Source organism: Triticum urartu, chromosome 4, assembly GCF_003073215.2.
Source record: "Triticum urartu cultivar G1812 chromosome 4, Tu2.1, whole genome shotgun sequence".
Taxonomy (NCBI): Eukaryota; Viridiplantae; Streptophyta; class Magnoliopsida; order Poales; family Poaceae; genus Triticum; species Triticum urartu.
Genome location: NC_053025.1, coordinates 141,597,898 through 141,669,986, shown reverse-complemented (window position 1 = coordinate 141,669,986; position 72,089 = coordinate 141,597,898). Strand labels below are relative to the sequence as shown.

General features: G+C 46.7%; 3 protein-coding genes across 3 annotated transcripts; 2 read left to right on the top strand and 1 right to left on the bottom strand.

The window, feature by feature from the left end:
- The first annotated feature begins 51,598 nt into the window (after positions 1-51,598).
- LOC125551132 (vacuolar-sorting receptor 1-like) lies at positions 51,599-56,230 on the top strand. The gene is made up of 12 exons (XM_048714290.1): positions 51,599-52,134; positions 52,504-53,193; positions 53,272-53,360; positions 53,450-53,519; positions 53,605-53,688; positions 53,794-53,870; positions 53,975-54,056; positions 54,248-54,330; positions 54,421-54,478; positions 54,659-54,787; positions 55,712-55,818; positions 55,918-56,230. The coding sequence occupies exons 1-12, from the start codon at positions 51,822-51,824 to the stop codon at positions 56,014-56,016; spliced, it is 1,881 nt and encodes a 626-aa protein (XP_048570247.1). The 5' UTR covers positions 51,599-51,821; the 3' UTR covers positions 56,017-56,230.
- Positions 56,231-56,776: 546 nt separating this feature from the next.
- LOC125551130 (protein TOC75, chloroplastic-like) lies at positions 56,777-61,207 on the top strand. Its single transcript, XM_048714288.1, has 7 exons — positions 56,777-57,847; positions 58,621-58,842; positions 59,002-59,109; positions 59,317-59,511; positions 59,885-60,133; positions 60,429-60,683; positions 60,767-61,207. Exons 1-7 carry the CDS (start codon positions 56,849-56,851, stop codon positions 61,013-61,015), a joined length of 2,277 nt encoding a protein of 758 aa, XP_048570245.1. The 5' UTR covers positions 56,777-56,848; the 3' UTR covers positions 61,016-61,207.
- Positions 61,186-65,615, bottom strand: LOC125551131 (elongation factor P-like). Its single transcript, XM_048714289.1, has 7 exons — positions 65,369-65,615; positions 65,219-65,296; positions 64,267-64,373; positions 63,486-63,563; positions 62,088-62,189; positions 61,887-61,965; positions 61,186-61,468 (listed from the first exon to the last, which is right to left on the bottom strand). The coding sequence occupies exons 1-7, from the start codon at positions 65,610-65,612 to the stop codon at positions 61,350-61,352; spliced, it is 807 nt and encodes a 268-aa protein (XP_048570246.1). The 5' UTR covers positions 65,613-65,615; the 3' UTR covers positions 61,186-61,349.
- Between the last annotated feature and the right edge of the window lie 6,474 nt (positions 65,616-72,089).

Sequence of the window (72,089 nt, the reverse complement as noted above, 5' to 3'; positions counted from 1 at the left end):
GTAGTCCGCCCTCGGTGTTCCCGGCAAGCCTGCCGGGACAGTCTTGAGACTTGTCTCTGGAGCAACCTCGTCCTTGCCAGGCTCGCCTGCCTGGCAAGGGAGGTTTTCCCTTAGTGATATCTTGTTTCCTTTGGCTTGACTTAATCTTGATCCGCTCTCTGACTCCTCAAAGAGCTATTTCTTCAGCTTGGTCTGGTCTTAGATGTCGCAAACTTGTTCTTAGGCATGTGCACGGTCTGGGTAACAGACCTAGGGTTTGTTGCACCGACACATTCACAATACATTCCAAGCAAGCATGGTAAGAGTATGAGTAGCGGAAAGAGTAAAGCATGCTAGTTGTAAGAAAGTAAAGGGATGGGATTGGAGTGTGCAAACACAATGAAGACACGAAGATTTTTGGCGTGGTTCCTATAGGTGGTGCTATCATACATCCACATTGATGGAGACTTCAACTCATGAAGGGTAACGGTTGCGCGAGTCCAAGGAGGGCTCCACCCATGAAGGGTCCACGAAGAAGCAATCTTGCCTATCCCACCATGGTCATCGCCCACGAAAGACTTGCCTCACTCGGGTAGATCTTCACGAAGTAGGCGATATCCTTGCCCTTACAAACTTCTTGGTTCAAATCCACAATCTTGTCGGAGGCTCCCAAGTGACACTTAACCAATCTAGGAGACACCACTCTCCAAAAGGTAATATACAGTGTGTTGATGATGAACTTCTTGCTCTTGTGCTTCAAATGATAGTCTCCCCAACACTCAACTCTCTCTCACATATTTGGTTATGGTGGAAAGATGATTTGAGTGGAAAGTAACTTGGGGAAGACTAGAGATCAAGATTCTTGTGGTTGGATTGGAATGTCTTGGTCTCAACACATGTGTAGGTGGTTCTCTCTCAGAAAATGAGTAGCGGAAGTGTAGGCACGTTCTGATGGCTTTCTCACAAATGGAGAAGGGGGTGGAGGGGTATATATAGCCTCCACACAAAATCCAACCGTTACACACATTTCACCCAACTCGGTCAGACCGGATAGAAGAACTCGGTGAGACTGATTTAGTTCAAAATGTGAACGTTAGGAATCTCGGTGGGACCGACGAGATCAACTCGGTGGGACCGACGAGATCAACTCGGTGGGACCGATGTGCTAGGGCTTAGGGAAAACATCAACTCGGTGGCACCGATTGCATCAACTCGGTTAGGCCGAAGTGAAGCAATAAGGCAACAGAGAGAATGTCAAGCAAACTCGGTGGGACCGATTGCACATTTTTGTGAGACCAAAATAATTACAATAGGCAATAGAGAGTTTGCAAGGCCATCTCGGTGAGACCAAGATCCGTATCGGTATGACCGAATTGTCTAGGGTTTCTGGTAGTGGCTATGTCAACTGAACTCGGTGGCGCCGGATAGATCAAATCGGTGGGGCCGAGTTTGGCTATGAGTTTTGGACATATGTGGAAATATGAAAGTGGCTGAGGGTTTTGGAGCAATATCACTAAACACTTTGAGTAAGTAGACCATTAAGCAACACCTCATCCCCTTTTAATAGTATTGGCTTTCCTATGTACTCAATGTGATCTTGGATCACTAAAATAGAAATGAAGAGTCTTGACCAGTTGCCAATCTTTGTCCTTAGTATTTTGAAGGGGTTCCACATCCTCTTGTCCTTACCATGCCATTGTTGAACTCATCTGAAATACATTAGGTAAAGGTATTAGTCCAACAAGAGATATGTTGACATTAATTACCAAAATCACCCAGAGAGCACTTGTGCTTTCAGAGTGTTTGGGATATTTGATATATCACAAACAGTTGTGTGACAAATCATGTTTGGGATAGATGCGGGCCTCACATACACTTAGTTTTGCAAAACGTATGCATCCCTACTCCCTATCCCCGACGGTTTCTGGGCTGTGTGGGCAGGACGCCCCTATCGCACACACATGCAAGGCGGCAGTTTAAAACTCCATTGCGGAAAGGGGTTAAAAATCGTTTCTCTAGCAGGTCGATGTACCAGTGAATGTACGACTTTTGTGATATTTTTGCCGACCCACCGACCCTAGTGGGCTGATGATGCGGAGCATCCCAAGGTCATCCCCATGGACCTACCATCGTCTCATCAAGTGCCTACCGGACCCATGACTCGATCACGTGCAAGAGCCCTTGAAGCCGAGGTGACATCTCTCCTCTCACAATTCCACTTCGATGCACATGAAGCATGGCTACTACCTCATATGGATACTTTGTGCATACTCAGGTACAATGAAGAAGCTAAGGAGCAAGGACAAGAAGAAGTGGAAGATGGATGAGAATACGGAGAAGAAGAAGGGCTGCAGGAAAAGTCCCAGCCACCGGACGACCGGCCGGGACCGGACGTCTGGCGCCTGAAGCGTCAGCCGAGCCCCAGCGAGCGGACGTCCGGTCCAGACCGGACGACCGGTGCCCCTGCACCCGAGGCCAATGAGCGGACGTCCGGCCCCGACTGGACGACCGGCGCGACCGTACCCGAGCCAACACCAGCGGAAGTCCGGAGCCTCCGGACGTCCGGCACCCCCATCACAGAATGTAACCAGCGGACGACCGGAGGACACCGGACGTCCGGCAGCTCCTGAGACACCGGACGACCGGTCCCCAGCGGACGTCCGGTACCTGTCTGCGCACAGTGTTCGGGCCCGAGGCCCATGTACCCCTTCACTTCGTCCCCTTTGCACTTAGACTATAATAGACCCCCCCCCATTCATCCTAGCTAGGGTTCTCATTGGTTTAGCTCATTTGAGATATAGAGCATTGCTCATCCATATCGGATCTACTCCATGAGAGAGACCGCGGCCCCTCTACGGAGAAGATCCACCTTGGATTCAAGACCCCTTTACGGGAAGATCCCCTTGTGGATTCAAGACCTCCTCACGGAGAAGAACCGGTTACCGTGTATCGTCCCTAGTTGTCCGTGGATTCGTGTATCGTTCTATGTACTTGAGGATCTAGCCCATGTGTGACTTATTCGTGTCGGTTTAGTGATTTCCTCTTGTGTTTTCCTTTCGTTCTTCCTCGTGTTCTTCGTGATTTTCCCGGGATCCGCTCCTTTCGTGAAAGATCGGGTGATTAGGGTCTCTACCCTACATATCTTGGTATCTAGAGCAAGGTTGATCACGATTTCGGAGCCCCCCTCTTCGTTTTCTAGCTTGATTTTGTTGTTTTTCGTCCTAATCCAAAAATCCCCACAAAAATAGCCCCAAAAAATTTTCTTGTGTTTTGTGAGTTTTGATGATGTTTTGTTGGTTTTGATCCGTGAATTTGTTGTGTTGCAAGTGGAGCTAGCCTTCCCCCACCATCTCCACCTCGAAATCCCTCCCAAATTCCCCATATTCCGCCCAAAACCGCCTCCCGGATCTGAAATTTCGCGTTGACCCCGACCACCGGACGACCGTCACTTCACCGGACGTCCGGTGACCCAGGAAGCACCGGACGTCCGACCTTACCAGACGACCGGCGACCGGACATCCATCCACTTCCGGATGACCGCTACTTCCACCACATCATCCGCTACACCACCTCCGACTTCCGCAAACCGTTCCAATATCCCAACCCACACCACCACTTACCCGCTACCTACTCCGACGCTTTTTGTCGCACTTGGTTTTGAGAATTTGAGTTGCGGTACCGTATCCTTTTGTGTTTCGGCTATCTAGGTACGGTTCGACATCGACATCACCGCCGCTCATTTTCGCCACAGACGCGCCATCAACAATGACTTGGTATTCGTGCCACCAGTTTGACACCATACCGGAAGCAAGACCGGTAACCTCATCTTGGTATTGAATATCACTCTTGCCATTACATTGCTAGCCATCATAGCCTTACTCCTTTGCGTTGCTTACCCATCGAGACTAGCCATTGAGTATTGCCGGCAACGAGACTTGTGCACTTTAGTGATCATACTTCCCATAGCATACATACATACATCATTGTTGCCTATATTGGTATCATCTCTTGTGTCACAAAGTTGTCATCGCATACTCACTTGCTATCTTGGTTCATCAAGCATTGCATGAGAAAAGAGCTCAAACATCAAAGAGCCAACCAAGCTTTTAAGCAAAGAGGAAAGATAAGCAAAGAGCTTTTAAGCAAGTACCATAGCATCATACAACATTAAGATTGTCATACTCGATCATCTTGGATCATATCATAGCAACACCTTGCATAAAACATATTTGGGATAGAAGTCGTTGCATTTTTGCTAAGTAGGTTGTGCACAAGTTCTTGTATCCGCCTATCGTGTAATCGTGCTAGCGTCTCTCTAGTGCTGTGCGACAAGAGCATTTTTGTGGATTCCACATTTTGGCTCACCCTTGGTTGCACAACCCCACTTATCTTTTTGCGCGTGTGTTTTCGTGTACCGTATATGCTTGGTCTACTTGTTACATTGCATCTTGCAAATCTTCTCCAACATTATTGAATCTTGCTTACATTCACATTAAAAATTGTGCCACCATCCTAACCAAGCTCCACCATAAGCTTTTACTTGTGTAGGTGTGAGAAACCGACGAGAATTTGTACCAATTGGGGTATTTCCTTGTCCTACATTGGAGTGATCATCGATTCACTTTCAACTTCGGTCAAGGTACATTTGGTATTCGTTCTTCTCTTTCTACCACTCACATTTGTCTTGGAATGATGGATAGGCCAAGTACGTCTACCAACCCACTCTTCATGGAGCAAGACAATGACATGAACTCCTTCGTCACCAAGAGTCACCTCTTTGGTGCACAACGTGCTTTGCATCAAGAGCAACAAGCTATGAGTGAACGCATCGACAACCTTGCCGCCGACTTGCGACTTTCCGAGCAACGTACAAGGGACTTCTTCGACCACAAGCTTGACGATCACAAGCAAGAGAATTACGCAAGGATGGATGAGATTCGCGCTTTGTTGCTCAACCGCTCTTCTTCCACTTCGAGAAGGAGCTGTTCAAGTCGTCATTCCGACTTTACCCTCTCCGGCTCAAGTACACCGACATCGAACACTCTTCGTCGAGCCGCGCGCACTGACCGTCAAGCAAACCTTAATCCACTCTGAGACACCGACTCTCAAGAGCGCCGACGACATCAAGCCGAAGAAGCCTTTGCGCTAGCTCGAGAACGGCAACAACAACGCCAACATGAAGAGGAAGAACGCGCGCGTCTACACCCACATGCACAAGATGCCGAGGCTCAACGTCAAGAACAACTACTCCGTGAGGCTCAAGCACTTGAGGCGCAACAAGCTCTACGCGATGCGAGTCGAGCCGTTGCCGACCGAGGCCGACAATCCCGTGAACAAGAGGAAGCACTTCGCGAAGTAATTCAAGAACGACGATTTCAAGCTCGCATGCATCGTCTAGTTCCTCCTCGAGCTCGACGCGCTCCTCCACAAGCTCGCCAAGACCATCATGTTCATCAAGAGCATGACGACAATGGGAATCCTCCGCGACAAGAGCAACACGAGGTTGACAACCCTCCGTGTCAAGAACACCACGAGTTGAACAATCATCTACAACATGGGCGTCATCATCCTCGACCCCAACACAATGAAGAGCAACGCTACGGCAAGCTCAAGTTCACCATGCCCAAGTTCAACGGAAGCAATGATCCCGAAGAATACGTTTCATGGGCATTGAAAGTTGACAAGATCTTCCGTTTGCAAAATTATGAAGAAGAGAAGAAGATCGCGATGGCATCCCTTGAGTTCCAAGACTATGTCCTCATTTGGTGGGAACAAATCATAGAGCGCTGCGAGGCAAGAGGTGAACCACCCATCACTTCTTGGGCACAAATGAAGGATGTCATGAGAGCACGTTTCATACCTACCTATTACAACCGCGACCTCTTCAAGAAACTCCAACAACTCAAGCAAGGAACCAAGAGCGTTGAAGAATACTACAAGGAGATGGAGATTGCAATGATAAGAGCCAATGTGACGGAAGATGATGAGAAAACTATGGCACATTTCTTGAATGGACTCAATCATCCTATCAAGAAGATTGACGACTTCCAACCATACTCAAATCTCATCGAGCTCGTGCACCAAGCTACCAAAGCGGAACGCCAAGTGCAAGATGATTTCAAGTATGCCAAGTTCTCATCCAAGTCCTACAGCTTCTCCAATAACCAAGCTTCAACGACTCCAACACCGATTACAAGACCCTCTACTTCCAACATCGACAAGCCGACTTCCAAGAAAGCTTCGTCAGCTACAAGCCATCCTCCTACGAGCAACTTCAAGCCGAGAGCTTCATCATCATCTACCTCAACCGATGAGACCGTCAAGACGAGTTCCTTCAAGTGTTTCACTTGCGGAGGCCGAGGCCACAAGTCCTATGAGTGCACCAAAAAGCGCACCATGATCTTCAATGACGATGGCACTTATGATTCCATGAGCGAAGGAGAAATGGAAGCCCTTGAGCAAGTCTCCATGCACCTCCAAGTGAACAATGAAGAAGAACAAGTCTTTTGTGATGAAGACTCAAGTCCCGCACTTGTTGTCTCCAAAGTCTTGACTCTCCAACATCACCAAGAATAAGACCAAAGATGCACCATATTCCACACCAAGGCCGGCATCAATGGACGATCCGTCAAGGTCATCATCAATGGAGGGAGTTGTCACAATCTCGCAAGTGAAGAACTTTGCTCCAAGCTCCAATTTCCCAAGACGAAGCACCCACATCCATACAAAGTGCAATGGCTTAGTGACTCCGGTACCATCCAAGTCGAGCACCGAGTACAAGTCTCCTTCAAAATCGGCGCCTACGAAGACACCTTGGAGTGCGACGTCATCCCAATGACTGTTTTTGATCTTCTCCTTGGATGGCCATGGCAATTCGATAGAGGAGTCGTCCACAATGAGCGTACAAACCACTATAGCTTCAAGATGCACGGAAAGGAGTTTGTGTTACGCCTTATGTCTCCAAGCCAAGTGATCGCCGATAAGCAAGCCACCCATCGTGGAGAGAATGGTGAGAGAGTTAGCCACCAAAAAGAGAGTGAGCGCCACAAGCCCAAATTGAGTGCCTCCACGATGAGCGAAAACAAGAACCTAGTTCTACTTGCCACCAAACGTGAGATGAGAGAAGTGTGTGAGAACCCATCTAGTGTCCTACACTACGTCCTCGTGTGCAAGGACAATGCAACACAAACTAACACTTCTCACACTCTTCCTCTAGTGTTGTCTTCTCTTTTGCAGGAATTTCAAGATGTTTTCCCCGATGAGCTACCTCCGGGACTACCTCCACTACGAGGCATCGAGCACCGCATCGACCTCATCCCCGGAGCATCGCTCCCGAACAAAGCTCCCTACCGCGTCAACCCCGAAGAAACCAAAGAAATCCAAAGGCAAGTAAAGCATCTCATAGACCATGGTCATGTGCGTGAAAGTTTGAGCCCTTGTGCCGTACCGGTCATTCTTATGCCAAAACGTGACGGTAGCTTTCGCATGTGCTCCGATTGTAGACCTATCAATGCTATCACCGTTCGTTATAGGTATCCCATTCCACGCCTAGATGATATGCTAGATGAGCTTAGTGGTGCCACTATATTTTCCAAAATTGATCTTAAGAGTGGTCACTATCAAATCCGCATACAAGAGGGTGATGAATGGAAAACCGCATTCAAAACCAAGTTTGGTTTGTATGAGTGGCTAGTCATGCCTATGGGTCTCTCGGAAGCACCTGGCACTTTTATGCGCCTTATGAATCATGTCTTTCGCCCTTACATTGGTATATTTGTTGTGGTTTACTTCGATGACATTCTTGTGTTTAGCAAATCTATCCAAGAGCATGTCACCCATGTCCGCACCATTTTGCAAACTCTTAGGAAAGAGCGTCTCTATGCTAATATGGAGAAATGCCTTTTTGGTGTTGATAAGCTCGTTTTCTTGGGTTTTGTTGTTTCTTCTAAGGGTGTTCATGTAGATGAGTCCAAGATCAATGCTATTAAGACTTGGCCGCAACCAACCAACTTGCATCAAGTGCGTAGTTTTCTTGGTCTTGCGGGTTTCTATCGTCGCTTTGTGAAGGATTTTAGCACCATTGATTCGCCTTTGCATGCTTTGAGCAAGAAGAATGCGCCTTTTGTTTGGGGACCATCCCAAGATATCGCATTCAGTGAGCTTAAGAATTTGCTTACTCATGCTCCCGTGCTTGCTTTACCCAACTTCGACAAGCCTTTTGAGATTCATTGCGATGCTAGCGGTAATGGAATAGGGAGGTGTGTTAACGCAAGAGAAGCGCCCCATAGCTTACTTTAGTGAGAAACTTTCCGGAGCGCAACTCAACTATCCCATCTATGACAAAGAGCTATATGCTTTAGTCCGCGTTTTACATGAATGGGAACATTACCTTCGTCCCCATGAGTTTATCATTCATACCGATCATGAGACTCTTAAGTATCTTAAGGGTCAAACTAAGTTGAACAAGCGTCATGCTAAATGGAGTGTACGCCAGCTGGCGAAAGGGGGATGTGCTGCAAGGCGATTAAGTTGGGTAACGCCAGGGTTTTCCCAGTCACGACGTTGTAAAACGACGGCCAGTGAATTGTAATACGACTCACTATAGGGCGAATTCATTGAGTCTTTTCCCTATGTCATCAAGTACATCAAGGGTAAAGAAAACATCATAGCAGATGCACTTTCCCGCATATGCATGCTAGTCACGCAACTTGAGTTAGATGTCATTGGCTTCGAGCATATCAAAGAATTGTATGCGCATGATGAAACTTTTGCCACTCCTTATGCCAAGTGTTTGTCGAATACATCGTGGGAATGCTATTACATCAAAGACGGCTATCTTATGAGAGCTAACAAACTTTGCATCCCCAAGTCGTCCCTTCGTTTGTTACTTTTATAGGAATCACATGGAGGAGGCTTAATGGGACATTTCGGACGCGACAAAGACGTTCGCCACGCTCTCGAAGAGCTACTTTTGGCCAAAGATGTTTTGGGACGTCAATCGCTTCACAAAGTAGTAAACACAAAAAACAAACTAAAAATCTACAAACTAAATATAAAAACAATCTATAGCAGAGGGGCTACTACATATGTCATGAATGTCCAGAAGTTCAACGATACATAACAAAGCAGTAAAATAAAATGTGCATAACAGAAGTTCAACCAAATTTCATTACAATCAAACAATAATTAAAACAAGAAGTTCAACTATGTGACCCAAGCAAGTAGCACATAAAAGAGATGTAGCATGACCACAAACAGTATTTCATAGGCAAACTAAATATCAATGCCATCAACATGATAACAAAAAAAACAAAGATATAAACTACAAAAATGAAACATCTGAGAAGTCCAACAAAACTTGGTGACAAAGTTTCATCTGCAAAATCATCAAATACAAAGTAAGCAAACACTCTACTAACTCAAACTAATGGTAAAAAGCATACACATAACCATTACTAGAAGTTCACACTATTAAGAATGGCAGTCCAACATGAATACTAAGTGAAGATATGGGCAGACATATATGAGAATAATGCTATTTAAAATACAAGATACAACTACATTAAGATACCTGGAGAAGGTTTTGAAGCCATGACAACACAGCCGCCCTGATGAATGCAACTCCAAACACTAGAACAACCTGCTAAAAACATGGGATTGATTGCATATAGTTAGCAAGTACAAAATCATACAACAAAATACAAAAAGAAACTGAATCAAACCCTAGGATGAAACAACCAGAACATACCAACAAAGGATGAACAGTAGCACATCTAGGCAAGCACAACAAAAAAATGTATCCATAAACTAAATACAATGTCACAGACATAATCTAGACTTCGAAATCCACAGCACTAATGCAATTAAATACATCAGATCCAGCATCAACCATCCATCGCACCACACCCTCTCTTGCATTCATCTGACAGCTAAAATCAACAAAGGGGAAATGAAATCCACACAAGTATGAAGGGACAAATAGCACACACAAGCATCTCACAAACAAATCTGACCATGGGGAATTGAAATCCAACCACCACACGCACAAGAACCCTACCTAATCTACCACCAAACCATCAGAAGAAGGGGGAGGGAGGAGGACGCGAGAGCACACAGAAGAAACAGGTAGACCTCGACAGATCTGGTGAAACTAGAAGCAAGCATTAGGAGGGGGGCAGCACTTGTACCTCTCCAGACGACTCCCGCACGCACGAATCCGCGTCGGTTCTTCCACTCCCCACGACGCCACGCGCACCTTGCAACCGCGCAGGTAGTGGCCACCCTCGCTTCAGAGCAGAAGAGAGCGGGCTGGGCGAGAGAGAGCGGGGCGTGGGGGAGAAATAGGAGCGGGGGCGTGTGCCGGTTACTCCAGCACGAGGGCAGGGGACAGGGACGGAGAAATCGGGGGGAGTTGGAGGAGAGGAAGGCAGCGGAGTGACGGAGAGGGGGGAGAGAGCGAGCGACAAGGGGAGAGGAGTTTTTTGACAGGTGGTCGCGAGGCAGATGGTCACTTAATGCCTCTCTGTCATGGGACTTGCAGTGCCACTGAATTTACAATTTTACCCCCCAACAGCTAAGATAGTAAATACATGTGTAGATAAATAAATGCACCATTTGAATGCATCTATTATAATGAGATAAGATCACAAAACAGCACGGCTCATATCCTCAAAACCAAAAATAGATGGCAAATACAGTACTAAAGGAAGAATCATACATACATAAATATGCCCCTAAAAAAACAAGAGAAAAGAAGTTCAAAAAATAAAGAACAGAAGTTCAAGTACCCTAATAAAAGAAGTAAAGGAATAAGAATAAATAAACCATAAAGAAACAAAAAGAAGAAGTTCAACTACAAAAACAGATGAAGTTCACCCTAAACCCTAAAAACCCTAAGATAGTGGGGTCACAGATGTGACGGACTCGCCTCCGCATCCGACGACGCGGCACACCGCGTCGTCGCCTGCTCTGGCTCGTTCCTATCTCGGCCTCGCAGGGGGAGGGGAGGGGGGTCCCGACCCCCCCCTCCCCCCTACTCGGCCTCGCGCTACCGCATTGCTGCGCGCTAGGATTTGACAGGACGCAATGCGGTTATTCTGTTTCCACCCCCACCGCATGCACCCTAAACCCTAAAAACCCTAAGATAGATAGTGGGGTCAAGGATGTGATGGACTCGCCTCCGCATGCGACGACGCGGCACGCCGCGTCATCGCCTGCTCCGGCTCGTTCTTGTCTCGGCCTCGCAGGGGGAGGGGAGGGGTCCCGACCCCCACTCCCCCCTGCTCGGCCTCGCGCTACCGCATTGCTGCGCGCTAGGATTTTAGAATTAAAAATTACAAAGAAAACCAAACAAACAAAATATAGAGCATCATGCACCTTCACCTTCCAATGTGGAGTGCAAATCTCCAAAACCAGAAGTTCAACCATTAATAAAAAAGAAGTCCAGATCCTACTGAAGATAGTGCTTGTGATCCAGCTCCACACTTACACACTAGTTACAACAAATTGCAGAAGAAAACTACTAAGGGTTTTTGATTTCTGGAATGTAATCTGTCCTGGAATATCAATGTCAAAAAGATGAACCTGCATTCAAGAAAAATTTTGCTGTGACATAAAAAACCAAGAAAGAAGCACCTGAGGAATAATAATGTTTAGTGTCGAAGAAACAAAATGCACAAGGCGTAAGTTAACTAATAAAATGTTTCTAAATAAAGGTAAGTTCAAGTTGTAAAAACGCAGAAGTTCGGCGTTTGGAAAAAACATCAAATGAACATGTAGAAAAGACAAATTACACAGAAGCAAAAATCTTATAAGTTCACGTTAAACACAAACTGAAGTTCTACCACTGTTTGAGGTATGCAAACGTGTTACAAAAAATAAGTAAGGTGTGCATGCGTATTTGGGAATAATCCCATAGTTGCCACGGAACAAACTAAAACCCAAATTAGAAAATTGAAAATTACAAAAAAAACAAAAAATAGAGCGCGATGTTGCACCACCTTGCAATGTGGTAATCAGGAAGTTCAATCACTCATAGCATAGAAGTCCAATTACTACCACAGAATGTGGATAATCCAAAAAACTAGCCCCGAAGACAGAATAAATATAAAAAGGATGATTTGTGTATCTATGGACCACCTCCACTTTTACGTATATGAGTACTCTGAAAAACAAAAAAAACATACACAAAATTTTTATAACAACACCAATGGAACAGATCGTATTGCAGCATCAACCAAAAAACATGAATTAAAATGAGGGAAGTTCAACCACAAAAGGTGCAGAAGTCCAACTCTGTAACACAGACAGTAGAATCACTGAAAAATGCATTATCGAATTTGCTTTTCAGATTTAATCACTTGGGTGACTACACCTTCTCAGGCCACAACCTCGAACGATATCATATTGCGCCCTGACATCAAAACGATAAATCAAACCAAGTTGTCTCATTGAAGAACCGAAAACCAGCACGGGCGGACACGAGATCCAACCGCCCGATTTCAGCGGTGTATTCGCCTTCCCGATGGAATTAACAACGCATGAACGGTCCAATCTCACTACTGCAATCAAATCCGCCCTCTATACTCAAATAAAAATAACAAATCTACAGAAGCGGCGGAACCACTCCCGCGGACGAAGAACACAGAGCCTCAAATCAAATCCGTTGAAATTAAAGACAAATTGCCCACAAAACTCGTACTTAAACCAAATTACCATCATGTTAGAGGTTCCAGAACATCCACTGAATGCATTAAACTTATAAACAGACACGAGTTCATCCGCCCCGAGAGTGAATCCGCCAAAATGCAAAATTACGAATCAAAACGAGCATTTAAATGCAGGTATGAGTATCTGGATTATAGTCACATCCCACACAACACTACCGACCGGAATAATTCGCGGGGGAAGCCACGGTTGCGAAGATAGCCTGAAGTTCGGGTTTGTACAGAGGGAAGTTCAGGCGCGTTACTCGGGAAGTTCAGGTTGTGATCAGAATATTATTCTGATCCCGTGATCAGAATAGTGTTTATGTGTATATATATATGGATCAAGAAGAGGCCTGGAGTGGAAAAACTACAAGGGACTGTGATGAACTTGGAAGAACACGAAAGAATCTGGAAACCCTAAGTGCGGATCTGAGAAGTGAAAAGAAGAGAACTTACGGTCATAGGTCTTCTACAGAGGTCGCTGCTGTTCTCTGGATCGGTTCACGTTGATGCAGCGGCCAACATCGACGGAGACGGAGGTGAAGCGCGGCGGCGGCGAAGCTCGAGCAGCAGGGGGTGTACAAGAGGAAGAAGATGGAGCGAGAGAGGAGAATGAGGAAGGCCGAGGCGTGCCTATTTATAAGGGAAAGATGCGAATAGACAGGAGCGAAAATCAAGGAGAGCGGAATAATGGTTATCTAGCTACATAGACGCCTCGATTCTCGGGAAGCATTAAAGATAAAAGATCCGTTGGGAGATGACGTCATGAAAGTTTTTTGCGTTTTCAAGAGATGACGTCATGGTGGGTTACAAAAACTTCAGCGAAGATAAGAAGATGGATTTTGGTCTAAGTATTGAAGATTGACAAAGAATGAAATTCAAAGTCAACCTCGGGCCAAATGTGGGGGATATTATTATCAGACATGACCCGCCCAGGAGGGGCCGGGTCAGCCCCAATGGCGGGTTAGGCTAGAAGCCCAGTAATCATTCAAGACGATAGTTTATTAAACCTTATAGAAGGCCCAAAGGCCTTGAGGCGGCTTAAGGCCCGATATTGTAAACCGCCGTATGTAAGGAAAAACTTGTAAAGAAAGGCATGTAAAGGAAGTAACCGAGCCGGATACGATTATGAGCCGGCCGGGACTCTGTAGGCCACCAGGCATCAACCCATGTATATAAGGGGACGACCCGGTGGTGGCTTAGGGCAAGAAACAACAAATCGATAACCAAGCCGGCGAGTTGAGCCTCTTGGTGATCGAAACCCCAGTAATATCAATCCCAACTAGACGTAGGCTTTTACCTTCATCGCTAGGGCTGAACTAGTATAAGCCCCTCTCGTATCCTTTGTCCCGATTAACCCCTTTAAGCTTCCTAGTGTGATGGCCCTACGACTAAGTCCTTGCTCTAGGACATCTGCCGTGACAATTCCACGACAGTTCCGGTGCCATAAAAATCAACAACTTCGAAGGCACAAATCCGAAGGTGGTGAACGGTCAAAGAATCAAACACTATATCTCAGGTAATCCCATAAATGTTGAAACCAATGTTATTGAAACCGTAACCCCGGAGGAGTACATAAAGGACACTTTCCGGAACATTTCAGACTCCAAAAAGGAATAGGTATGTGGTACGGTAAGTAAACCGACTCCAAAACAGTTTTAAGGCAATATTTCTCCATTTTGAAATATTTAGAAAAATAGAAAAATAAGCAGCAGTCCGGAAAGGACACGAGGGCCCCACGAGGGTGGAGGGCGTGCCCTACCCTACTGGGCGCGCCCCTACCTCGTGGGCACCTCGTGTGCTCTCCGGACTCCGTTTTCTTACAGGACCCGTATTTTGGTCGGTAAAAATTCATTATATAACCTCCCGGGGGTTTTGACTCCCGTATCACGCAAAAATCTCATGTCTTTGTTTCGAGCTGTTTTTCTGACAGATCTAGATTATCATGACGTCTCCAAGTGCTCCAGGGACAAGTTCTTCGAGAAGGTCATCAACCCTTACCTCGCAGAGGTGCAGTGACACCCTCAAACCATTGAGATGCGTGATGGGTTGCTGCACATCCATGATGCTGAGGGACCGAAGGGGAAGGGAAGAGTGGAGACGAGGGTCGAAGCAATGGAGCAACAAGTTTTCAAGTGTCAGGGGATGGTGGAGCGTGGACTCAACTCCAACTACATGATGATCGCAGAGTTCACCAACAAACACAAGCTGGATGCCGCCAACATCGGGGAGACCATCTTCAAGCTTCACGAGAAAATCGAGCACCTTCAAGCTCAGATCTATGACCTGCAAAACCAAAACTGTGAGTATGAATATAGATTCAAAAGGATGAGTTTGGCTGCAGATTTGAGGATCCCGGAGACTCGATCATCCTTCTATGATGGTGAGCCTATGCCTTGGAAGAAGGACGACAAGCCTACGCCATCAACAAAATCACCACTGTCTCCTCCAACAAAGAAGAATTGAGTATCTGGTATGGGCACTCCACTTGGCAACTGCCAAGCTTGGGGGAGTGCCCCGGTATCGTATCACCATCACTTTTATCTTTACCGTTTTTCTTAGTTCGATCCTTTTGGTAATATCTTGATCTAGTAGAATAAAAGTTCTTAGTATGATCTAGTTGTGAGTTTTGCTTTATTATCCGTCTATGTAATCGAGTCCGTGAGCTATATAATAAAGATTAGTGTTGAGTCAAGGGCTTGATTATTTTGCCATGATCCTAAGTGAATAAAGGAAAAGAGAAAGAAATAAAAAAGAACAAAGAGATCATGTGACTCTTATGGAGAGTAATGAGCTCACATAGAAAGAGTATGATGAATAAAAGTTGTTGAGAGTTGACAAACATAGTTTTGATCATCGTTGCAATTAATAGGAAGTAATAAAGAAAGAGAGGTCTTCACATATAAATATACTATCTTGGACATCTTTTATGATTGTGAGCACTCATTAAAATATGACATGCTAAAGAGTTGACATTGGACAAGGAAGCCAACGTAATGGGTTATGATTTCTTACATCTGAGATAAATTATATTGTCTTGGATCCTCCAACATGTTGAGCTTGCCTTTGCCCCCTCATGCTAGCCAAATTCATTGCACCAAGTAGAGATACTACTTGTGCTTCCAAATACCCTTAAACCAGTTTTGCCATGAGAGTCCACCATACCTACCTATGGGTTGAGTAAGATCCATCAAGTAAGTTGTCATCGGTGCAAGCAATAAAAACACTCTCTAAATATGTATGATTGATTGGTGTGATAGAAATAATCTTTATACAATCGTGTGATATGGAAGTAATAAAGGCGACAGACTGCATAATAAAGGTCCATATCACAAGTGGCAATATAAAGTGGCGGTCTTTCGCGTTAGGATTTTGTGCATCCAACCATAAAAGCGCGTGACAACCTCTGCTTCCCTCTGCGAAGGGCCTATCTTTTACTTTTATCTCCTATACTGCAATAGAGTCATGGTGATCTTCACCGTTCCTTTTTACATTTTATCCTTTGGCAAGCACAATATGTTGGGAAGATCTTGGTATATATGGCTAATTGGATGTGAGTTTTCATGAACTATTACTATTGACATTACCCTTGAGGTAAAACATTGGGAGGCGAAACTATAAGCCCCTATCTTTCTCTGTGTCCGATTAAAACTCCATACCCATAAGTATTGTGTGAGTGTCAGCAATTGTGAAAGACTATATGATAGTTGAGTATGTGGACTTGCTGAAAAGCTCTTATACATTGACTCTTTCCTATGTTATGATAAATTGCAATTGCTTCAATGACTGAGATTATAGTTTGTTAGTTTTCAATGAAGTTTACGATTCATACTTGATATTGTGATTGAATTATTACTCTAGCATAAGAAATCATATGACAAGAATTATATAAGTTGCTGCTCTAAGAATGATCATGATGCCCTCATGTCCGTATTTTATTTTTATCGACACCTTCATCTCTAAACATGTGGACATATTTTTCGATTTCGGCTTTTCGCTTGAGGACAAGCGAGGTCTAAGCTTGGGGGAGTGATACGTCCATTTTGCATCATGCTTTTATATCAATATTTATTGCATTATGGGCTGTTATTACACATTATGTCACAATACTTATGCCTATTCTCTCTTATTTTACAAGGTTTACATAAAGAGGGAGAATGCCGCAGCTGGGATTCTGGCTGGAAAAGGAGCAAATATTAGAGACCTATTCTGCACAGCTCCAAAAGTCCTGAAACTTCACGGATGATGTTTTCCAAATATATAAAAACATTGAGCGCAAGAACTTCACCAGGGGGGCACACCCTGCCCACGAGGGTGGGGGCGCGCCCTACCCCCCTGGGCGTGCCCCCTACCTCGTGGGCCCCCTGGTGGCCCTCCGGTGACCATCTTCTGCTATATGGACTCTTTCGATGGGAAAAAATCATAAGCCATCTTCTCGGACGAAACTCCGCCGCCACGAGGCGGAACCTTGGCGGAATCAATCTAGGGTTCTGGCGGGGCTGTTCTGCCAGGGAAACTTCCCTCCCAGAGGGGGAAATCATCGCCATCGTCATCACCAACGCTCCTCTCATCGGGAGAGGGCAATCTCCATCAACATCTTCATCAGCACCATCTCATCTCAAAACCCTAGTTCATCTCTTGTATCCAATTCTTGTCTCCAAGTCCGGGATTGGTGCTAGTAGGTTGCTAGTAGTGTTAATTACTCCTTGTAGTTGATGCTAGTTGGTTTAATTGGTGGAAGATCATATGTTCAATCCTATATGCATATTAATACCCCCTGATTATGAACATGAATTATGCTTTGTGAGTAGTTACTTTTGTTCCTGAGGACATGGGAGAAGTCTTGCTATTAGTAGTCATGTGAATTTGGTATTCGTTCGATATTTTGATGAGATGTATGTTGTCTCTCCTCTAGTGGTGTTATGTGAACGTCGACTACATGACACTTCACCATTATTTGGGCCTAGAGGAAGGCATTGGGAAGTAATAAGTAGATGATGGGTTGCTAGAGTGACAGAAGCTTAAACCCTAGTTTATGCGTTGCTTCGTAAGGGGCTGATTTGGATCCATATGTTTCATCCTATGGTTAGGTTTACCTTAATACTTTTGTTGTATTTGCGGATGCTTGCAATAGAGGTTAATCATAAGTGGGATGCTTGTCCAAGTAAGGGCAGCACCCAAGCACCGGTCCACCCACATACCAAATTATCAAAGTACCGAATGTGAATCATATATGTACGTGATGAAAACTAGCTTGACGATATTCCCATGTGTCCTCGGGAGCGACAAAAAGGATTGGCCACCTTGCTGCAACTTATTTACTTTTGTCACTTGTTGCTTATTACAAATTATCTTATCACAAAACTATCTGTTACCACTTATTTCAGTACTTGCAGAGAATACCTTGCTGGAAACCGCTTATCATTTCCTTCTGCTCCTCGTTGGGTTCGACACTCTTACTTATCGAAGGACTATGATAGATCCCCTATACTTGTCGGTCATCAGGCACCGAGATGTCGGCTAAGGGTTGTCTTGTTACTGCAGAAACACCCTGCGTAGTATCTACAAAGGGGTAGAAGCTGACGATGGGCCACTTTCAACTGATAAACAGTCGCAACGGAGTCAAAAAAACATATATCATCAGTGTTTGTATTCATTATACAAGCGCTGCCTTCCGTAATTATCATTATAAAGCCATAAATATGCATCAATTTGACTTAATATTTTGGCCAAGTTGGGTTGCCTGGCTCATGTACTTACCCCTACGTTCCCGATTGTTCGGCTAGGCGGTAAAGGGAGCACCTCTGTGATTGTTACTACCGGTTCATTTGAGTTAGTACCTCAGACTGGGTGAAGCTGAAAGCTAGCGATCTGAAAATTTAGGTTCACTAAAGACCACATAGTTCCGAAACTTTGCCCAAACTAAATCATCAATATTTTTCTCCCGCATTGATTGGAGGTGAGGTTTCATGATTATGGTCGGCATGACAACCCAAAGAAAGGAACCGATAGCGGGACTATTTTCTTTGGAAGATGTTTTTTACATTACATAGTAATATAACATTCTCTCTGCATACCTTTGTTTATAAAATCATATGGTCGGATTACCTTGTTTGTCGTAAATCTTTGCCCTCATAAAGGCTTTATAAAGTGCGACAAACACTCCCCGGCTACTGGCCGAGGAGGTTGAAGCCGATGGTTGGTCAACAAAGTTCTGTACAATGCGGATGCGAGCATAAATAATGTAGAGTACGTGTATACATAGAATCATTACACATAATTTATGATTTTACTTCGGATATCGATCCTTAATTCGTCCACCCGTGCCCACATTAAGGCTCGGGGGTACTGGGCTTCGGGCTTATCATTTACTAATATTAAAGGGGCACATTGATCCCCTGATCTGGTGTTGCCACCCGACCAGTGTCTCGGGGGCTACTGCATTGCCTATTCAATACAGAAAATTCAAAGTGCTTAGTGTTCGGCTTGACTATTGGGGATATTACTGCTGGACGTAAACCGGCCAGGGGTAGTCGGGTTAACTCTATGAAGATTAGAGGCCCATAAAGACGTAAGGATGGTGGCGCTTTACGAAGGCCCAAGGCCCAAAGGCGGGTTAAGGCCTGTAGATGTAAACCAACTTTCTCATGTAACTTGTATTGTAAGATAGGGAGGACCGAGTTGGACACGTTGATGATCCGGCCTCGGGACTCTGTAAACCGACGGGCGTTGACCTATGTATATAAAGGGACGACCCGGCGGCGGTTTAGGGACGACAGACAACAACTCGAGATCCAGGCAAAGCGGATTCGCTCCCTGGTCATCGAAACCCTAGCAATTCCATCACAACTAGACGTAGGCTTTTACCTTCATCGAAGGGGACGAACTAGTATAAAACTCTCGTGTCCCTTTTCCGATTTAACCCATTTGAGCTAACCCATAGTGATGGCTCCACGACTAAGTCCTTTCACAAGGACATCTGTCGTGACGAAACCACGACAGTTGGCGCCCACCGTGGGGCTATCGCATGATGGTTTCGAGTTCTTGAAGGGCAGCTTCGAAGGAATCAAGGGATACGATGTGGGCCGGATGACTAAGAGTCGTCGCGGCAAGCTCTACATCGACGATGCAGGATGGGGTCCCCAGGCCGGTTCAATTGAATACGGGTACCGGGTCCCCTTTGGTGGGATCCACATCTTCATTGGCAGGATCGGCAAACCGGGCCCTGAGCCGGACACCTGCACCGACACCATCGAGATGGCTCAGCGTGCAAGCTCTGCCCCGGTTCAGCCCGCCGTAAAACATGTCTTCGTAGGTGTCATCCATGGAGCGGAATATGAGGATGGACCGGCATCTGATGGAGAAACCGTTGTCTATTCTGACAACGAGTCTTCAACCGGAGAGACCGAGTCGCTGTATCAACTGCAGGACGGCCGGATTAGTGGAGGTTCCGATGGCAACAGTATTCCGGACCCCCTCGATCTGCCAAGCCGGGTCGCGGTCTTCATGGCCGATACACAGCCAGCGCAACACTCTTCTACCGCCGCGGCAATGATCTCCGGTTCAGCAACAACAATGCTGGCGGGAGCAGGGGACTCTGCACCGCCTCCGGCTCACGTTTTGTCCGATCTGTTCGACACTTTAGCAATGTTACTAGCAGCGGAGGTGGACGCGGCAAATTGGGATCAGCACAACACAGAGATTGCAAAGGTGAAGGATGAGATAACCCAAGCTAAAGTGGACCTGGCGGCAGAGAACACCAGGATGGCTGCAGAGCGGGCCGGTTTGGAGGCTCGGGCGTACCGACTTATGCTAGATCGGAGCGCATCATATGATGTCTGAGGAGGAGATACCAATCACACCTTCCGTCAGCCTTGGAGGCAAGGAACCTCTTCAACACACCCGGAGCGGGGACCAGTAACCAGCCAGTGGTAAACCGGACTGAGGCACCAGTAACAGGAGCACCGGTTCAGCCGCGCACGATGGACCCGCCTCATTAGAACAACATTGTGTCTCGGCACGTTCCGACGCCTCTGGGGCATTACTCCAACCCGTTGGACAACATTGTGGCCGCCGCTTCACGATTGGCAGTTCTCCCGATCGAAGGCGAGTCACCGGTGGCGGTTGAGACACGACGGGCTAGGGAACTCCTCCAAACAGCTTTAACCCAGCAGCAGGCTTATTCGCATAGTCAAGAGAGGATCCATTCCACCCCCCCACCCCCGTCCAAGCGGGAGCTATAGCAGGCATATTGATGAACCGGCTGTGTCAAGCAGTGTGCGACACCGTAACCCGGCAGGTGATGGTGCTAATGCACAAGATGTGGTGGATCATGGCCGAGCTCGTCAACCTACTCCGGTTCGTCCAACCACCTCAGTGGATCCAGGTGTGGTCTTCAGTTCTTTGGGGGTGCCCTGCCTCACCCCAGCCTTGCGCAATGTACGGCTACCCAAGGATTTCAAAGGCCCTCACAAGGTGCCCAATTACACTGCCGATTTACCCCCTGAATCATGGGTTAGAGTTATGAAATGGCAATGGAGATGCTGGATGTGGATGAAGCGGTGTGTGCTAAGTATTTCACCATGATGTTGGAAGGAACAGCTCATACTTGGTTAAAGAGCCTACCAGATAACTCCATTGCGTCATGGCCCGAGTTGAAGAGCCGGTTTATCCAGAATTTCAAGGATACATGTAAGCAGCCCATGTCAATTATGGACCTAGTCGCTTGTGTTCAAGAGGATGGGGAGTCTATGACGCATTGGGTGAAGCGAGTTTCGTCTATTTTGCATTCATCAGACCGCATCAATGCAGATATAGCAGTTTTGACGCTGGAGAGCAACTGCTGGTTCATGCCATTAAAACTGAAGTTGGGGAGGCTCAAATGTCACTGTAATGACATGTCAACGCTTATGGCTGCTTTGGTTAAATATGCCGATTCAGATAGTACCAAGGACCCTGATTCGGAAGAGGACAAACCGGGGAAAGGGAAAAAGAACGGCAATGCCAAGGGGGAGCAACATAACCCGGCAGGTCATGGGAACAACGGTAAGCGCAAAGCAGATAATAGCCTGGACTTTGTGGCTAACACCAATGCCCAGGATAACGGTTAGCATCGTAAGGGCAAAACCACCTCAGAGGGTGGAGGGTCAGGCCCCAATCTGAGCGCCTGTTAAATCAACCTTGTCCAAAGCACGGATCGAAGGAGAAGCCAGCTTCACATCTTTGGAAGGATTGTTTCATCATGCGAGAGTTCAAGAATTCCAATATGTTTCAATACGACAATGGCCCGCCCAGCAGTTTAGGAGGTGGTTTTCATGGGCCAAGTTACGGAGGCAGCAGCTCCGGAGCAGGTTTCCAAGGCAATCAGACCTAACATGGCAATCAAGGCAATCAGGGTAATCAGGGAGGTTACAATCATCAGGGGAATCAGCAGCAACAGTCGGGTTATCAAAGCAATACGAAGCAGTTGAATAGTGGGCAGTATCATGTCTTTACCACTAGCTTGTGTAAGCGTGATCAGAAGCTTCATAGGAGGGCTGTGAACTCCATTGAACCAGCGGTACCTCAGTATTTGCGCTGGTCTGAACAACCCATTTTATGGAGTCGGGAGGATCATCCGCCCCAGGTTGATAATCCGGGTCATCTGGCCTTAGTGGTGGCTCCTTAAGTCGGGGGTTACAAGTTCACTAAAGTGCTTATGGACGGAGGGAGCAGTATCAATATCCTTTACTATGATACCTTCCGTCGCATGGGGCTGACAGACAAGAATCTTAAACCGTCGAATACAATCTTTCATGGAGTGGTACCTGGTAAATCGGCGTACCCAGTTGGCAAGATAGCCCAAGAAGTGGCTTTTGGAGATGATCATGATTCAAGATCAGAAACTTTGACCTTTGAACTAGTAAAAATCAAGAGCCCATATCATGCCCTGTTCGGAAGGCCGGCTTATGCTAAATTCATGGCAAGGCCGTGTTATGTCTATCTGCAGCTTAAAATGCCAGGCCACAAGGGGACCATCACGGTACATGGGAGCAGGAAGATTGCTTTAGAATGTGAAGAAGGGGATGCAGCTTATGCGGAGTCGGTTTGTGCCAAAGAGGAGCTGAAATTCTATAAGTACAATGTTGATCCGGCAGATATGACTTCTCTGAAGAAGCCAACTACAGAGCATGATCCGACGCTGAAATTTAAATCGGCTGCAGACACTAAATCAGTTGATTTTGTTCCTGGCGATTCATCTCAGCAGTTCAGCATTAGCGCTAACCTGGATCCGAAATAGGAAAGCGCGCTCATCGAGTTCATCCATGAGAACTGGGACATCTTTGCATGGAAGCCTTCTGACATGCCAGGTGTACCAAGGGAACTCGCTGAGCACACCCTTAATATAGATCCCAAGTTCAAACCGGTCAGGCAGTTTCTTCGCCGCTTCAATGAAGAGAGGCGTAAGGCTATTGGTGAGGAGGTAGCCCGGCTCTTGGCAGCAGGGTTTATTGTGGAGGTTTTTCACCCTGAGTGGCTAGCTAATCCGGTGTTGATACTTAAGAAAAACGGCACTTGGCGTATGTGTATGGATTACACAGACTTGAACAAAGCCTGTCCAGCTGATCCATTTGCTCTCCCGCGTATTGATCAGATTATTGATGCTATGGCGGGTTGTGACCGTTTGTGTTTTCTGGATGCTTATTCTGGTTATCATCAGATTAAAATGGCAGGTAAGGACCAGGAGAAGACAACTTTCATAACTCCCTTTGGAGCCTTCTGCTATGTGTCTATGCCTTTCAGGCTCAAGAGTGCCCAGGCGACTTATCAGCGTTGTGTTCAGAATTGTCTTCATAAACAGATTGGGCGCAATGTCCACACTTATGTGGATGATATTGTGGTGAAGTCCAGGAAGGAGGAAGCATTGATAGATGACTCGAGAGAGACTTTTGACAACCTCCGAGTTTATAAGATGATGCTTAATCTGGCTAAATGTGTCTTTGGTGTTCCGGCAGGCAAGCTTTTGGATTTTCTGGTGTCCAATAGAGGCACTGAGGCTAACCCGGAAAAAATTTCAGCTATCACGTCCCTGGCTAAACCGGCGTGTATCAATGATGTTCAGCATTTGGCAGGCCGGATTGCATCTTTAAGCCGGTTTATCAGCCGTCTTGGAGAGAAGGCTATTCCTTTGTATCATATGCTAAAGAAAACGGATGATTTCGTCTGGAGTGACGCAGCTGATAAGGCATTTGAGGATTTGAAGAGACAGTTGGCCGAGCCACCCGTCCTTACGGCTCCGGTTGATAAAGAGCCCTTATTGCTGTATGTGGCTGCTAACGCTCGGGCTGATAGTGTGGCTATTGTGGTGGAACACAAGGAGGCCGGAAAGGAATATCCGGTTCAAAGGTAAGTTTATTACATCAATGAGGTGCTTATTGAATCAAAGCAGAGGTACCCGCATTGGCAGAAGTTGGTGTATGTAGTTTTCATGGCAAGTAGGAAGCTCAAGCATTATTTCCAGGGTCATCCCATCACGGTGGTTAGTTCAGCCCCTCTGGGAGATATCATCCAAAACAGAGAGGCGACCGGCCAGATTGCCAAGTGGACTATTCAGCTTGGACCTCACAGGATAAAATATACGCCTCGCACAGCAATCAAGTCACAAGCACTTGTGGATTTCATCAATGATTGGACAGACTTGCAGGCACCGGAGGAGAAGCCAGATAACACGTACTGGACTATTCATTTTGATCGGTCCAGAAAATTGGAGGGCTCGGGGGCTGGAGTCATATTAACTTCCCCACGAGGTGACAAGTTTTGTTATGTTCTCCGTTTAATGTTCCCTTGTACTAACAATGCAGCTGAATATGAGGCCTTGCTCCATGGCCTTCCGATGGCTAAAGAGATGAATTTAAGCCGAGTTAAGTGCTTTGGTGACTCGGACCTGGTGGCTCAGCAGGTATCTGGCACTTGGGATTCTAAGGATCCTCTCATGGCTGCATATCGCCGAGAGGTGGACATAGTGGCTGGTCATTTCAAGGGTTATCAAGTGGACCATATAGACCGGTGAAAAAATGAAGCAGCGGACGCTTTAAGTCGTCTAGGCTCTCAGCGTAAACCAGTGCCACCTAATTTTTTCCTCGACGAACTTTGTAATCCGTCGGTCAAGATTCCCACAGAGGAGGAGTTGGCTATTCCTGACCTGGAGGCCCAGTTGGTAGCGACGCTTCATGTTATACCGGATTGGACAGTCCCATACCTGGCCTATATGAACCGAGGCAAGTTACCAGGCGATGAAACCTTGGCTCGGCAGGTAATCCGGCGATCCAAATCAATGACCATTATCAATGGGGAGCTACATCGTTACAGCGTGACAGGGGCGATTCAATGTTGTGTGTCCCCTCAAGAAGGTTGGGAGATTTTGCGGGAGATCCACGAAGGAGATGGCGGTCACCATGCCGGTTCAAAATCCTTGGTGTCTAAGGCTTTTTGTCACGGTTTTTATTGGTTGATGGCTCATGCTGATGCTGAGGATTTAGTCAAAAGGTGTGACGGTTGTCAGAAATTTGCACGCCGCGCTCATGTTCCGGCTCAGGAGTTGAGAATGATTCCAATTACTTGGCCCTTTGCAACTTGGGGGCTAGATATGGTCGGACCCTTTAAGCGGTCCAAAGACAAAAAGACCCACCTGTTGGTGGTGGTTGATAAGTTTACCAAGTGGGTAGAGGCAGAGCCAGTAAGTGTGATGCAGCTATGGTGGTCCAATTCATCAAAAAGGTGATATTTCGGTTTGGTTTTCCACACAGCATTATAACTGACAATGGTACTAATCTATCCAAGGGTGCTATGGAGGAATTTTGTCAACGTGAGCACATCCGGCTTGATGTGGCGTCAGTGGCTCAGCCCCAGTCTAATGGGAAAGCGGAGAGGGTGAATCAAGAAATTTTGAGAGGAATCAAACCCCGGCCAATGGTTCCTTTAAAGCGGACATCGGGTTGTTGGGTGGAGGAGTTACCTTCTGTATTATGGAGTATCAACACTACACCAAATAGATCTGCGGGTTACACGCCTTTCTTCATGGTTTACGGAGTAGAGGCGGTTCTCCCTAGTGACATCCCTCATGACTCGCCCCGTGTGGCGGCTTACGTTGAAGCTGAAAATGAGAAGGCACGTCAGGACTCACTGGACCTATTAGATGAGGAGCGTGATCTCGCAGCGGCGCGTTCGGCGATTTATCAACAAGATCTCCGACGTTGTCAGAGCCGCCGGGTTAAGACCAGAACTCTCCAAGATCAGACTGATATGCACAAATTATCCCCACCTTGGGGAGGACCTTTTGTGGTCAGCAAAAACCTGCACAACGGGTCATACTACCTTATCGATGTTCGAGAGCACAAAGACTCACGCAAATCGGAGGAGGAGACCCAGCGGCCATGGAATATAGCTCTTCTTCAGCCTTACTATACTTGAGCCACAAGCTCTTCTTATGTACATACTTATGAAAATGTATATATTATATAATAAACCGGAGCCTCAGTTAAAGCGGGGTATCTGTTGCTTTTTACATCATGTGTGGTCACGGGGGGCTTCTACTTATAAAACGGAGTTCTATTAACCTGGCTTATAGAGCCACACAGATATAAAGGAAATCACTAGGGAGCTTGGTCGTATTCGAACCATAGCTACACCTCTTGATCGGCTTAAGGCCAAACAGGGAAATCACTAGGGGGCTTGGTTGTATTTACACCATAGCTACTCCTCTTGATCGGTTTAAAGCCAAAAAAGGAAATTATGTGGAACCAAACAGAGTATGTTGCAAAAATCACAACTCAAACATAGGTACCCACTGAGCACAGCTCAAATATTACTTGGGGGCTCCTTGCTTCGCAAAGAACAACGAGCTTGCACCCTTGTAATAGGCTATCAAGCCAGGCTTGGAAGCCAAGTGTATTCACCTAAAACCCCGGGTTATCCTGCATTTTTAAGTAAGCCACTCCATCCAGGTAAACCTGGTATGACCCATCGAACGTTTGACAAGTCAATCTCATAGACCCTGAACTTGTCAAAGTTAAAATGATGATTGGTTAAAGGTTGAGGTCCATCTTAAAAGGCTTTGAAAAATGGTTTAACTCAGTGGCCTGGCAGCCCATGAAAAGCCTTGATTTAGGGCCTGGCAGCCCATGAAAATCCTTGCATATTTCTTTTGTATTTACTGTTTTAAAATCTTTTGATAAGAGATTTATGAATATTTTCTGATAAACCGGTGTTTATCACAACCCGACATGGCTTTCAATGCTCAGTTGTCAGTACATGATCAGTTCTAAACCGGCAGTAAGTTGCTCCAGTCTAGTTTTGACTAGAGGTCACTAGTGTTATACGAACAAACCGGTGGTTATCATAACCCGGTATGGTTTTTATGTGAACCGGCAAGAGGGAAAGGAGTCATCAATACTCCAGATTAGTGTTTTTACCCTTACTACACCGACAGTTGGTCAGCCAACAAGATATATCATAGGTATCATCTATTTTATATCTGGTTATTACAATCTTGGTTATCCATCCAAGTTATGTATATATTTTTTGGGCATCATGACCCGTCCAGTGGTAAACCACTAGGACACTTTAAAGTTCTTATATGCAGGAACAAGTTAAATAAAAGCCATAATGGACTATGTGTATAATAGATCCCAAAGGCATGGCAATTTCTCAGTATCAAGCGAAACAAACATGCTCGATGGCATGACAGATAAAGTGTTCGCGCTATCCTATTACAAGGCGCTTTAAACAGCCCAAATTGAATAATTGTTTTAATAGGAGTGGCAGACTGCAACTGATAAACCGGCCTCTGGTTTATGATTCCTCATCTGGATGGCTTGAAGATTGAGGGTCATCTTGAGCGGTCGCATTCTCCTCATCCCTACCCAGTTGCTGGAAATCAATCGTTGACCAATCGATTCCAGTTAAGGCTTGAAAAACGGCTTCTTCATGAATAAGGTTGGAAGGGTCAATGTCAGGGGCATAAGTATGCTTACGAATCGGCGGAACAAGATCTTCTACATCATGAATCGGTGCGGGCTGTCTTTTCCCCTCAACATCATAAACCGGTTGATAATAAGATAGATTTGTGTCATCCACCAATTTACTCGCTATAGGCCGCATTTCCTTTGTCAGCCTTCGGAGATCATCATTGTTGAAGTTTGTGCCATCTTCCTTCACGCTGGGGTAACCTTGGCTGATATCTGCCGGTTCAAGATCTGGAATCCACGCCTTAGCCCGGATTAGTGTGGTCAGCGCACCTGACCTTGCGGCTGATCTCTTCAGTTCATCCAACCAGGCAGGCAGCATGGCCAGCTTTTTGATGGTTTCTTTTATCAGTGTTGGAGGAGGCTTGTTATACGCTACAGTGTAAATGGCTCGTTGGGATCCAGAATACAACTGTTCTATCAAATTATATGCCGCTTTAAGCTTCATCCGCATGTCGGAGCCCAGATGAGTAATGCGGGTCCCTATCATAGTAAGGCATCAGTAAACCGGTCTTTGGTAAGATATTATGGATTGGAAAAGCTTCATATGCGGATACTCACCAAATATAGCAGAGGCATGGCATTAATCTGCCATTTTAAGCCGGTCAGTTCTTCAACCACCGGCTTCAGGGCTGCTTCTACGTCTTCAGCCTTCTTTGTTAAACCGGCCTTCTTTGTCTCCCAGTCTGCACGCTCTTTGTTAAAGGTTTCTTTCAGCTTCTCCATGGCTGTTAAGGCATTTGTCAACTCTTCCTTGGCCTTGGAAGCCTCCGCTTGCTGAGATTTAATGTTCTCCTGAAGGTCAGCGGTTTGAGCATCCTTATTACTCAGCTCGGTCTACAAAGGCAAGATATATCATCAATGGGCTATGTATTTTTGAAGTACCAAGCGTAGAACAAGTTATGCACTTTGTACTTGGGGGCTAATGCCTATTTGCTCTGTCATCAAATTTTTTACAAGTCTCAAGTACAATGCAAGCATTATCCTTGACACTTGGGGGCTAATGTACATTTGTTCAAATCAGAGCATTGATTAAAATCCCGGTTCACCTTGGAAAGATAAATCGGCCCTTGGGGACTACACAGAGGAAAACTACAGGAATACAACGATAAAGTGTCAGTTTATTTCAAAGGATCACCTGAGATATGGAGGATAAGTATGTAAGGGTAGAGATATTACAAAGTCCCGATATATGATTACCATCATAAACCGGCCCTTGAGGGCTACTTGAGTTGGTACTTACAAATTGGATTTAACAAAGGAAAAAGTGTTGAAAATACCTCATAGCGCTCCTTCATCAGATTCACCAAACCGGCTTCATAGTCACGGTTTGAGTGTAGTCGGTTTAGAAAACCAGAGTGGAGTTCTTGAGCACTAAGATGGGCATAGCTGGATAAATCGGTGCTCCATTTGCCTTTCTCCATAGTAGCACGCTCTTCCTTGGCACTATGTTTCGCCAATATAACAGGATGGCCAGGAGAGGTGTGACAAATACCAATAATGATAACCTCGCCTTCTTTGTCTCCAGCAGCCTTTTCTGGAGTTGATGGAATGTCAATAGTTCTCACTGGACTAGAAGGTCTGTCATCAGTCCGGATTGGATTTGCCGGTTCATCATCTGGCACAGCAGTATCAACTTCTGCTTGTTCATCAGCATTATGGTCTTGAAGGGGTGGTTCATCAAATGTGGCCTCGGTATTTGGACCCTCTGGTTCTGTAGTTTGCTCCGGTTCAATAACCACATGGTCTTCGGGCGGATTATTCACCCGAGACTTTTTACTGGGTCTGGCTTTGGCGCTAAACAAAACAAGATGCAAAGGTTAGCATAGCATATAAAGTGTGAAACATCAAAATATTGGGTTGAAATACTTACGCAGCCACGGTTTTGAGAGGAGGGAGTTGGGTCGTCGTTGACTCGCCAGAGGATGAAGGAGGTGTCACCTGATAATACAAACCGGATGGATTAAGAGGTTGTCGGAAATAGCCTGCCTTGGGATAAGAAGTGTCAGAAGTGGGTGAGACCTCAGATCGGTGTTTTTGAACCAGGGTGTCTGGTAAACCGGTTGAAGTGACCTTTTGGCCGCTGTGCCGGGTTGTGCAGCAAGCCTCGTGCTGCTGCTTCTTCAAAATAAATGTTGGATCCAAGTGAGCAAGAGGATGAGAAAATCTTACTATCCGGACTGCTTGACGGATTTTTTGTGTTGGCAGAGATTCTGAACCGGAGGAAAGGATAATTACCTCTGCATCGTCAGCTTGGCTGCCCTCAACGTCCTCCTGATAAGTATCATTGTCAATGAGATGCATGAAAAGTGAATCAAGTTCTACCTCTGCTTCCGGTTCATCCGGGTCGTCATCAAGCTCGAAACCGATGGGTTCAGGTGCTTTTCTCTTTGTGGTTTTCTTGACAGCTTTCGTCTTAGGACAAGAAGGCTTCACTGCTTTCTCTTGAGGTTTCTTTTTCCAGAAAGGATCGTCACCCTTTTTAAACATGAGCAGAGGGTATTCAAAGATTGCACAGTTCAAAAATATCATATGTAAAGCGGAAGCACAAACGATATTTACAGTGGGCGGTTTGTTTTGCGTATAAAAGGGGCTTAACCCGGTTTTGCTGCAGATAGCTTCTGATTCATTCAACATTTTCTTAACAGATTCAGTGACTTCTTCATCTATTAGCTGATATTGATATGGCGTTGGGAGTCTTCTACGTCACCAGTATACTCACACATTAAACCGGAGCGGCAACTTAACGGCAAAATGCTCCAGGATATCTAGCAACAGACGAAGTCCACGCCCGTTAAACCGTTGGCCAAGAAGGCTCTCAGCTTGGCGAGTTGAGGTGCGTATGAGGCCCGTTCCTGGGCACTTAGTCGTTGCGGAAGCAGATGAGTATTAGCAAGCCGGTGAGTGCGGTAACCCGGCAGAGGGTTTTCATCTTCCGGAGAGGTGTCTCTGCAGTAGAACCAAGTTTGATTCCACTCTTTGGGGTGACTGTGAAGTTTGGCATGAGGAAACTCAACCTCTTTCCTTTTTTGAATTGAGATGCCGCCAAGTTCCGTATTGGCTCCGTCTACGAATTCAGTGCGACGGTTTAAATGGAAGAAATCCCGGAATAGCTCAACAGTTGGTTCTTCTTGAAGGTACGCTTCACAAAAGACTTGAAAGTTGCAAATATTGGATACCGAGTTGGGTCCAATATCTTGAGGATGGAGTTTAAAGCTAGCAAGTACATCTCGAAAAAACTTCGATCCGGGCGGTTTAAAGCCACGGCCTATGTGATCAACAAATACCACTACTTCACCCTGCTTAGGGGTGGGAGGATTTTCCGGTCCAGGAACTCGCCACCGTATCTCATTCTTCTTCGGTAAGGTGCCAATCTTGACCATTCCGTTGAGTTGCTCCTCAGTAACCCGGGAGGGGACCCAGTTTCAGGAATAAAACTGCTTGGCCATTGCAAGTGAAAGGCTGGGAAGAAAATAATGCCGGTTTACGATTCATTAATGGTGACGCATAAGGTACAACAAGGAAAAGGAATCCAAGTATGTGTAAATTGGTAAATCAACGACGGGGTATTTATGAATGATAAGGAATGAACAGAGGCAGAGGTATATGCATACTGTTAAACTGGAGTATAAATAAATTGGCGGTTTAAAAGGGGACTAATGGTACCTGCCGGATTATCATACTTCAAAAAGTTAAACCGCCTATATTGGTGTGAAGGGTACAGATCTGAAAAATACCTAAGTGTGGGAAACAAGTTTCACAGATTTATATGGTGATTTCAGATCTAAGGGGTGACAAAAAATGAGAATATATTCAAGAACTAAGTTATAGATATCAGTTCATTAGGTTCAGATGAGTTTTCTTCTATATGAAGGGGATGATCAGGTTTAGATAAGAACTAAGTCGCACAAAGAGCTAGCAGATCTAGCTAGTTTTTGATGCTACTGGGAAGAAAAGAGAAGAACACCACCAGAGCTGCGACGAACTCCGATGAACACGAAAACCCTAAAGTGGATCTATGAAGGAAAGGGGGAAAACTTACCGAAGCTATTAAGGTAGCGGAGGTGTGCCGTGGTTCTCTGGAGCGTTTAGGTCGATGCAGCGGCCAAGGATGAGCTAGAAATGAAGCTTGATGACGACGGCGGTGTTCGGACGCAGGGACATCGTGAGGAGGAAGAAGAGATGAAGAGGTAGTGGAGGAAACGGAAAAGGGGGGGTCTCAGCCCTATTTATAAGGTGAACAGATAAGCGACAGGCGCGAGAATCGAGGAGCTCAAAAATGGATATTTAATAAGGTTGTCGCCTCGATGGTTGGATACTCATTAATGAAGGGCATCTTCGGCTTCAACGAATAGGTGACATCATGACGGTTTACTGCGGATCTGAAGGATGACATCACGGCGGTTTACAAGATCCATGCGAAGGTGCTAGGGCAAGAATTTTTCTAAGTGTTGAAGATTGACATGGACAAGTTCAAATCAATCTGGGGCCTAATGTTGGGGATATTACTGCTGGACGTAAACCGGCCAGGGGTAGCCGTGTTAACTCTATGAAGATTAGAGGCCCATAAAGACGTAAGGATGGTGGTGCTTTACGAAGGCCCAAGGCCCAAAGGCGGGTTAAGGCCTGTAGATGTAAACTGACTTTCTCATGTAACTTGTATTGTAAGATAGGGAGGATAGAGACCGAGTTGGACACGTTGATGATCCGGCCTCGGGACTCTGTAAACCGACAGGCGTCGACCTATGTATATAAAGGGACGACCCAGCGGCAGTTTAGGGACGACATACAACAACTCGAGATCCAGGCAAAGCGGATTCGCTCCCTGGTCATCGAAACCCCAGCAATTCCATCACAACTAGACGTAGGCTTTTACCTTCATCGAAGGGGCCGAACTAGTATAAAACTCTCGTGTCCCTTGTCCGGTTTAACCCCTTTAAGCTAACCCGTAGCGATGGCTCCACAACTAAGTCCTTTCACAAGGACATCTGCCATGACAAAACCACGACATTGACCGAACTATGTGCAAACACGTCTTCGGACAACAATAGGTACCATCTGGGACTTATCCGGCATCAAGATAATATATTACATCGACTTCTCAAACCCCTGTCTCAAGGGCCCGTTTTCCGATCACTATTTCCTCTAATATATTACACCGCGTTTCTATTCCTAAGTATGTTGCCGTGCTAGGAGTTGATCCTCAGGCCGATTTCACGAATCGACCTGAGTCTCAGGGGCTACTAGGGTCAGTGGTTTGATTTTATCCTTCAGGTGCATCTCGGATATTAGGCCAACATGCACCTTGAGGGCTACTGGCTATACATCTCGGCAGAGAATACATTGCACAAATCGGAATTAAATTCATATAAATCAGCCCATGGCCAAGGTGGTGCACCGCCTCGGATACAGTCCAGCGTTAGAGCCTGGATATAGTCCGGCGTTGGTGCTCGACTGCAAAAGATACCTTGGAAGCACTCCAGCATAAAGCTTAGTTGCAAGTGGCTGGCTCCATAAAGGGCATCTCCGACATTAAGCTCGGTTCTACCCTTTTCACTTTTTCAAGACCGAGGTAATCTATGACACTTCGAATACAGTCCGGCATTGGAGCTCGGATACATTCCGAAGTTGGAGCTCGAAAGCGGTCCGGCGTTGGTGCTCGGCTGCAAAAGATATCTCCGATGCAGTCCGGCATTGGAGCTTGGATGCAAGAGGACACTGCCGCATGGGTACAAATTGAAACCCGAGGTGTGGCGTAAAAAATAACAAGGCATTGCTAAAGGCCGAAAACTTAAAGAGGCTCCTCAGATACCCGACGTGTAGACTCTTCGGATTCACTTCGGCGATCCTCAAGATCGAAGATGAGAAGATTTGTTGAGCCAGTTTTCAAGACCGATGACCGAAGATGAAGAACAATTTGGAAGAATCGAGGAGCGTCCCCAACTTGAAGACTGGTTCAGGGGGCTACTGACGGTGTCTTGGACTAGGGGGTACTCACCACGTCGTCTCCCGACCAACTGGATCGGCCCGAGGACCCCCGTGGCGATTCACTTATGGGCCACTCCTGGCAGCCCATGCCGCATACAAGGAGGATTCCACAAGACTTGGCGCCCAAGACAAGGACTCCTCTAAACCCTAGTCCTCTGGTGAGTTATATCAACCAAGGCCAGACTAGTCAATAGAACATCTCATATTCATGAGAACAATCTCGTGGTAGATACATGTACTCTGTACTACACCCCATATGAATACAATCAAAAGCAGGACATAGGGCTTTACCTCCATCAAGAGGGCCTGAACCTAGTTAAAATCCCGTGTCCATGTTACCATTGCTCCAAGACGCCTAGCTTAGGACCCTTACTACGAGATATGCCGGATATAGAACCGACAGTACCATCAACGCCAGCCAGCCCTACTAGGACCTTTTTCACAGCGGGTGCAGCACCCTTGGATCTCTTGCTATTGGAACTCTCTGGCAAGTCATCAACAGGCGCAACATACTCCGAAGAGGTATGCTTCCCAGATTCCTTGTTGGCATCCTTATTAGCTTTCTTCTTTCCTTTATTTTCCTAGGCGGGAACAATGGCTTCAGCGGCCTCTGCCACGACTCCTTCCCGGTACATCTTGTCCACGCAAATGATTGTGTACTTCTTGTTTGATGGAATGGAAATGACGCCTATTAGCCTTGGCATCTTCAAGGTGTTGTAGGCATAGTGGGATGCCGCCATGAATTTGGCCAGAGCTGGGCAGCCAAGGATTCCATTGTACGACAGGGGGAGGTCGACCACATCAAACACGATCTTCTCAGTCTGGTAGTTCCCCCCCCCCCCCCTCCCCGAATGTCACCGGCAGCGTGATCTTCCCCTTAGGATGACTCCTGCTGGGGTTGATCCCTTGAAACGTGCCAGTAACCTTGAGCTCTTCGTTTGCTATCTAAAGCTTGCTGATGACCTTTGGAGAAATCAGATTCAACCCTGCCCCGCCGTAAACCAACATCTTTGTGATGTTGAGGTTGCGGATTGTTGGTGAGACCAACAACGGCAAGCAACATACCGCGGTGGTGCGGTCAGGGTGATTCTCTTCGTCGAAGATGATGGGCGTGCAAGACCACTTGAGCGGCTTCCGAGAATCTGCCACTGGCTCCCTGCCATTGACTTTGCGCGCCCACCATTTAAGTTGGCGGTGAGAGGAGTGCAGTGATGCACCCCCATCAATGCACATGGTGTCAGTGGCTTTCTGGAACTCCTGCTCGATGGTTTCCTCTTCATCTCCTCCATCGCTCTCATCATTGCAATCTTCCTTCTCACAGCCTCTAGCGGGTTTTCCTTGATTCTGAGGAGCCTTGTCGGGGCGGCTTGCTCTGCCGCCTCGGCCCTTCCCGCCAGCGCCACCTTAACCTTTCTCCTTATCATGCTTCTCATATTCAGCCCTCTGCTTCTTGACGAGCTGCTCAACCTGATGACACTCCTGGAGATCGTGGCCCTTGGTCCGCTGGATCTTGCAGTACGACCCATCACCCTTCCCAGCCTTCTCGGCAGCCACGGCTTCCCGGCAATCGGCGCACGCGGCAACTTCCTTGCCGGGAACCTTAGTCTTGACCTTCTTGCCGGTTCTAGGTGCGCTTGATCCCTCAACGGTCATCACTGCCTTATCCTTGCGCCTCTTGTTGCGCTTCTTCTTCTGATTGTTGGCCTTGTCATCATCTTCTGAGTCGATGTCGACGCCATCCTCTTCACCGAGGAGTTGCCTCCCTTCCTCTACCCAAGTAAACTTATCCACTAGGGTGTATAGCTCCTTCATAGTCTTGGGCAACCGAACATTCATCTTAGAACGTATCCGATGATTGCGCATGTTGGACTGAACGCAGCTATCATAGCTGTCGGGTGGATGTCTGGAATGTTCCTGTGTACTCGGCTGAACCTATGCATGTACTTCCTGATGACCCACAAGTATATGGGATCATCGTAGTCCTTTCGATAAGTAAGAGTGTCGAACCCAACGAGGAGCAGAAGGAAATGATAAGCGATTTCCAGCAAGGTATTCTCTGCAAGTACTAAAATAATTGGTAACAGATAGTTTTGTGATAGGATAGTTTATAACGAGCAACAAGTAACAAAATTAAATAAAGTGCACTAAGGTGGCCCAATCCTTTTGTAGCAAAGGACAAGCCTGGACAAACTCTTATATGATGTAAAGCGCTCCCGAGGACACATGGGAATATCGTCAAGCTAGTTTTCATCACGTTCATATGATTCGCGTTCGGTACTTTGATAATTTGGTATGTGGGTGGGCCGCTGCTTGGGTGCTGCCCTTACTTGGACAAGCATCCCACTTATGATTAACCTCTATTTCAAGCATCCGCAAATACAAAAAAAGTATTAAGGTAAACCTAACCATAGCATGAAACATATGGATCCAAATCAGCCCCTTACGAAGCAACGCATAAACTAGGGTTTAAGCTTCTGTCACTCTAGCAACCCATCATCTACTTATTACTTCCCAATGCCTTCCTCTAGGCCCAAATAATGGTGAAGTGTCATGTAGTCGACGTTCACATAACACCACTAGAGGAGGGACAACATACATCTCATCAAAATATCGAACGAATACCAAATTCACATGACTACTAATAGCAAGACTTCTCCCATGTCCTCAGGAACAAAAGTAACTACTCACAAAGCATAAACATGTTCATAATCAGAGGGGTATTGATGTGCATATAGGATCTGAACATATGATCTTCCACCAATTAAACCAACTAGCATCAACTACAAGGAGTAATTAACACTACTAGCAACCTACTAGCACCAATCCCAGACTTGGAGACAAGAATTGGATACAAGAGATGAACTAGGGTTTTGAGATGAGATGTGTTGATGAAGATGTTGATGGAGATTGCCCTCTCCCGATGAGAGGAGCGTTGGTGATGACGATGGCGATGATTTCCCCCTCCGGGAGGGAAGTTTCCTCGGCAGAACAGCCCCACCAGAACCCTAGATTGGTTCCGCCAAGGTTCCGCCTCGTGGCGGCGGAGTTTCGTCTGAGAAGATGGATTTTCATTATTTTCCCATCGAAAGAGTCCATATAGCAGAAGATGGTCACCGGAGGGCCACCAAGGGGCCCACGAGGTAGGGGGGCCCCCAGGGTGTGGCCCCCCTGGTAAAGTTCTTCTGCTCAATGTTTTTTATATATTTGGAAAACATCATCCGTGAAGTTTCAGGACTTTTGGAGCTATGCAGAATAGGTCTCTAATATTTGCTTCTTTTCCAGCCAGAATCCCAGCTGGCGGCATTCTCCCTCTTTATGTAAACCTTGTAAAATAAGAGAAAATAGGCATAAGTATTGTGACATAATGTGTAATAACAGACCATAATGCAATAAATATTGATATAAAAGCATGATGCAAAATGGACGTATCACTTCCGCAGAGTCTCTCCTTCCTTCTGTGGGAGGAGTTGCAGGTCGCTGGGCCGCCCTGGTTCTTGATGGCCGCCCGTGAAGGCACCAATGAACTCATGGCACAAGTCATCCCAGGTCGAAATGGAGTTCTTCGGCAGGTGCATCACCAAAGACCTCACATTTGGCTTGAGTGCCAAAGGGAAGTAGTTGGCGAACACCTTTTCGTATCTTCCCCCGGCAGCTTGAACAACGATGGTGCAGATGCTCAAGAACTCTACCGGGTTTAGTCTCCCATCATACTTCTATGGTATTTCTGGCTTGAACGTGCGAGCAGATGGCCAACGGACTTGCCGCAACTCACGAGTGAAGGCGGGGCACCCAACATCGAAAGGCAGGTACCCACCTTCACCAAGTGTGGGCTCGTCGACGTCGGAGCCATTGCGGCTGTCGGACTGGCGGTGGGTGTCGCGACGTCACTCGATGGTGACGCGCGCGCCCCCCTCTGCCTGTCCTCCAGGACTCGTCGTTGGTCTTGAAGTGCTCGAGGGTCGGACGAAGCCATCGAGACATCATCGGGTTCCTCGTCGCGTGGCTCCGGCTGTGGCCCCTACGCTGGCTGCCGCGGAGGGGACTGCACTATATGGGTGGCCTCTTCCACATGGCCAACAGCGTGGGCCGTAGCCGTCGCCTGGGGAGGCCGTGGCGGGCCGGCTCGCTGTGATCCTCCCGCCTTAGTGAAACCAATTAGCCTCTGAATGGTGGTTCTCCACTCATCCATCTAATTAGCTGCCGACAGAAATCAACAGCAGCTGGGCCCGCACCATGGCCTCTGAAGCGGTGCTTGGCATGGATGATGATGTAGAACGTAACGCCCGCCGCCCCGCTCCTAATGGTGCTAGTAGTGGCTGCACTGTGTTCTCGTCGTTTTGAGCCAGCGCCAGAACGGTGTGGTGACAAGGTGGAGGCGCTTTAGGGCCAGCGACTCCGTTTGGTGCTTCGACTGGGTCAGCTCATTCCGGTGGTGGCGCATGCCCTGCGGTCGTGCCCGTCGCGGGAGCGGCCGGAGAGCTTGTGATTCGCCCCACAACGAGTGTTCCGCTGCGGCTATGCCCCTCGGCTGGGCGGAGAGGTGCAGACAGAATGATATCCCCACCCGTACCTCATGGAACGTGGCCGCTGAGATGCTGGAGGTGTTGTCCTTCTCTGGTGCCTCCTGCTCCGTTTCGACCACAGGGAGGTGGTGACGATGCCGCCTGCGCCGACCACCTCCCCCGTAGCATCCACATCTCCCGTGTGTCCGAGTAGCCCTCGGCGTTGGCAGTCGCGTGCGACGGGGCCTTCGAGGTGGACAGGTGAGCTGCGGCACCGGGCTTCTTCTTGGGCGCCATGGACGATGGAGCCGTTGATGAAGGAAATGACGATGAGATGACGCGTTGCGTACGCTTCTCGGGTTCGCGCAAGTGCTTCCCCCTACCTGGCATGCCAAAGATGTCGTGGGAAACCACGACCACCTATGGGGCCATGAGCCCCTTGTGGTTCGGCAGGGGGATGAGCACATTGCACAAAGAGCGGAGAACGTCGCGCAGCATGACATGGATCACACGGGCAGTTTTACCCAGGTTCGGACTGCCGCGAGGCGTAAAACCCTACTCCTTTGGTGGATTGATGAGAGGACCGTGGTGGAGACGTAGCGCTCTTGCCCGGCAGGGTTGCCTCGGGACGAGAGCAGCTACGCGCGTATGAGTGTACAAGGGTCCGAATCCTTTCTATGGTTGCCACGAGCCTCCTTTTATAGATCAAGGGGTCACCACAATGGCAAATCAGTCATTGTGGACTGATTAGATAGCAAATAGTGTTATCATACCTAACTCTGCAAACAGGGCAGAGCGCATTAAATGCGCTGCTTAGTGTCACATCATGGCATGCCCGGCAAGCCTTGTCGGGCTGTTCGACCACCTTCTTGTCTGTCTGCTTGACACGTCTCTGGACGGGTGTCATTATTTGGAGGCGATTTCCTTCGGAAATGGCTGCCATGTGTCACGAAACAGCCACTTAGTCACTTGGGGGCTTGACGCCGCACCGATTGATGACTTGCGTCACTGTGAGGTGGAGCCTTGGCGGGGTAGTCCACCCTCGGTGTTCCCGGCAAGCCTGCCGGGACAGTCTTGAGACTTGTCTCTGGAGCAACCTCGTCCTTGCCAGGCTCGCCTGCCCGGCAAGGGAGGTTTTCCCTTAGTGATATCTTGTTTCCTTTGGCTTGACTTAGTCTTCTTGATCCGCTCTCTGACTCCTCAAAGAGCTATTTCTTCAGCTTGGTCTGGTCTTGGATGTCGCAAACTTGTTCTTAGGCCTGTGCACGGTCTGGGTAACAGACCTAGGGTTTGTTGCACCGACACATTCACAATACATTCCAAGCAAGCATGGTAAGAGTATGAGCAGCGGAAAGAGTAAAGCATGCTAGTTGTAAGAAAGTAAAGGGATGGGATTGGAGTGTGCAAACACAATGAAGACACGAAGATTTTTGGCGTGGTTCCTATAGGTGGTGCTATCATACATCCACGTTGATGGAGACTTCAACTCACGAAGGGTAACGGTTGCGCGAGTCCAAGGAGGGCTCCACCCATGAAGGGTCCACGAAGAAGCAATCTTGCCTATCCCACCATGGTCATCGCCCATGAAGGACTTGCCTCACTCGGGTAGATCTTCACGAAGTAGGCGATATCCTTGCCCTTACAAACTTCTTGGTTCAAATCCACAATCTTGTCGGAGGCTCCCAAGTGACACTTAACCAATCTAGGAGACACCACTCTCCAAAAGGTAATATACAGTGTGTTGATGATGAACTTCTTGCTCTTGTGCTTCAAATGATAGTCTCCCCAACACTCAACTCTCTCTCACATATTTGGTTATGGTGGAAAAATGATTTGAGTGGAAAGTAACTTGGGGAAGACTAGAGATCAAGATTCTTGTGGTTGGATTGGAATGTCTTAGTCTCAACACATGAGTAGGTGGTTCTCTCTCAGAAAATGAGTAGCGGAAGTGTAGGCACGTTCTGATGGCTTTCTCACAAATGGAGAAGGGGGTGGAGGGGTATATATAGCCTCCACACAAAATCCAACCGTTACACACATTTCACCCAACTCGGTCAGACCGGATAGAAGAACTCGGTGAGACTGATTTAGTTCAAAATGTGAACGTTAGGAATCTCGGTGGGACCGACGAGATCAACTCGGTGGGACCGATGTGCTAGGGCTTAGGGCAAACATCAACTCAGTGGCACCGATTGCATCAACTCGGTTAGGCCGAAGTGAAGCAATAAGGCAACAGAGAGAATGTCAAGCAAACTCGGTGGGACCGATTGCACATTTCTGTGAGACCAAAATAATTACAATAGGTAATAGAGAGTTTGCAAGGCCATCTCGGTGAGACCGAGATCCGTATCGGTATGACCGAATTGTCTAGGGTTTCTGGTAGTGGCTATGTCAACTGAACTTGGTGGCGCCGGATAGATCAAATCGGTGGGGCCGAGTTTGGCTATGAGTTTTGGACATATGTGGAAATATGAAAGTGGCTGAGGGTTTTGGAGCAATATCACTAAACACTTTGAGTAAGTAGACCATTAAGCAACACCTCATCCCCTTTTAATAGTATTGGCTTTCCTATGTACTCAATGTGATCTTGGATCACTAAAATAGAAATGAAGAGTCTTGACCAGTTGCCAATCTTTGTCCTTAGTATTTTGAAGGGGTTCCACATCCTCTTGTCCTTACCATGCCATTGTTGAACTCATCTGAAATACACTAGGTAAAGGTATTAGTCCAACAAGAGATATGTTGACATTAATTACCAAAATCACCCAGAGAGCACTTGTGCTTTCAGAGTGTTTGGGATATTTGATATATCACAAACAGTTGTGTGACGAATCATGTTTGGGATAGATGCGGGCCTCACATACACTTAGTTCTGCAAAACGTATGCATCCCTACTCCCTATCCCCGACGGTTTCTGGGCTGTGTGGGCAGGACGCCCCTATCGCACACACATGCAAGGCGGCAGTTTAAAACTCCATTGCGGAAAGGGGTTAAAAATCGTTTCTCTAGCAGGTCGATGTACCAGTGAATGTACGACTTCTGTGATATTTTTGCCGACCCACCGACCCTAGTCGGCTGATCATGCGGAGCATCCCAAGGTCATCCCCATGGACCTACCATCGTCTCATCAAGTGCCTACCGGACCCATGACTCGATCACGTGCAAGAGCCCTTGAAGCCGAGGTGACATCTCTCCTCTCACAATTCCACTTCAATGCACATGAAGCATGGCTACTACCTCATATGGATACTTTGTGCATACTTAGGTACAATGAAGAAGCTAAGGAGCAAGGACAAGAAGAAGAGGAAGATGGACGAGAAGACAAGAAGGGCTGCAGGAAAAGTCCCAGCCACCGGACGACCGGCCGGGACCGGACGTCCGGCGCCTGAAGCGTCAGCCGAGCCCCAGCGAGCGGACGTCCGGTCCAGACCGGACGACTGGTGCCCCTGCACCCGAGGCCAATGAGCGGACGTCCGGCCCCGACCGGACGACCGGCGCGACCGTACCCGAGCCAACACCAGCGGAAGTCCGGAGCCTCCGGACGTCCGGCACCCCCATCACAGAATGGAACCAGCGGACGACCGGAGGACACCGGACGTCCGGCAGCTCCTGAGACACCGGACGACCGGTCCCCAGCGGACGTCCGGTACCTGTCTGCGCACAGTGTTCGGGCCCGAGGCCCATGTACCCCTTCACTTCGTCCCCTTTGCACTTAGACTATAAATAGACCCCCCATTCATCCTAGCTAGGGTTAGCATTGGTTTAGCTCATTTGAGATATAGAGCATTGCTCATCCATATCGGATCTACTCCATGAGAGAGACCGCGGCCCCTCTATGGAGAAGATCCACCTTGGATTCAAGACCCCTTTACGGGGAGATCCCCTTGTGGATTCAAGACCTCCTCACGGAGAAGAACCGGTTACCGTGTATCGTCCCTAGTTGTCCATGGATTCGTGTATCGTTCTATGTACTTGAGGATCTAGCCCATGTGTGACTTATTCGTGTCGGTTTAGTGATTTCCTCTTGTGTTTTCCTTTCGTTCTTCCTCGTGTTCTTCGTGATTTTCCCGGGATCCGCTCCTTTCGTGAAAGATCGGGTGATTAGGGTCTCTACCCTACATCATCTTGGTATCTAGAGCAAGCTTGATCACGATTTCGGAGCCCCCCTCTTCGTTTTCTAGCTTGATTTTGTTGTTTTTCGTCCTAATCCAAAAATCCCCACAAAAATAGCCCCAAAAATTTTTCTTGTGTTTTGTGAGTTTTGATGATGTTTTTTTGGTTTTGATCCGTGAATTTGTTGTGTTGCAAGTGGAGCTAGCCTTCCCCCACCATCTCCACCTCGAAATCCCTCCCAAATTCCCCATATTCCGCCCAAAACCGCCTCCCGGATCTGAAATTTCGCGTTGACCCCAACCACCGGACGACCGTCACTTCATCGGACGTCCGGTGACCCAGGAAGCACCGGACGTCCGACCTTACCAGACGACCGGCGACCGGACATCCGTCCACTTCCGGATGACCGCTACTTCCACCACATCATCCGCTACACCACCTCCGACTTCCGCAAACCGTTCCAATATCCCAACCCACACCACCACTTACCCGCTACCTACTCCGACGCTTTTTGTCGCACTTGGTTTTGAGAATTTGAGTTGTGGTACCGTATCCTTTTGTGTTTCGGCTATCTAGGTACGGTTCGACATCGACATCACCGCCGCTCATTTTCGCCACAGACGCGCCATCAACAATGACTTGGTATTCGTGCCACCAGTTTGACACCATACCGGAAGCAAGACCGGTAACCTCATCTTGGTATTGAATATCACTCTTGCCATTACATTGCTAGCCATCATAGCCTTACTCCTTTGCGTTGCTTACCCATCGAGACTAGCCATTGAGTATTGCCGGCAACGAGACTTGTGCACTTTAGTGATCATACTTCCCATAGCATACATACATACATCATTGTTGCCTATATTGGTATCATCTCTTGTGTCACAAAGTTGTCATCGCATACTCACTTGCTATCTTGGTTCATCAAGCATTGCATGAGAAAAGAGCTCAAACATCAAAGAGCCAACCAAGCTTTTAAGCAAAGAGGAAAGATAAGCAAAGAGCTTTTAAGCAAGTACCATAGCATCATACAACATTAAGATTGTCATACTCGATCATCTTGGATCATATCATAGCAACACCTTGCATAAAACATATTTGGGATAGAAGTCGTTGCATTTTTGCTAAGTAGGTTGTGCACAAGTTCTTGTATCCGCCTATCATGCAATCATGCTAGCGTCTCTCTAGTGCTGTGCAACAAGAGCATTTTTGTGGATTCCACATTTTGGCTCACCCTTGGTTGCACAACCCCACTTATCTTTTTGCGCGTGTGTTTCCGTGTACCGTATATGCTTGGTCTACTTGTTACATTGCATCTTGCGAATCTTCTCCAACATTATTGAATCTTGCTTACATTCACATTAAAAATTGTGCCACCATCCTAACCAAGCTCCACCATAAGCTTTTACTTGTGTAGGTGTGAGAAACCGACGAGAATTTGTACCAATTGGGGTATTTCCTTGTCCTACATTGGAGTGATCATCGATTCACTTTCAACTTCGGTCAAGGTACATTCGGTATTCGTTCTTCTCTTTCTAACACTCACATTTGTCTTGGAATGATGGATAGGCCAAGTACGTCTACCAACCCACTCTTCATGGAGCAAGACAATGACATGAACTCCTTCGTCACCAAGAGTCACCTCTTTGGTGCACAACGTGCTTTGCATCAAGAGCAACAAGCTATGAGTGAACGCATCGACAACCTTGCCGCCGACTTGCGACTTCCCGAGAAACGTACAAGGGACTACTTCGACCACAAGCTTGACGATCACAAGCAAGAGAATTACGCAAGGATGGATGAGATTCGCGCTTTGTTGCTCAACCGCTCTTCTTCCACTTCGAGAAGGAGCTGTTCAAGTCGTCATTCCGACTTTACCCTCTCCGGCTCAAGTACACCGACATCGAACACTCTTCGTCGAGCCGCGCGCACTGACCGTCAAGCAAACCTTAATCCACTCCGAGACACCGACTCTCAAGAGCGCCGACGACGTCAAGCCGAAGAAGCCTTTGCGCTAGCTCGAGAACGGCAACAACAACGCCAACATGAAGAGGAAGAACGCGCGCGTCTACACCCACATGCACAAGATGCCGAGGCTCAACGTCAAGAACAACTACTCCGTGACGCTCAAGCACTTGAGGCGCAACAAGCTCTACACGATGCGAGTCGAGCCGTTGCCGACCAAGGCCGACAATCCCGTGAACAAGAGGAAGCACTTCGCGAAGAAATTCAAGAACGACGATTTCAAGCTCGCATGCATCGTCTAGTTCCTCCTCGAGCTCGACGCGCTCCTCCACAAGCTCGCCAAGACCATCAAGTTCATCAAGAGCATGATGACAATGGGAATCCTCCGCGACAAGAGCAACACGAGGTTGACAACCCTCCGCGTCAAGAACACCACGAGTTGAACAATCATCTACAACATGGGCGTCATCATCCCCGACCCCAACACAATGAAGAGCAACGCTACGTCAAGCTCAAGTTCACCATGCCCAAGTTCAACGGAAGCAATGATCCCGAAGAATACCTTTCATGGGCATTGAAAGTTGACAAGATCTTCCATTTGCACAATTATGAAGAAGAGAAGAAGATCGCGATGGCATCCCTTGAGTTCCAAGACTATGTCCTCATTTGGTGGGAACAAATCATAGAGCGCTGCGAGGCAAGAGGCGAACCACCCATCACTATTTGGGCACAAATGAAGGATGTCATGAGAGCATGTTTCGTACCTACCTATTACAACCGCGACCTCTTCAAGAAACTCCAACAACTCAAGCAAGGAACCAAGAGCGTTGAAGAATACTACAAGGAGATGGAGATTGCAATGATAAGAGCCAATGTGATGGAAGATGATGAGCAAACTATGGCACGTTTATTGAATGGACTCAATCATCCTATCAAGAAGATCGCCGACTTCCAACCATACTCAAATCGCATCGATCTCGTGCACCAAGCTACCAAAGCGGAACGCCAAGTGCAATATGATTTCAAGTATGCCAAGTTCTCATCCAAGTCCTACGGCTTCTCCAATAACCAAGCTTCAACGACTCCAACACCGATTACAAGACCCTCTACTTCCAACATCGACAAGCCGACTTCCAAGAAAGCTTCGTCAGCTACAAGCCATACTCCTACGAGCAACTTCAAGCCAAGAGCTTCATCATCATCTACCCCAACCGATGAGACCGTCAAGACGAGTTCCTTCAAGTGTTTCACTTGCGGAGGCCGAGGCCACAAGTCCTATGAGTGCACCAACAAGCGCACCATGATCTTCAATGACGATGGCACTTATGATTCCATGAGCGAAGGAGAAATGAAAGCCCTTGAGCAAGTCGCCATGCACCTCCAAGTGAACAATGAAGAAGAACAAGTCTTTTGTGATGAAGATTCAAGTCCCGCACTTGTTGTCTCCAAAGTCTTGACTCTCCAACATCACCAAGAATAAGACCAAAGATGCACCATATTCCACACCAAGGCCGGCATCAATGGACGATCCGTCAAGGTCATCATCAATGGAGGGAGTTGTCACAATCTCGCAAGTGAAGAACTTTGCTCCAAGCTCCAATTTCCCAAGACGAAGCACCCACATCCATACAAAGTGCAATGGCTTAGTGACTCCGGTACCATCCAAGTCGAGCACCGAGTACAAGTCTCCTTCAAAATCGGCGCCTACGAAGACACCTTGGAGTGCGACGTCATCCCAATGACTGTTTTTGATCTTCTCCTTGGATGGCCATGGCAATTCGATAGAGGAGTCGTCCACAATGAGCGTACAAACCACTATAGCTTCAAGATGCACGGAAAGGAGTTTGTGTTACGCCTTATGTCTCCAAGCCAAGTGATCGCCGATAAGCAAGCCACCCATCATGGAGAGAATGGTGAGAGAGTTAGCCACCAAAAAGAGAGTGAGCGCCACAAGCCCAAATCGAGTGCCTCCACGATGAGCGAAAACAAGAACCTAGTTCTACTTGCCACCAAACGTGAGATGAGAGAAGTGTGTGAGAACCCATCTAGTGTCCTACACTACGTCCTCGTGTGCAAGGACAATGCAACACAAACTAACACTTCTCACACTCTTCCTCTAGTGTTGTCTTCTCTTTTGCAGGAATTTCAAGATGTTTTCCCCGATGAGCTACCTCCGGGACTACCTCCACTACGAGGCATCGAGCACCGCATCGACCTCATCCCCGGAGCATTGCTCCCGAACAAAGCTCCCTACCGCGTCAACCCCGAAGAAACCAAAGAAATCCAAAGGCAAGTAAAGCATCTCATAGACCATGGTCATGTGCGTGAAAGCTTGAGCCCTTGTGCCGTACCGGTCATTCTTATGCCAAAACGTGACGGTAGCTTTCGCATGTGCTCCGATTGTAGACCTATCAATGCTATCACCGTTCGTTATAGGTATCCCATTCCACGCCTAGATGATATGCTAGATGAGCTTAGTGGTGCCACTATATTTTCCAAAATTGATCTTAAGAGTGGTCACTATAAAATCCGCATACAAGAGGGTGATGAATGGAAAACCGCATTCAAAACCAAGTTTGGTTTGTATGAGTGGCTAGTCATGCCTATGGGTCTCTCGGAAGCACCTGGCACTTTTATGCGCCTTATGAATCATGTCTTTCGCCCTTACATTGGTATATTTGTTGTGGTTTACTTCGATGACATTCTTGTGTTTAGCAAATCTATCCAAGAGCATGTCACCCATGTCCGCACCATTTTGCAAACTCTTAGGAAAGAGCGTCTCTATGCTAATATGGAGAAATGCCTTTTTGGTGTTGATAAGCTCGTTTTCTTGGGTTTTGTTGTTTCTTCTAAGGGTGTTCATGTAGATGAGTCCAAGATCAATGCTATTAAGACTTGGCCGCAACCAACCAACTTGCATCAAGTGCGTAGTTTTCTTGGTCTTGCGGGTTTCTATCGTCGCTTTGTGAAGGATTTTAGCACCATTGATTCGCCTTTGCATGCTTTGAGCAAGAAGAATGCGCCTTTTGTTTGGGGACCATCCCAAGATATCGCATTCAGTGAGCTTAAGAATTTGCTTACTCATGCTCCCGTGCTTGCTTTACCCAACTTCGACAAGCCTTTTGAGATTCATTGCGATGCTAGCGGTAATGGAATAGGAGGTGTGTTAACGCAAGAGAAGCGCCCCATAGCTTACTTTAGTGAGAAACTTTCCGGAGCGCAACTCAACTATCCCATCTATGACAAAGAGCTATATGCTTTAGTCCGCGTTTTACATGAATGGGAACATTACCTTCGTCCCCATGAGTTTATCATTCATACCGATCATGAGACTCTTAAGTATCTTAAGGGTCAAACTAAGTTGAACAAGCGTCATGCTAAATGGAGTGAATTCATTGAGTCTTTTCCCTATGTCATCAAGTACATCAAGGGTAAAGAAAACATCGTAGCGGATGCTCTTTCCCGCATATGCATGCTAGTCACGCAACTTGAGTTAGATGTCATTGGCTTCGAGCATATCAAAGAATTGTATGCGCATGATGAAACTTTTGCCACTCCTTATGCCAAGTGTTTGTCGAATACATCGTGGGAACGCTATTACATCAAATACGGCTATCTTATGAGAGCTAACAAACTTTGCATCCCCAAGTCGTCCCTTCGTTTGTTGCTTTTACAGGAATCACATGGAGGAGGCTTAATGGGACATTTCGGACGCGACAAGACGTTCGCCACGCTCTCGAAGAGCTACTTTTGGCCAAAGATGTTTTGGGACGTCAATCGCTTCACCAACCGATGTTCGACATGCCGCAAAGCTAAGTCCAAAGCTCAATCTCATGGCCTCTATATGCCTCTACCGATTCCATACCAACCATGGGAAGACATTAGCATGGACTTTGTACTTGGTTTGCCTAGAACTCGCAATGGGAAAGATTCCATATTTGTCGTTGTGGACCGTTTCTCCAAAATGGCACATTTTATTCCTTGTCACAAGATAGACGATGCTTCACATGTTGCTAATCTCTTTTGTAGGGAAATATTGCATCTCCATGGTGTGCCAAAGACAATTGTCTCGGACCGCGACGTCAAGTTCCTTAGCTACTTTTGGAAGACCCTATGCGCCAAGCTCGGAATCAAGCTACTCTTCTCCACGGCGTACCATCCTCAAACCGACGGATAAACGGAGGTGACAAACCGCACACTCTCCGCTCTACTTCGAGTACTCATCAAGAAGAACATCAAGGAGTGGGAGGAGTGCCTACCTATCGCCAAGTTCGCCTACAACCGAGCAAGACACTCAACAACCGGCAAGTCGCCTTTCAAGGTCGTTTACGGATTCAACCCATTGTCACCATTGGACATTCTTCCTCTACCACTCCAAGAGCGCATCAATTTGGACGCAAGTGCGCGTGTGACACATCTTAAGAGGATGCATGAAGATACAAGAAACACCATCGAGCGCCAAGTTCAACGCCTTGCGACCAAGCTCAACTTCAACAAGCAACCTATGGTCTTCAACATTGGTGATCGAGTGTGGCTACACCTTCGCAAGGACCGCTTCCCACAACACAAGAACGCAAATCCAAGCTTCGACCACGAGCGGATGGACCCTTCAAGGTGCTTGCATGCTACAACGACAACGCTTACAAGATCGACTTCCCGCGCGACAAGTACAACGTGAGCGACATCTTCAACGTCAAAGATCTCTCTCCCTTCCATGGTGATGAAGATTTTGATCCGAGGACGGATCTTCCCCAAGGGAGGGGAGATGATGCGGAGCATCCCAAGGTCATCCCCATGGACCTACCATCGTCTCATCAAGTGCCTACCGGACCCATGACTCGATCACGTGCAAGAGCCCTTGAAACCGAGGTGACATCTCTCCTCTCACAATTCCACTTCGATGCACATGAAGCATGGCTACTACCTCATATGGATACTTTGTGCATACTCAGGTACAATGAAGAAGCTAAGGAGCAAGGACAAGAAGAAGAGGAAGATGGACGAGAAGACGAAGAAGAAGAAGGGCTGCAGGAAAAGTCCCAGCCACCGGATGACCGGCCGGGACCGGATGTCCGGCGCCTGAAGCGTCAGCCGAGCCCCAGCGAGCGGACGTCCGGTCCAGACCGGACGACCGGTGCCCCTGCACCCGAGGCCAATGAGCGGACGTCCAGCCCTGACCGAACGACCGGCGCGACCGCACCCGAGCCAACATCACCGGAAGTCCGGAGCCTCCGGACATCTGGCACCCCCATCACAGAACGGAACCAGCGGACGACTGAAGGACACCGGACGTCCGGCAGCTCCTGAGACACCGGACGACCGGTCCCCAGCGGACGTCCGGTACCTGTCTGCGCACAGTGTTCGGGCCCGAGGCCCATGTACCCCTTCACTTCGTCCCCTTTGCACTTAGACTATAAATAGACCACCCATTCATCCTAGCTAGGGTTAGCATTGGTTTAGCTCATTTGAGAGATAGAGCATTGCTCATCCATATCGGATCTACTCCACGAGAGAGACCACGGCCCCTCTACGGAGAAGATCCACCTTGGATTCAAGACCCCTTTACGGGAAGATCCCCTTGTGGATTCAAGACCTCCTCACGGAGAAGAACCGGTTACCGTGTATCATCCCTAGTTGTCCGTGGATTCATGTATCGTTCTATGTACTCGAGGATCTAGCCCATGTGTGACTTATTCGTGTCGGTTTAGTGATTTCCTCTTGTGTTTTCCTTCCGTTCTTCCTCGTGTTCTTCGTGATTTTCCCGGGATCCACTCCTTTGGTGAAAGATCGGGCGATTAGGGTCTCTACCCTACATCATCTAACCCCTAAGGCATGCAATAGAGACATCGATTACAGAGCAACTGTGTGATCTTTAGTCAGTGTGGTGGGCATGGCAGCGACCACCGTCTAGAGAGGCAGCGAGCAGGAATGACACAGTTATATTTTACATTGTTTCTTTTCCTTCATGAACTTTGCCACACCTAAAAAATATTCGTGGCTCCTCCACTGAGTACGGGCGTTGAGATGCGGTGGCCGTGGGAGTGGATATGATTCTCCACCTATCATTTCCCTCTACTGCGGCGATAGAGGAGGTGGTGTCGACACGAGATGGCAACGATCGATGGTTGCGGTGGTGGCAAAGAAGGAACCACGCAGACGCCACGAAGGCAGATTCCAACACGACAAGTTTCTTTGAATCTTGACCTAGATCTTTGTTCTGTTACTTTAGGTCGATTTCCCCCAATTGAATACGCTTAGTGGTCACTGTGTTCTTATAATGGCGTTTTAATCACAATTATCGTAGGTTGAAATCAGAGAAAGCGTTTTATCTCAACTCTAGAATGGAGACCATTGTCATAGGCAATGGTGGCACCAAAGGAGCCGGGACGGGCTTCACATTTCCCCTTGTGGTGGCAAAAAATCAACATTTGTCCAATTTAGAGGTGCTATAAGTGATAAATAACCATGGGGTATTTTTCATAGCACTGTCAGTGTCGCCGGAATGGTCTGGAACTTCAAGGCAGAGGGAAGATCCAGTGAATGAGGATGGTGACTATTGATGTCTGCCGCCGTCGCTGGAGGGGTGGAGCTTGGATAATGAGCACCGGGGGGGGGGGGTCAGGGGCATCACTTCCGTCGTCCGTGGAGGAGCTCGGAGGCGGGGCGCTGGGTCTTGGTCGACGACACGTGTAGTTCGCTCGAGCCGTGGTTTTCCTCCCCATGGGAATGACGTAGGTCGTGCGGGGTTACCACTTCAATGACACGGTCGAAATGACGCGGTCAATCTCCTTAGGCTAACTCGTCCCGTGGATCTTTGACCTAGGGAAATAGCGGGGATCCTCGTCAACCAAACAAGGCACGAAGGTTTGCGAATATCCATTTCTGATCCGAGGCTCATCCGCACCCGTGAGGAAGAAAAAATCAAAACAAATACTAAAAAATTTCAAAAATTCCATTTTTTTTGCATGGTAGATAATTTGATGCATGAGGTCCACTCTAATTTTTAGATCATTCGAACATCTGAGCAACTCTCGGCAAAAAAGGCAAATTTGGGGTCTGTAAAAAAAGTTTATTGTTCATGTACTGTTCTGATCCGATTTGTCTTTTTTGCTGAGCGCTACTCAGATGTCTAAATAATCTAAAAATTGGAGCGGACCTCCCGCAATAAATTATCGACCGTGCAATTTTTTTTGGAATTTTTAGAATTTTTTGTGAGTTATTTTCTTCTTGTCAACGATGTATTGATGATTATAAATGAGTAAAGGGGAGGGTGCTTCAAGCGTAAAAATAAAAGAGGAAAATCCCCTCAATCAAAAAATAATACAAACGAGAAAGAAGAAGAAAACGCTACACGTTCCTCACGTGTTCGCGAGACTTCGCCGTCCACCTCCGTCGCCTTCCCCAACTTCCCGACTCCTCTCCATCCAAGCAGCAGCACCGCCATAGACACACTGCACACGCCCAGACCAATCTGCTGCTTCCGGCGTGCCGGGTTCCGCGGATCGCGAGCTTGGACAGACCGCTCGATCAGAGCGCACCTGAGTCACCGTTTCTGCCCCCGCGCGATGGCGTCCCCGCCGCCGCCGCCGCTGCTGCTAACGCTGGTGTGGGCGGCGGCGCTCCTGTGGTGCGGCGGATGCGACGCGCGGTTCGTTGTGGAGAAGAACAGCCTCAGGGTGACGGCGCCGGAGGCGCTCAAGGGCGCCTACGAGTGCGCCATCGGCAACTTCGGCGTGCCGCAGTACGGCGGCACCATGGTCGGCGTCGTGGCCTACCCCAAGGCCAACCGGAAGGCCTGCAAGGGGTTCGATGAATTCGATGTTTCCTTCAAGGCCAGGCCCGGGGCGCTGCCCACCTTCCTGCTCGTCGACAGGGGAGGTGAGGGAACATAACCGCTTCTTCGTTTTTGCCGCTGCTAGTTTTGCATGTGTGTGTCGATTGGCTGGACTGGAGAGGCTGCGCATGGAAATTCGGCCCACACATTTTATTTAACCACGGCCGAGTTAATTATTGCATCTTGCCAAGCGATGATGTGATTAAGCTGAATATTCATTGACCAAGTTTGGTACAACGACCAAGTCTTTGACCAAGGCCCTCACTGACTTGTTTTACTGAGTTTGTTCTCAGCCAATTATTGTTTGACATCTTGTTTGCTTTGCAACGTCACATTCTACACGGTTAATTTGGATTACACTACATGTTGTTTTAAAGACTGATTACACAACATGGTTTTGTTGTTCTATATAGATTGCTACTTCGCAAAGAAGGCATGGAATGTGCAAAATGCAGGTGCAGCGGCGATCCTTGTTGCCGATGACAGGGATGAACCTTTAATCACGATGGACACGCCTGAAGAGAGTGGAAGGGTGGAATATTTAGAGAACATCACCATCCCCTCGGCGCTAATATCCAAAAGCTTCGGTGATAGGCTCAAGAAAGCTATCGATAACGGAGACATGGTTAATGTGAACTTGGATTGGAGGGAGTCTCTGCCCCACCCCGATGAGCGTGTTGAGTATGAATTCTGGACCAACAGTAACGATGAATGTGGTCCAAAATGTGATAGCCAGATTGATTTCGTCAAGAGCTTTAAAGGAGCAGCCCAGGTACTTGAGAAGAAGGGATACACACAGTTCACTCCGCATTACATTACCTGGTATTGCCCGGAGGCCTACACTTTAAGTAAGCAGTGCAAATCCCAGTGTATCAACCATGGGAGGTATTGTGCACCTGATCCGGATCAGGATTTCAGCAAAGGGTATGATGGGAAAGATGTAGTAGTACAAAATTTACGACAAGTCTGTGTTTATAAAGTTGCTAAGGAGAGCAAGAAACCTTGGCTGTGGTGGGATTATGTGACTGATTTTGCAGTTCGGTGCCCAATGAAAGAAAAGAAGTACACCAAGGAATGTGCTGATGGAGTTATCAAATCACTTGGTACATTTGTTTGCATATACCTTCTTACTTTCTACTCTGCGGTGCAATAATTGTACTGAATATGTCTATAATTTCCAGGCCTTGATCACAAAGCAATAGATAAATGTATTGGTGATCCAGATGCTGATGAAGAAAACCCTATTTTGAAAGCTGAGCAAGATGCACAGGTTAGTACTTCTGTGAAGTCTTTTATATTCATATTCGTATGATTGGTGATCTCAGATTTGAATGTAACATCCTCTACCATTTTGCGTAGATTGGCAAGGGCTCTCGTGGTGATGTCACCATCTTACCAACTCTTGTAATTAACAATAGACAATACAGAGGTGTGCTCTTCGAAGTTGTACAATTACCAGTATTTATTTTTGGTTTGAGATTCTGTGTATGCTTAGCTGAATTTTTGTTTACCAGGGAAACTTGACAAAGCAGCAGTTCTTAAAGCACTTTGTGCTGGATTTCGAGAAACTACCGAGCCAGCTGTTTGCTTGAGTGAAGGTTGGTACATTGATTTCACTACCTTCCCCACGATTTATGCTCAAGGATTGACTTGCTTGTCTCTTGCTCTTAAACATCTACTGTTCATGTTATGTTAAATTGTAGATATACAAACAAACGAGTGCTTGCAGAACAATGGTGGCTGTTGGCAAGACAAGGCTGCTAACATCACTGCTTGCAAGGTAACTCGAGTGATGTTATCTCTTTCTGTGAATAGGTCATTGAGTTTATTTCTCCCTTTTCTGTTTTACCCTACGCATATGATACTTGGCTGGTGGTTATGCAGGACACTTTCCGTGGAAAAGTGTGTGAATGTCCAGTTGTGGAAGGTGTAAAATTCGTTGGTGATGGTTACACACATTGTGAAGGTATATAGTACCAGGAATCAGGAATATTTCTTTTCTTCCTTCTTTTTTGACTATGTTAAATAAAAATCTGATCAAGCTGTGTGTGTCACCTGCAAATAATCGTTTAACGTTGCATGGCATTGGCTTCTAAATCATGGCATTGGAGACCCTTATAACCTCTTAATTAGTAACTTATGCTGTTGTTATTTTAGCTTCCGGAGCTGGGCGGTGTCAGATTAACAATGGAGGCTGTTGGAAAGAAACCATGAATGGCCGTACATACTCTGCTTGTACTGTAAGTTATCAGTAGGAATTTTCCATACTGCTTCTTAGTGTGTTACTAAAATGACCTAAAAGCATATTCTTGGTGCTTAACTACATACAGGCTGACGGCTGTAAGTGCCCGGATGGGTTCAAAGGCGATGGAATCCACAAATGTGAAGGTAAGTCAATTACTGAACGTTAGGCCATTGTAAGTCTTTACACTGCAAAACTTGCGGGTTTAAAAGGAATGTGAATATGTACTTTAGGGTTGGCTTCACAGCCATAGCATATCGTATATTGCTGGTCACATTGCTGATTAGATGTGGTGCTGAACTGCTGATGTGACTCTTTTGTGACAGATATTGATGAATGCAAGGAAAGGACTGCATGCCAGTGCAAGGAATGCAACTGCAAGAACACATGGGGAAGTTATGAGTGCGGCTGCAGTGGAGGCTTGCTGTACATGAAGGAGCATGACACATGCATAAGTATGTACATTTCTTTTACGACTAATTTGTTATTGCTTCAGTAATTGCATAGCTGTGGGATCTATACATCCACTTGGTACAGACAACAACAACAAAGCCTTTAGTCCCAAACAAGTTGGGGTAGGCTAGAGCTGAAACCCATAAGATCATGAAACCAACTCATGGTTCTGGCACGTGGATAGCTAACTTCCACGCACCCCTGTCCATGGCTAGTTCTTATCCACTTGGTACAGAGCCCACGAAAAATAAAATAAAATTTTCTTTATAAAAAATTAATTGCATACTTGTGGGCTAACCAAATTGGTTCAGTCAGCTTTTGGATACCTGGATACACTATTGTGTTCTACTCCCTCCATTCCAAAATAGATGACTCAACTTTATACTAACTTTGTATTAAAATTAGTACGAAGTTGAGTCATCTATTTTGGAACGGAGGGAGTATAGAATAATAGGTGTGATGAAATGTGATACTATTGATGAGAAAATATGCCAAACCTCATTCTGGTTTGCCAGAGCACTGGACTTGCCACACCAGCTTTAAAATGAGCAATTTCAGAAATAAGCAAAGCACAACAACAAAGCCTTAATCTATTTGAGGCGCACCGAGGGCATGTACAATGATTTGATAAGACAGTTTAATCTTAAACCTGCCACGTAATCTAGAGATACCAATAAAAACATGATGATCTCTTAGTCTTATCTCTAGTAACTAGATGTACCTAAATATGTGGGGACAGATATCTTTGCTAAGAGATCAGCTCTTAATTAAGAGAAGGCATTTCTTTGTCTGCCACCTCAGCATTTATCTTACCGGGCACTCCTAAGATAGCACCATTGTACACAGATATAGCAACGTATAAAGTGAAGTCTAAGCATTGGACATGAGTGGCACTACACTGAATTGACATTCTTCATCTTATTCAGGCAAGAGTGCAGCAGCACAGGTAGGCTGGAACTTCCTGTGGGTCGTCTTCTTCGGCCTAGCGGCAGTAGGAATCGCAGGATATGCAGTGTATAAGTATCGGATCCGGGTACACGATATGAACAACCTCTTACATGTTCATTAGCAACTCATAAAATCAAATCTAGGTCAGTACCATCTAACTCTCGGTTTGCTTCTCTGCACGCAGAGGTACATGGATTCAGAGATCCGCGCCATCATGGCGCAATACATGCCCCTGGAGAACCAGGGAGAGATTCCCAGTCATTCTCACCATATTGAGATGTGAAGAACAACGCCAGAGCGGCTTATGGAACGAGCATTTTTTGTCTGGCATGTGTGATTGTAGTGATCTTATTGTACAGCATACTAAGACATCCTGTAAATTTCTAGATTAATCACTCACAGTGCCAAGACATAGCGGACTCCTTGTTGCTTGTTGCGAGGATGTTTAAACCGTACAGTCCAAAGTTCAAAATCATTACATACATAACTTCACGGAATTGGCGAATCATATCAGCCCCTTAGACCTTGCTGATAAGTGCACTTAATTATGAGCTTTGCTAGGGGTGGCTTAGCTGGAATAACATGATTGGGAGAAATAAGTGTGAGGGGCCCCACACCCCCTGATAATCGGGGGGGGGGGGGGGGGGGGGAGATTAGTTAACGAAGGAGTCTGTAAACTCCCCGTATTTGTCCGGGCGTTTAGAATTTTCGCTTAATTATGTTGTTTGATTCATCTAGCTGCATATTTTCAACTGTTTTATGGGAAGGGGTGTTAGCTCCACATCGAAGCATGAGCGTATCAAAAATATTGTTTTAAATCAAATTTGCTCAGCTAGGAATATAGATCATTTTTCTAACATACGGACATATTTGCTATGCTTACAAAGCCACGAGCTATCACAGACACCAATTGTAGGTAGTACAGTACTAGCTTATAGTCCCCGCAAAAAAAAGTACTAGCTTATAGTATTAGAGAAATACTCCGTAATTAAGAGCCAATAAAGCGTGCATATATAAAGCGTGAAGACCACGGTGTCTCCTTATCCATGACCACCTCTTGTCTTGCTCCGTAAACCCACTTTTCCGACGAAAACCCTCGATCACAGCGCAACGCAATGAGGTTCACCAACATAGCCATATCGTCCTCCAACCCAAAGCCCCGCTCCGAGACCCCCCGCAACGCGGCCCTCGCGTCCGCCATCTCCGCCGCTTCGGGCAGCACCGGTCTTCCTCACCCCGGCAGCGAAGATGGCGGCCGCGGCTTGGGAGGCCTCCTATCGTGGCTCTTCAACGCCGGCGCGGCGCACGCCGCGGAGGAGAAGCCGCCATCGAGGGACTGGGACGCGCACGAGTTCGGGGCCAGGACGACGGTGCCGTTCCCGAGGCTGCAAGGGGCCAAGAGGTACAAGGTCTCGGACGTCAGGTTCCTCGACCGCCGCGCGCCCGGCGGCGGCGGGGGCGCGCGCCTCACGACGGGGCCCGACGACCCCCTGTTCGAGGGCGCGGCGCTGCGGCCCGGCGAGGTGTACACCCGGTCGCAGCTGCTCGAGGAGCTCGAGGCGCTGTCCTCGTGCGGCATGTTCGACGGCGTCAGCGTGGAGGCGGTCCGGCCCCAGCCCGACGGCACCCTCGGTCTAACCGTCTCCTACGCCGAGGCCCTCTGGGCCCCGGCGAAGCGGTTCAGCTGCGTCAACGTGGGCGGCCTCTTGCCGGCGCAGGCCGACGAGGTCGAGGACGACGACATGACGGAGAGGGAGAAGATCGCGCTCCGGCGGAGGCATGAGAGGGCGTATCAGCAGCGCCTCGGGCGGGCCAAGGCGTGCATCCTGCCGGAGCCCGTGCGCGGAGAGGTGGTGGAGATGGTGAGGAAGCAGGGACGGGTGAGCGCCAGGCTGCTGCAGAGGATCAGGGACTGCGTCCAGAGGTGGTACTACGACGAGGGGTTCGTGTGCGCTCAGGTGATCAACTTCGGGAATCTCGACGCCGGCGAGGTTTTGTGCGAGGTCGTCGAGGGGGAGGTAACCGGGGTGGAATACCAGTTCCAAGACAAGCTCGGCAATGTCGTCGAGGGGAACACCCAGCTCCCTGTAATTGACAGGGAGCTGCCCCAGCAGGTATATGCTCTGGAAACACCATTGTATACTACATACATGAAACAAACAAACAGCGTGATAGCTGGGATAATCTTGTTATTAACATTAACCATAACTTTCCACAATTCATGTCAAGTCCCAGACCAATTTAGAAGCACCATCTGATCCTTCTGTTCTTTTTCTGAGCAGTCCTATAGTTTTGAATATAAGACTGCTCTAAAAAGAACAGAAGAATAAGATGTGTTTCTTTGGTTGACAAAATTACTACTCCTTCTGTTCCATATTACTTGTCGCTGGTTTGGTACAAAGTTGTACTAAATCAGTGACAAGTAATATGGAACGGAGGGAGTACGTGTTTTTGTTTCAATCGCAATGTATATGCACTGGAAACACCATGTATACTACATTACTACATGAAACAAACAAACAAACAGCGTGATAGCTGGGATAATCTTGTTATTAACATTATAATAATCACCATAACCATCAGCTGTCCACAATTCTTGTCAAGTCCCAGACCAATTAAAAAATTGAATATAAGACTGCTATAAAAAGAACAGAAGGAGCAGATGGTGTTTCTTTGCTTGACAAAATTACTTTGTGTTTTTGTTTCCATCACAATGTCACTTGATATTATCAATAATTTTCACATATAATTTTGTTTATTTTCCTTGATTACACATTTCGAAACGTATCGCTGTGTCAGAAAAACGCCGAGACAGTGTAAAGCAGTACAAACCCTTTTTTCCATGGCTTTGAGGATTTGACCTGTTTCTTTTGATCTGCTGTTACAGCTTCGACCAGGCAATATCTTTAATATTGGGGCAGGGAAACAGGCTCTGAAGAACATAAATGCGCTCGGATTATTCTCTAACATAGAGGTGAATCCACGACCTGATGAGACAAAAGAAGGGGGCGTAGTGGTTGAAATCAAGCTCAAAGAACAAGATCCCAAATCAGCCGACGTGGAGACAGTGTGGAACTTTGTACCAGGGGATCAGGGACGACCAACTCTTGTAATGTGTCTACATACTTGTAATCTTTTTTACAGTATCTTGTTAAAATCTGTCTTAAAATTGCTGGGCAAGTTCAAACTCAAGATGTCCATCACTGTAGTTTAAGCCCTGTTGGCGAACCTTATGCATTATGTATCTGATGGAAGCTTTTTATTTCAGGCATCCATTCAACCTGGAGGAGGTGTGACATTTGAGCACCGCAACATCGGTGGCCTGAACCGATCTCTCGCTGGTTCTTTCTCATCGAGCAACCTGCTCAATCCTCAGGTGAGTTGGTAATGGATGATTTTGTAAGATTAGTGAGTGTGTTTTCAGTTTTTCTGTGTGCTGCTCTTGGTTATAATTAGAAACAGTCACTTGGTTGGTGTAAGAGGAATGCTGCTTAGGAGAGAGACATATATCCACTGATCGTCTGATCCACACATCTGGACATGCATATAATATTATATATCCATGTTTTTGTTTGGTTGTTAGGATGATGTTTCATTCAAGCTCGAGTACGCACATCCTTACTTGGACGGTGTGGAGGACCAGAGCAGGAACCGCATCTTCAAAGCCAGTTGCTTCAACACCAAGAAACTCAGCCCTGTCTTTGTTGCCGGCCCCAACATGGACGATGCTCCACCCATCTGGGTTGACAGAGTTGGAATCAAAGCGAACATAACAGAGGTTTGCACAAAATCAGTACCCCCTCGGTTTTGACATGTAAAACATCCCAACACTTAATTGACCAACAATTATTTCCATTTAGTTTGATAGCATCAATTGTGTATCATATAATGCACTACTCCCTCCGTTCCAAAATATGTGACTCAACTTTGTACTAACTTTAGTACAAAATTAGTACAAAGCCGAGTCACTTATTTTGAGACGGAGAGAGTACATGTTACTGAACTAAATCATTAGTAAGATATATACGTCAATTGTATACCTCCTTTCGCATATTTATATCTCCATGAACACTCAAATTAATCCTTTTCATGAATCATATCCGATGTGTGTGAGTTAACAAATTAAAATAAAACCGATCCTGGATTCGCAGAACCTGACAAAGCAGAGCAAGTTCACCTATGGCCTCGTGCTGGAGGAGATCACGACGCGTGATGAGAGCAATGATGTGTGCACACATGGGCTCCGGACGACGGCCACCGGTGCCCTTGGCATGGACGGGCCCCCCACGACGTTCAGCGGCACCGGTGTGGACAGGATGGCGTTTCTTCAGGCCAATGTTACCCGGGATAATACGGAGTTCGTCAACGGCGAGACCATCGGCGACAGATGCATCTTCCAGGTATGGTTTAAGTGGTTAATGAGTAAATTCTTAAGACTTTCCGTTTTCGCAAATGATTCAAAGAACTACGCCTTCAAGGTGTAGTTTCATAAATAAAACCATTGTTTTTTATTGTCCTAGAAAAGTGCATTCTTCTATAGAAGGCAGTTCATCGTCAGGTTTGGCAAGAAGAAATGCAGTTAATAATTTACTCCCAGAGTTTGTAGGAAAAAAATGTTCTGTAGGAGTAAAATCCAGGTTCTGTAAATAAGTTCTCCAATGGTGAACCAACCAAGTAAATCCTCTTGTGCCGCAGGTGGACCAGGGCCTGGGCATCGGGAGCAGGAACCCGTTCTTCAACCGCCATCAGCTGACGGTCACAAAGTTCGTGAACCTAAACAAGCAGGAGAAGGGAGCCGGGAAGCCGCCGCCGGCCGTTCTCGTCGCCCATGGCCGCTACGCAGGGTGTGTGGGAGACCTGCCGAGCTACGACGCGTTCACGCTCGGAGGGCCTCACTCGGTCAGGGGCTACGGCATGGGCGAACTCGGAGCCTGTAGGAACCTTCTCGAGGTCAGCTGCTGAATCTGTTTCCGTTCGGTTTCGACTTGGACCAGAGCATTTCCGATGCTGCTGTTAACCGTGTGTGCATGCAGGTCGCGACGGAGGTGCGCATCCCTGTCCCAGTGATGAAGAACACGCACGTGTACGCTTTTGCCGAGCATGGCACGGACCTCGGGAGCTCCAAGGACGTCAAGGGGAACCCTACCGAGTTCTTCCGGCGCGCCGGCCAGGGATCGTCGTACGGCGTGGGCGTCCGGTTTGGCCCGCTCAGGGCGGAGTACGCCGTCGACCACAACGCCGGCACGGGATCCGTCTTCTTCAGATACGGCGACAGGTTCTAGACTGGACGTTCGACCCTCCGCGCAACCAACCCCAGCTCAGGCCACACATATATATTTTGCAACGTGTACTTTGTTCCACATTCACCGTTTGTTAGCTGCTAAGGTATTCCTGCACTGTATATTCCATGTTAAGACTGCACATTGTCAGCTCAAGGAGAAAGGGACCCAGGTGAAGAAAATTATAGAATTTCACGCCCGGTGTAGTGTAGAGGGTCCCAGTATGATAAATGAGAAGAAAAAACGATGTCGTGAACTTTTCAACGGATAATTAAACCAAAAATGGGGGAACAAGAAAACTAGCTCTTCACTGTTGGCATGCCTTCTGGTATCCACTCTATGCTCGGCTCATATACTGCCCGGTTCTCGAGTCAATTAGGACATCATCGCCTACATCAACGAAAGAGGGCACATTGACAACAGCTCCTGTCTCCAGGGTTGCAGGCTTTGTTCCTCCTGCGAAACAAGGTAAGCAGATAATTCAAATGAGGTTTAACCAGCTCTAGGGATCATAAGCCAGAATCTGAGATAGGATGCAAGCTCATCCTTCATTCTATAAGATAGAAGGAAGAGGTCTCTCTCTCTCTCTTCTAAAGTTGAAAAACCAGGAACCCATGCCAGGAGAGACATTGTCGGAGATCTTGGCAACTAACCAACCATAACATGAACATAAAAGGCTATTGAGATTTCTTCACTAGAAAAGAAACATCAATGTTTAGACAAGCGGCCTCTACCAAATGATATGCTCGCCTGGGTCCAATAGAAGCCTCAGACATAATGGCATTACTTGTAGTTCTACTTCTACAATACTGCTACATAAATTCTTAGAACAGGTGCAGCAGGTTAGGTCTGCAGGATAGAGCACTCTCTGTACCTTGTGCACTGTCACCTTGCCCTGGATCAGCCTCGGTTACGGTCAGCCTAACAGTGATGGGGAGATCAAAATCAATGATCTGCAAAATTTAATACCGTCAGTGTCCAAAAGTCATCGTGTAGTGTGCACGGATATACAGAAAAAACTAACTAGCACAGTATCGAAAAGAATGGGAAGATAATAGCACATGATAGGAAATACCCGTCCATTCCAGTATAACAAAGTGCAGTCCATTCCTTCTTTCAACCACTTCTGCCTGTCGCCAACATCTGACTCGTTTAAGCGGCTTTCTTCAAAGGATGTCTGGAAAGGTAAATTATGATGAGAACAGTTGCACACTTGAAGAGTGAACAATACCGATCGCTAATAAGCGATGATGATTTGTTGAAAATAACAGATCGTTTATTCTGTATTTGAGGTTGTCTGCACACAAAGGAAACCTCATTTCAAACTGGTTTCTACTTGTTAAGTTTGATTTTAGCTAGTGCGTGACGAGCGGGATTTCAGGCTCCACTTCAATGAAATTGGATCAAATTTTTTTTTGGAAGGACCCATGAAGATACCCATCCCCATGCCCATGGTAGTGCTTGTCACCCGCCCATGAAGATTTCCATTGTTAGACAATCATGCCAATACCTGATGGATATCCTTGCCATTGGCTACCCACCGGTTCTTCTCAGCATGTACAAATAACAACTCAAACATAGCAAATAAGCTCAACAATTATGTATACAATAACCACAACATATTATGATGACGGGGGTGGGGTTTATAATTATATATGTGATATATCTCTGACGACCCATGTGTAATATGAAATCAATTTTTTTACTTAATTATTAAAATGTTAATCGGATGAGCGGTGGGCAACCCATGGGCAAGAAATTATACCCATAACCTCCATGATTGGGTTACCCATGGACAAAATATTGTATCCATACCCTTCCCATGCGTCTCAGATACCGGATATCAAAACCCATGCTTAAAACTGCCATCCTTAGACCAGAATTGCATTATTGGATGGAAACATCTGTGAAAATTCTGGCTCATGATTTCATCAAAATATGATAAATTTGGAGAGTTCGCCTTAATTTGGCTCATAATTCCTTATCACGCAACTTCATCATCATCTAATAATAGTGCCGCATGTCTACATTTTTTTCTTCAGCAATCTGTGCATAACTCAGTACATAGTTATCCACGTCACATAAACTCCTGTAGTGACTGGCTTACTCTAGCTTCCTAACCGTCCAAAATTAGCTCATCACTTACAGCATGTGCAATGAGGTAGACGTATGAAACATATAAGCAGGTGGCAGGTAATTGTGTCGTGACCAAGGTTCTAAATTCCGGTTGGAATTTCTGGTAACAGACCGGTTACTTGTTCTTTCGGCCACCCCAGTAGAAAAAAAGTACCAGCCAGTGCTGGATAAAATTTATTCAAATTCAACAATTTTGATCAAAGTTTGTTTGATTGATTTTGGGTGAAAAATAACCGAGTTCCAGGTAACCGGTTATTCCAGCCCCTAGCATGAAAACAAACAGAATCGAGAAAAAATAAATTGTCAAGACATATTTGAGTCAAATAGATGTACCTACCAAATCCATGAACACAAACTGGGAGCCATCCTTGTAGGTGAATTGTTTGGTTTCCTTTGAAATAGAAGCTTCCTGGATCTGAAAGTGTAAGAAAGTGGTAAGTGTATAACTACAATGCTCTGTGATATAAATGACAAGTATAATACTCCCTCCGTCCCAAAATAACTGTCTCAAGTTTAGTACAACTTTGTACTAGAGCTAGTACAAAGTTGAGACACTTATTTTGGGACGGAGGGAGTAATTCCATAACTGATGAAGTGATGAGATAAGTCAGTATCCTATATACCTAAATAGTTGATCCCCACTACTCAATTCTCTCAACATGCACACATGCCACCTCATCACACCACTCATTCTTTCTCTGAACATGCATGGTAAATGGTACTCCCTCTGTAAACTAATATAAGAGCGTTTAGATCACTATTTTAGTATTCTAAACGCTCTTATATTAGTTTACGGAGGGTTTACATTCTTTCTCAACATGCACACATCCCAACTCACCACATATGCCACCTCATCAATTACTCTAATTATCTCTCTTAACATGCATGAGAAATGCTACCTATATTCTCTATATATTTACAACTATATAATAATTAAATACAATACATTATTATATTTTAAATTTCATTAAAAAATATGTCAACCAATCCCCGGAGCAACGCACGGGTTATCATCTAGTTTGATTAACTAACGAGTACAAATAGAAAATTATAGATGCAAAAAAGGAATTGCTAAATGCAGCATCAGATTCTGAAAAGCGAGTTTCTGCTCAGATTACCGTACTTCCAGCTCGAAAGGTTTTCTCAACTGTGTTGCCAGTGATATAATTGCGCATTTTTGTCCTCACAAAAGCAGCACCTTTTCCAGGTTTGACATGGAGAAACTCTGTTGTTGCATGGAGGGGGAAAAGTTCATATAGATGCTTCTCACATTGATTGTACGAAATATAGAACAACAACAACAATAAAGCCTTTGGTCCCAAACAAGTTGGGGTAGGCTAGAGCTGAAACCCATAAGATCTCACAACCAACTCATGGTTCTGGCACATGGATAGCTAGCTTCCACACACCCCTGGTATGAAATATAGAACAATGTTATAATATATGTTTGCTAAAGGGACGACCATTCAGCCTTTGCTTTCCACGTGTAGAAAATTATCTTTAGCTGGCCCCTTGTAGTTACAATTTTTCTTGAATTAAGCAGTTAACTAAAACTTTAAAGCTCAGTTCACAAGGGTTCAGTGTCTTGTAACATTGCACTACAGAGATTTGAAGAAACATAGCTAGCACTGAGGGTGTATTGAGAGATGAGTAGGTGAAACATACTCCAGGAGGGAAAATAAGGACATGCAGCAGTGAATTATTTACAGAAATTTTAGACTAAACTAACATAAGTGAATACGTTCTCCTAAAAACTAAAAAAAAAATCTCGAAAAGGTGGTCGGAACTGCATAGCCCTTAAAACTATAAAACAAGAACTTCACAGAAATTCTGGGAAAATGCTAGAGAGTGATAACACAGGGATATGTCGAGGTGCCAAATTTACCCTGCTTACATAGTTTGGAACTAATAAAACAAATAACTAACCGTTGGGCTGAGCAAAGAGGAGGTACATTCACTGAATTTCTCAGATTATGCAATGGGGCCTTCAGGTGAAAGAAAGACACTACGTTCACTAGCATATCCACCCAGAACCAACCATATGTAGAGGAGTATGATTTTGGATGTTACCAAGAATCTTCCACGGCGCGCCGTCCACCTCCAGATTGAACCCCACCTTGATGTCGTTGCTCGACAGCGCGTAAAGCCCTGAAGCGGAACACACTATGATACCGCCTAGAAAGAAAGCTTAGGTCGAGGAGAGAGGAGAGGGTCACTCACGGGTGAAGCGGGAGCGGAGGGGCGCGAGGCCGAGGGGTCGCGCCGCGGCGAGGCAGGAAGGCGGCCGCTGGAGGTCGAAGAGGGAGGAGGAGTTGGCCGCGATGCTGTGGTTGTGGGTGGCGCCGGCGAGGTGGCGGAGAGCGGCCATTGTTTTGGTTCTCCGTTTCTTCCTTGGGCGCGCCGCTAACTCAGCCCGAGTGATGGTGATAAGGAAGAGGATGACGCCGCTGGGATCCTGACTCATTTTGCCTGTGTCCCGCCGCAGGCCACAAGCCTCCCTCTTCCTGACATTGTGGGACCCACATGTCACAGGGTAAACACTCCATTTGGGATGGCACGAAATTTAAAATCTCTACTAGAGAGGGGCGTTTGGCTCCCTGGTTCACATGAGCCGGGAGTGAATTTTTTTGTTAAAAATACTAAATAAATTCAAAAATTTCAAATTTTTTTGGAGAAAGATGACTGAGCATGTGATGTCCGTGTCAAGTTTCAAAGCATTTGAATGTTTGCCAGTTCCGGTTCACATTGGTCAGCCACTTCCAGTTCATGTTTACCAGTTGGCAACATCGAATTCTATCAAGATCTGGTTAGGGGATGACGTTCAAACTCTTACTTGGCTGTATATTTTGTGGCACCCATGCTCATCTCCTCATTGTCAAACGAGCGGATTATTAAGGGAGCTTTTGGAAAGGTGAATCTAGAGCGATATGTTTTTACAGCAAATTAGAGCGATTGTTGCCAAGCTTAACACCTTGGATGTAAAAAACGTTTTCTATAATATAGCTGAAGTGCACAGTTAGACCGTAAATTGCATTGTCATCTACATCAAAATCACTCAGGCAGATAAATACCCTTTTAGTCTACTCGCTGGAACAAGTGTCACGTGCCCATTGGCCTAGCTGAACCTTTCTTAGGACGGCAGGTGTCATTCGATCCATTGAAGGCCCATTGAGTTAAAAAGCTAGCCCATTCTAAGCCCTGGTTAAGGCCCATGGGCCTTAGTCAAATCTTAATGAAACTAGACATGGAAGAAGGCCCGCTAACGGCCTGTGTGTAGACAACCCATTAATAGCCCGGGTCCATACGGTCCATTTACGGCCCGTGTGGATTTGAACAATTACCAGCATGTGGGTCTTTTGGCATGATTTTGGCTCACTTGAGGCATGTGGTACTTTCAGTTCATTCGAGACTCATGGTTATTTCTGTCCGTTTGCGGCCCATGGTTATTTCAACTAGTATGCGACTTGTGGTTATTTTTGTGTGTTAGTGGCCCATGGTTATTTCGTCCCGTTAGTAGCCGATGGTTCTTTCGGCTTGTTAATCGTTGTTCGTTCAGCACATTAACAGATGATTGGAAGCAACATACAGTAATTAAAATAAACATGTAGTTTACACTAGGATATTGCAGTAGATTACATTCAATGGGCATCAAATTCATCACTAGTGCAAACAAATACACCAACAAAACAAGTTCAAAGAACTAAGACAACTTCAACAGAATTTAAGAAACATTATCCTGGGTACCGATCATGCCGGCAAGCAACTGAGCAAGCTGGTGAACACTCCCTTGTTTGGTTTTGTAATCCTAAGCATGTCGTTATCTGTGTGGTTCCAACCATGTATGTACATAGTGGTCACTAACGATAAGTCGTGGCCGAGAAAGGAGCGGTACATATCTCACTAACCATATAGTGCAAGTATCATGCAGGGGCGTAGGCAAATCATGGCCTGGGGAGTAGTAAGCAAATGTTGCATGGACTGTAGCAACAATATTGTATTGCAGCTACAATATCCATTGGATTGAGATCGAGCATGTCACTTATGAACAGTACCATAACATGCCCCTCTTTCAGCCATTCGATTGGGAATCAACTGGCCAGATCAATGCAAAAGTACTCGTGCTACAGTACATGAACAAGGTCCGTGCTACAGGGTTGGTCCTACAGGATGCCAAATAGTAGGCATCTACAGTGTTCCCTGCTACAAAACGTGATATGGGTTGTTGATTTTCAATCCAACGGTCATGTTACAGTGTGACATGCTATGGACATGTCACTGGATCTCTGCATATGGAACCGTATGGGACTGGCCTGGGACATCACCAAATCCTGCATACGACACTGGTAACATGCGTATGGGACCGTATCAACTACACAACGGTGTACACTTATGTAACTATAGTACACCAAAGAGAGTATGCACACAACTACTATCATGGTCAAAGTTTGGGAGACTATGTATACAACTACTAACATAATTTGCAAAGCCAATCTTACTGTGGATAAGTAGACTAACTGAGCAATAGTACTTTTTCTGGTTCCCAGTCTAAATATTCGGAACACTATTTATGGTCAAAAGTTTCAAAGTTTGACTTAATTTTTTTTTAGAAAAGAAGGATATACCCTCGGCCTATGCATCTAGATGATACATGAACATATGTATAACATTAGTGCTTTTTCGTGTACAGAAAACAATAAAGCCTTTGGAAATTTGTGTGCTTGTTTCTCGGGAGGGTTTCAAAAGACTCTTGTTCTATAGTATGGCTGAAGATCTTCCAACTCTAGTCAGGCATGCACCCTTGAAATATCATCAGCAGTAGAATAAATGCTCAAAAATGTATAGATATATTGTCGTTTCCTTTCCAGACGTATCCAGACGGCATGAAAAGAGAGGCCATTTCTGTACGACGAAGATTTGTGTCTGTATCTTTTTTTTGCGGGGAAAGATCTGTGTCTGTATCGGCTCAAAAAAGAGATCAGTGTCTGTGCTTACCAAACTTTAAGTGCTATACAGCGACAAGATACTCCAGTCTCCAGTGGCAATATCAAGCACAAAAAGTGATCAAGCAGAGAGCATACAACATTTGAAAACTCAAGAAGATAAGAGTGGAAGGAGGAATCTGTCGGACGCGGAGTATGTGATCGCGAGCTCACAGGAGCTCGGAATCACACCCTTCCAGGATTGATGTGAGATTCACTGTATTCAATGCTAGTTCGGGTGGGTGGGTCCATAGCGACGACGGGAAATTTAGATATACGTCACAATACTCGTTTGACAGCTGGGGCAAGTTCGACGGAGAAATGCACACCGTCGCATGAGCGCGGCTGAGCCGTGGCTCGAGCTTCTCGCCGCCGTCTTGATCCATGGATCGGGTCCGGTGCTTTCTGCTAGCGTCGGCAGAGCCCGCAGTTATTGCCGTAGTTGGGACAGTGGCCGATTAGAGGAGTGAGGTTGGATTTGGCTATCATCCCCATCGGACTCGAGGCGGAGATATTGACTCCGGCGGGAGGAAGTGGGCGGTGAAGCAACACGTGAGAGGCTCCGGCGACCATGGAGTTCCTACTTCAGCCTATAAACAGGTACGGATCTGATGCTTGGCCAAATATTATCATTGTTTTTGGCTCTGTGGTTGGGAACTGATCTAGATTCGGTCTTCTAAACTTGCTTTATGATCGATAAGAACACTACTGGAAGAGGTGAATGATAACAACGGCTCAATGGAACCCGTGCGGTTCCCAGTTGCCGCGGTGGCCGAGGTTCAGGATGCAGCCCCGGCGGCTTCGAGCGCAGACGGGCAGATATGCCTGGTGGAGGCAGGAGCCGCGGACATGGCTCAGTGCTCCGAGAACTCAATTGAACAAATTGACCCCAAAACACCAGGGTGGACGCAAAGGTACGACCCTGTGAATCAAAATACTCTGTACTGTTCGGCAAAGTAGTCTGTACTGTCAGATTTACGACATTTAACTGACGAAGCGACGGTGGAACAGAGTACATAACCTCTGATGAGTTAGATATCTACGGATGTTGGTAGGCCGCATGAATTTGTTAATGCAGATATATATTGAGCAGCTGATTTGTGATATGATATTTTAGTGACATCATTCTACGGTTTGTAATTCCAAAACATTAGGCTTTACCTGATAGTCACATGTAATTCATTCGCTGATCTGTCTGTGCAGAGTGCGAGTTGGTGCTGTTGCTCCAGGAAGGCCTCCTTGTGCAGATAGGGTAATAGCGCTGGAGAAGACTGTCAGGGAATTTGCGGAGCATCCAGGCGAAGTGGTTATGGTGCCAAAGATTGGAACAACTTTTGACACGCTTGGAGAAGCTTATGACTTTTACAATCTGTATTCATGGGAGAAGGGATTTGGAATACGATATGGAAAGAGCAGGCTAAATGTTAGCAGGACCAAGTGTATGCAAGAGATAGTTTGCGGATGCGCGGTACGGATAATTATACACCCCAAGAGCTGTAGCATTTTCCTATTATGATCATGTATGAAAATCCCTGATTATGTATCTGACTTGCTTCTTTCTTGTATCAGGGGAAGCCAATTGTCGAAAATACTCGTTCGTGCCACTGTGAATGCCCAACACTCGTCAGATTACTTAGGTCAAAGGACAATGGATGGTACATAGCAGAGCATCGAGATGGGAACAACCATGCACTTTCCCAAACTTATGGACAGACAATACACTGGCCGTCACACAAGCATATTGATGTTTACAGCAGGGACCTAGTGAAGCAGCTGCGGCAAAATAATGTAAATCTTGCTAAGGTGTATAGCATTATAGGCAGCTTCTTCAAGAGGATGGAGAATGTGCCGTTCACTAAAAGAGCATTAAGAAATTTGTGTGGCAAGATTAGCCGCGAGAATTCAGAGGATGATGTGAGGAAAACAATGGAAGTCTTCCATGATCTGTGCTCAAAGGATCCACAATTTACCTATCGGGTTCAAGCAGACAATGAGGGCAGAATCAGCAACCTTATGTGGGCTACCGGTAACAGCCGGCTGCAGTATAACTTCTTTGGGTATGTGGTTACATTTGACACGACGTACATGTTGGAAATATGCCCTAGAGGCAATAATAAATTAGTTATTATTATATTATATTTCATTGTTCATGATAATCGTTTATTATCCATGCTAGAATTGTATTGATAGGAAACTCAGATACATGTGTGGATACATAGACAACACCATGTCCCTAGTAAGCCTCTAGTTGACTAGCTCGTTGATCAATAGATGGTTACGGTTTCCTGACCATGGACATTGGATGTCGTTGATAACGAGATCACATCATTAGGAGAATGATGTGATGGACAAGACCCAATCCTAAGCCTAGCACAAAGATCGTGTAGTTCGTATGCTAAAGCTTTTCTAATGTCAAGTATCATTTCCTTAGACCATGAGATTGTGCAACTCCCGGATACCGTAGGAGTGCTTTGGGTGTACCAAACGTCACAACGTAACTGGGTGGCTATAAAGGTTCACTACAGGTATCTCCGAAAGTGTCTGTTGGGTTGGCACGAATCGAGACTGGGATTTGTCACTCCGTGTAAACGGAGAGGTACCTCTGGGCCCACTCGGTAGGACATCATCATAATATGCACAATGTGACCAAGGAGTTGATCACGGGATGATGTGTTACGGAACGAGTAAAGAGACTTGCCGGTAACGAGATTGAACAAGGTATCGGGATACCGACGATCGAATCTCGGGCAAGTACAATACCGCTGGACAAAGGAAATTGAATACGGGATTGATTGAATCCTCGACATCGTGGTTCATCCGATGAGATCATCGTGGAACATGTGGGAGCCAACATGGGTATCCAGATCCCGCTGTTGGTTATTGGCCAGAGAGTTGTCTCGGTCATGTCTGCATGGTTCCCGAACCCGTAGGGTCTACACACTTAAGGTTCGATGACGCTAGGGTTACTAGGAAGACCTGTATGTGATTACCGAATGTTGTTTGGAGTCCCGGATGAGATCCCGGACGTCACGAGGAGTTCCGGAATGGGCCGGAGGTAAAGATTTATATATGGAAAGTTGTTGTTCGGGTTCTGGGAAAAGTTCGGTTTTTTCCAGTATTGTACCGGGAAGCTTCCGGAAGGTTCCGGAGGATTCCGGAGGGGTCCGGAGGTCCGGAAAATGTTCCACCACGTCCAATATAGCAGCATGGGCTGTAGGGGGCGCCCTAACCTTAATGGGCCAAGGGCACCAGCCCCCCAAGGCCCATGCGCATGGGAGAGGGGAAACCCTGAGGGGGAGGGCCTCCACTTGACTTGGGAGGCACTCCTACCCCCCTGGCCGCCGCCCCCAACCCTAGATGGGATCTAGGGGGGCCGACCCCCTCTCTCCCCACCTATAAATAGTGGAGGGGTGGTAGGGTGGCCACACCCTTGAACCTGGCGCAGCCCTCCCTCCTCCTACACCTCCTCCTCCTCCATAGTGCTTGGCGAAGCCCTGCTGGAGAACCACGAGCTCCATCACCACCACGCCGTCGTGCTGCTGTTGGACTCTCTTCCTCAACCTCTCCCTCCTCCTTGCTGGATCAAGGCGTGGGAGACGTCTCCGTTCTGTACGTGTGTTGAACGCGGAGGTGCCGTCCGTTCGGCGCTAGGATCATCGGTGATTTGGATCACGACGAGTATGACTCCATCAACCCCGTTCACTTGAACGCTTCCGCTTAGCAATCTACAAGGGTATGTAGATGCACTCTCCTTCCCCTCGTTTCTAGATTACTCCATAGATTGATCTTGGTGATGCGTATAAAATTTTAAATTTCTGCTACGATCCCCAACAGTGGCATCATGAGCTAGGTCTATGCGTAGTTTCTATGCACGAGTAGAACACAAAGCAGTTGTGGGCGTCGATATTTTCAATTTACTTGCCCTTACTAGTCTTATCTTGATTCGGCAGCATCGTGGGATG

Excerpts from the sequence above, each read along its gene's own strand:
- LOC125551130 (XM_048714288.1), top strand. The coding sequence starts at position 56,849 with ATGAGGTTCACCAACATAGCCATATCGTCCTCCAACCCAAAGCCCCGC. Across the intron at positions 58,843-59,001 it reads ATCAGGGACGACCAACTCTT|GCATCCATTCAACCTGGAGG; the intron begins GTAATGTGTCTA and ends TTTTTATTTCAG. Across the intron at positions 59,110-59,316 it reads GCAACCTGCTCAATCCTCAG|GATGATGTTTCATTCAAGCT; the intron begins GTGAGTTGGTAA and ends TTTGGTTGTTAG.
- LOC125551131 (XM_048714289.1), bottom strand. The coding sequence starts at position 65,612 with ATGAGTCAGGATCCCAGCGGCGTCATCCTCTTCCTTATCACCATCACT. Across the intron at positions 65,297-65,368 it reads CCTCCGCTCCCGCTTCACCC|GGCTTTACGCGCTGTCGAGC; the intron begins GTGAGTGACCCT and ends GTTCCGCTTCAG. Across the intron at positions 61,469-61,886 it reads GCAAGGTGACAGTGCACAAG|GAGGAACAAAGCCTGCAACC; the intron begins GTACAGAGAGTG and ends CTTGTTTCGCAG.
- LOC125551132 (XM_048714290.1), top strand. The coding sequence starts at position 51,822 with ATGGCGTCCCCGCCGCCGCCGCCGCTGCTGCTAACGCTGGTGTGGGCG. Across the intron at positions 52,135-52,503 it reads CCTGCTCGTCGACAGGGGAG|ATTGCTACTTCGCAAAGAAG; the intron begins GTGAGGGAACAT and ends TGTTCTATATAG. Across the intron at positions 54,788-55,711 it reads GGAGCATGACACATGCATAA|GCAAGAGTGCAGCAGCACAG; the intron begins GTATGTACATTT and ends CATCTTATTCAG.